General features: G+C 35.3%; 1 protein-coding gene across 1 annotated transcript; it reads left to right on the top strand.

The window, feature by feature from the left end:
- Positions 1 to 23,343: 23,343 nt before the first annotated feature.
- On the top strand, positions 23,344 to 27,387 carry LOC142506099 (coniferyl alcohol acyltransferase-like). Its single transcript, XM_075619248.1, has 2 exons — positions 23,344 to 23,801; positions 26,331 to 27,387. Exons 1-2 carry the CDS (start codon positions 23,400 to 23,402, stop codon positions 27,291 to 27,293), a joined length of 1,365 nt encoding a protein of 454 aa, XP_075475363.1. The 5' UTR covers positions 23,344 to 23,399; the 3' UTR covers positions 27,294 to 27,387.
- The last annotated feature ends 24,444 nt before the right edge of the window (positions 27,388 to 51,831 follow it).

Genomic DNA, 51,831 nt, shown 5'->3' with positions numbered 1-51,831 from the left:
ACGTCGATGAAAAGCACGCCTACAAGAAGACAACCTGCTGCATCTACTCCTAAGAAAAGAAAACGCAGGTATGTATGTAATTATTGTTTTAATCCTGGTCATATCAGGCCCTACTGTATAAACTCAGGGATGACCGCTTGAATCAAAAGTCGAGGCGGATGTTGTCCTGAATGTTGCACAACAATTCCCGCAACACCTCCAACAATCGATCTACAGTAAGACATGTTTGGGTACCAAAGGTAACAACTCACTGTAATGTTTTCTATACTTCATTGAAAACTAGCACTGCAGGTCATTGGTACTTTGATAGTGGAAGCTCTCGCCATATGATAGGATCACGAGAATATCTCACTGAGTATGTTGATAAAAAAGGTGGGAGATTAACCTATGGAGGGGGAGCTAAAGGAAAAATTGTAGGAAAGGAAACATTGAATGTTGAAGGACTATCAAAGCTCCACAATGTGCTCCATGTTGAAGGATTAAATTCGAATTTGATTAGCATAAGCCAATTTTGTGATGATAATTTGCATTTGCATGTCAAGTTTGATAAACATACATGTGAAGTTTTCGATGAAACTAATTTGTGCATTATGACAGGTACAAGGTATTCAGACAATTGTTATCAAATAGGAGAGGAACTTTCATGCAATCATGCAAAAATCAGTGAACTCGACCTTTGGCATCAAAAAATTGGTCATGTAAATTTCAAAACCTTGAAGAACATGTGTAAGTACGATGCATTCCAATGTATGCCTAATCTTTCATCTGGTATACCATATGTGTGCGGAGATTGTCAAAAAAGAAAACAGACTCGTGTGTCACACCCAGTGTTGTCAACATCTGGGACAACACACTGTCTGGAGTTACTACACATGGATCTTATGGGTCCTATGGAAGTGAAAAGATATGGAGGTAAGAAGTATTTTTTTGTATGTGTTGATGATTTCTCAGGATTCTCATGGGTAAGTTTCATTAGAGAGAAATTTGACACTTTCAATGTGTTCAAACAATTGGTCACAAGGATCACAAACTTCCATAACTTGAAGGTGAGAAGGATCAGGACTGATCATGGTAAGGAATTTGAAAACTCTTCATTCTCTTCATTTTGTGATAGAAAAGGAATCTCACATGAGTTTTCAGCACCAAAAACCCCATAGCAAAATGACATTGCCGAACGCAAGAATAGAACACTACAAGAAATGGCAAGGGTGATGCTGACTTCAAAGAATATTTCAAAGCGTTTTTGGGCAGAGGTCCTAAATATGGCTTGTCATATTTCAAATAGGGTGTATTTGAGAAGTGGTTCAACCATGACTTCTTATGAAATAATCATGGGAAAGAAGCCTAATCTTAAATAATTTCATATTTTTGTTTGTGTTTGTTACACCTTGAATGAAAGTGATCAACATGCAAAACTTGATTCAAAAAGTGATAAGTGTGTGTTCTTGGGATATGCCACTAATAGTCTAGCTTACTGCATGTTTAATTTACGAGCTAGAACTATTATGAAATTCATTAATGTTGTTTTTGATGACTGTGTAGACCTGAAGAAGAAAACATCTAAAGATGATGTGAAAGACCTACTAAAAATTCCAATCGTACTGGAAAATGCAGGTGTTTTCCCAGATGTTGCAAAACCTAGCACAACACGTGCACTGAAGTCACTGAATCTGAGGACGAAACAAACAACGATGATGACACAGTAGATGATGGACAGAATATTCCAAGTAAAATTCAAAAAGACCATCCATCATCTCAAATAATTGGAAATATGCGCGAAGATGTCCAAACTCGAAAGAAGGAAAAAGTAGATTATCGCAAGATGGCTGGACTTATATGCATGAGCTCTACATACTCACAGGTTAGATTTTCATGTTTTCTATCCAATTTCGAACCCAAGAATGTTGATGAGGCATTAAAAGATGAATTTTGGGTTAATGCAATGCATGAGGAGCTTGAGAAATTTGTCGAAATGATGTGTGACACTTGGTTCCACCTCCTGACCACAGTAATGTTATTGACACGAAATGGATTTTCAAAAATAAGACTGATGAGTCAGGAAACATCATTCGAAACAAAGCTAGATTTATTACTCAAGGGTACACACAGATTAAGGGGGTTGATTTTGATGAGACATTTGCTCCTGTTGCCCGTATTGAGTCAGTCAGACTACTGCCTTGCCATTGCCTGCTACTATGAAAATCAAACCTTTTCAAATGGATGTTAAAAGTGCATTTTTAAATGGAATTTTGTATGAAGAAGTGTATGTTAGACAACCTAAGGTTTTGAGGAACCACACCATTTGGGTCATGTCTACAAATTGAAGAAGGCACTTTATGGTTTGAAGCAAGCACCACGTGTGTGGTATGACAGATTAACAAAATATCTTCTTGAAATTGGCTTCAAACGAGGTGAGGTAGACAAAACTCTTTTTATTCAAAAATCCAAAGGTGAGATCCTTATTTGCAAGTTTATGTTGATGATATAATCTTTGGTTCCTCATTTCAAAAGCATGCTGATAATTTTGTTAAGTGCATGTCATTCACATTTGAAATGATGTGAGCTAAGTTTTTTTCTTGGCTTGCAAATCAAACAAATGCATGATGACATTTTTTTGTGTTAAAGTAAGTATGCTAAAAATTTGGTAACGAAATTGGATAATGAGAACACCAAGCACATGAAGACACCTATTGGATCGAGTGAAAAATTATCCAAAGATGATGCTGCCGAAAATGTTGACAACACCTTATATCGCAGCATCATAGGAAGCCTTTTGTACTTGACTGCTAGCCGCCCTGACATAATGTTTAGTGTATTCATGTGTGCTAGATATCAAGCCAATCCTAAGATTACTCATTTAAAAGCCGTAAAACGCATCCTACGATACGTTTCCGGAACCATTGACTTAGGATTATGGTACACACATGAAACCAATTCTAACTTGGTAGAATTTTCTGATGCTGATGGGGCTGGAGACTTAGATGATAGAAAAAGTACATCTGGATGTTGTTTTTATCTTGGAAATAATTTGATCTCATGGCATAGTAGGAAACAAAATTGTGTTTCACTTTCAACTGCTGAATCTAAATATGTTGCAGCTGGAAGTTGTTGTTCTCAACTCTTATGGATGAACCAAATGATAGAAGAGTATGGACTTAATAGTGAAGCTTTAGTTGTATAATGTGATAATTCTAGTGCAATCAACATTTCAAAAAATTCAGTACAACACTCTCGAACTAAACTCATTGACATTAGACATCACTTTATTCGAGATTTAGTAGAGAAAGAATTGATTCAAATTGAATTTGTTGGTAACCAACTGGCTGACATATTCACGAAAGCATTAGATTTTGAGATATTCTCAAACCTTAAGAAATCTCTCAGCATTTGTTCTAGTCTAAACATATATAGATGTTGTCTCAGATGTTACAACATCTCGGACAACACCTAACATGCATGTGCATTTCTAGAACTTAGACATACTGCATTTGCTTACATACTGTTATATGATTTGTTGGAATAATGTTGCATAATCTTTTGGTGCACCTACAATTTCTTGTTCTATCTAATCTTAGCACTCTTGGATATGCTTAATAATCTGATTAAATCACAAAGTAGTTGAAGGATGATCGTGTACTCTGTGACACTGCCCCATACGAAAATTGGCTTAAAAGATGGAGTAAAAGGACAAATCAATTTTGCATACTGCATATGCTCTGTATCAGAAGAAAAGATTGGAAAAAGCTACCTAAAAGATTCCAATGAAGAGTGTGCTTTTAGAGTGGGAGCTACCTCTTCTGAGTTTAATACAGAAACGAAAACATAAGAATTTGGGAAAAACTACCTAGAGGAGTTCTAAAGAAGACCGTTATTCTAGTGTGGGAACTACTACTTCTATGATCAGAAAGTTGATAAGTCTCTAAGTGTGCAGAAAAATCGAAATAAATTTTGAAATTGGACGTGTTGTCAGAAGATGTTGCCAACATTTGCCACAATACTTCATTTGTGAACATATCTAATATTTGTTTTCATGTTTCTATTTCTATTACATTCTGTTATTAGGCATAAATAGGTCATGCATAAATAGGTCATGCATAAATATAACAATGTGAATATTGTTGTGTCAAGAGGGTATACATATTTCAACATAGAAACTTCGGCGAAAATCCAAACTTTGCTAGAAATTCAATATTTCTGACTTTTAATGGTTCAGTGGTGTTAACTCGATATGGGTTTCAAACCTGGAAATGTTTTTTAAATGATCTTGATCATAATTATCTCAGAAATTGCTAGAGAGTGATAACGGCTAAATTTTTTTTACCGTTGGAATCGTAGGTTGTGTCTTAGCAGATTTTGATTTTTTTTACTGTTGTGATAATTGGGCTATTTAGCTGTTAATTCATCCTTCTTCACCGCCTTATGTACAATATCGTCATTGTTACTCTTGTGAAAATTCTCGAAAGTGAATCCTACGTGATTTCAATTTTTTTCTGAAATTGAAGGATCGTTTGCTAAGCATCTTTCGGATGCTTCAAACAAAATATTTTCCAATGAGCTGCAATAGCTCGTGTTCTAAGAATATTAACATCGATGAATTAAATCGAGTTTGGTTTAAAACCAAGCGGAAGAAACTCGAAGTAATCCTTCATGAAGAAGACTGTTATATTAGGAAATATTTTATCTTATGTAAACTGAATAACCGAAAAAGGATAGATTTGTTTTTGCATTCATCAGTTCAGTTATGGTGACAACTGAACTGACGGATACTCTAACTGATCCAAACAGTTAAAAAGAATAGTTAAACAGTTAAATACACAAGATATGTTTATGGATGTTCGGAGACTTCAACTGCTCCTACGTCACCCCTTCTACCGCCTCGGGTAGGATCCACTAGAAGACTTTGATTTGTACAACACCTTGTACAAACCCACTCAGCTAGGACTTACACCACTGCCTAAACTGAAGGCAGCACCTTCCAGTCAATACTTCTTTAATGTCTATGTGAGAAAGACTACATACACAAGTTTAACGTCTTTGTGCAAGACTGTATTTGAGTGATTGAGAGTGTTTGTGTGTATAAGAACTGAACAAGGATGTTCTCACACACTGAGGGAAATAAGCTTCTAATCTAAGCTGATATAACTATGAAGAGTTCCCTCTGAGATGATTGCTTCTGAAAGCTGATGTGCAATGAGCGTGCACTTTCTTTTCTCTCGTATATGCTTAAAAGCTTTTTTTTTGCTCACTCTTTTTCTTGTTGTTGCTCCCTCAAATGTTCCTTCTCTTGCTGACCCTGATAACACCTCCGAGGACGACTCGGCTGATGGTGACTATGAGTTTGTGGCCCGCAAGAAGACTACCTCTCCGCCTATGGACATTAGTATTTCCTCCAGCGAAGCCACTGAATCTGATAAGGACGGATCTCTTGTTTCTTCGCCAAAGACCTCACCATCCAGAGAGGAGGAAATCACGTTGGCCCAGTTTATGACCAATTTGAAGAACCAAAAGGCTGAAACTCCGTCTGTTTCTGTTGCTTCTAAAGATTCGAGTAGTTCTACGAACGAGCTTCCGCATTCTACGAACGAGCTTGCGGAAGAAGATAACACTTTTGAAGAACATGAGTCTGTTGAACAAGATGTTGCTGAAGATGTTGCCCACACGGAGGACAACACGGACCTCAGTGACTACGATTGGACACTGCCTTCTCTACCAAATTCTACACTGAACACGCAATTGCTCAGTGGCACTTTTATGCGCATCGAGACTTCATTGAAGAAAGGAACGTCGATGTGGATGCCTTTGGCAGACACAATCTGATCGAATTTCTCACGAACTGTCGTCTCTACTCCACAGTCTCTGCTGTCACACCTTACTGCCGGAAACCAGTTCTGGAATTTTACTGCAAATCTATCACCAGGAGTCGGTGATGAAAAGGCAGACAAATATGGGAAGGTATTTGTTCGTAACCGAATTTTTGATGTTAACCGTGCTATGATCAATCTGCATTACAATACACCAACTGATGCCAAAGATGGACTACCTCCTGATATCCATGAGGTCACCTCCACCCTCACTGGGATCTTATTACGCATTTTTCAGCACATCCACAGCAATTGTCGACTGCAAATTTGACCTCTTTCTACTCAGTGCTTCATAAGCTTGCTATCCGAAACTGGACACCATCCAAAAATACCACCGTTGTCACTCGACACCAAGCATTAGTGCTATACTCCATTGGAACAAATGGGGTCTTTAATGTTGGGAAGATTGTGGTCAACACAGTGCTGCAGTATGCTGATGGTGGACTCAAAGTGTCGAAGCTCTCATTCCCAAGTCTGATATATGGACTGCTGATCTCACAAGGTTTTATTAGGGATATAGATGAGCAAATATCTGACATTGGTGAATCATTCAAGATTGCTCCTGCTTTCTTCAAAGGCAATCGAAAGATTGACCTTCTCTGGACTGAGTCTCCCATAGCAACACCTGTTTCTGGACTTCCTAAAAGCTCCACCTCTACTCCACCGGCTGATGGATTTGTGAAGTTCACTGTATCTGAAATTCAAGCTCAAATTGATCATGCCCTTGCCACGATCTTCCAGGCTAAGGCAGACATTGCATACTATGAGGCTCTTGTGGCCAACCACAGGCTACTTCTGGAGGTAGGTGTCTTTCCAGGACAAAAAAAGGGGAGATGGTACAACTGATCAAACACCTTCTGAAGCTGGTCCATCTGGGTCCAAGGAACCTGAAGAGGGAGAGGCTTCTGATGAAGGGGATGATGGGAGGAATTAAGTGTTTTGGTTGAGGGTTGATGTTTTTTTTATGTTTATTATTCTACTATATCAGTCATCAGTTTGAATAGGATTTAAGTTTTTTCTGCGCCTGATGTATTTTCTTAATGAACTGTTAATGAAATGATGCAGGTGTTGTCTCAAGTGTTGCCAACAAAACTAACAACACCCGTGCTAACATTATATTATTCAGGGGGAGAAAATTTTTCTAACTCAGGGGGAGATTTCGAGAGCATTCAAGGATATATGTGTTTGATCTCATTTTGTTCAGAAAGGCAAAAAAGGGGGAGATTGAAGGGAAATATTATTTTCTTTATTTAAGTGATATAATTCTTATCTTAAATATTTCCCTAATATTATCTTTCCTTGTTGAGTTGATTGTGTAAAATATTTATTGAGATTTTGACTTTCTAGATAATGAGATAAATATGATAAGTTTTATCATGATATGATATTATGTGTAAAAGTGGAGTTGATTTACTAATCAAATTTTAAACCTTCCTTATCTTATAGATTTGATATCAAGGAATTTGATAAATAAGAGAAGAGGAGGATAGTTAAGGTAGGCGACCGAAGATCAATCTTATACTCTCTTCTCTCGATCAAATATACACGCACTTGTACACGTCATATATTTCAGAGAAATATTTCGTCAATGGACGTGCTGTTTTGAAGAGTGCAGAAATCGCGTGTTGCCTTGAATGTTGGAGACATCTGCAGACAACATCCGTGACGAAGTTGGCTGGAGATCGTTTTGCTGATTTAGTTTTTGGCTCACATTTTTGTTGATTTCTTGAATAAGTTTTATTCTGATTATTTGTTTTTAGAAAGCTTTAATTTTCTCAACGTGTTGAGAAAATTGATTTTAGTCTTGATCACTAGTGATTGGTTTTTGTGTAGACGTTTCGGTTTCTAGTTATTAATTTTTGTCCCTGAGGACACCGCACAAGTATGTATATTTGTGCAAGTTTAATCTTGTCCATATGTTTATTTAAAGTGAATTTGTGTTACAAACTTTAATTTCGCTGCATGTTGTCTCAGATGTTGTAATATTTGGCACAACATTTAATTCTGATAAAACACAAATTTACATCTTATACTAATATTGTTATATACACTTGCATCTGTCGAACAACCTTACTAACATTGAGCCTGGCAAGAAAAAAGTCAAGCTGGCGTAAAGAGACAAAGAAGAAGCTGGTTTTGTCATCGAATTTTGATTCAGATACGAGCAGGGAGAAGGCTCCCACACCAAGTTTTTGGTACGGCCAAGAAGGTTGAGAAGTAGAAGAAGAAGAAGAAGAAAGAAAAACTAAAGAAGAAGATCAAACTGATCAAGTACACTTCTAAACCACTCAGACTGGCACCGATCTGAGTCATTACAATCTCCAGTCTGAGCGGAGTTAAAATCATAGAGAGAGAAGAAAAGGCCACCCAATCTAGGCTGCCCATTATTGATCCCAAAGCCAAGGGCAAGCGGATACTCATTGAGTAAATCAAGCTCTCGTATGCTCAAGCTGCCATCAAAGTTTCCAAGTAGCACGTTGATGAAATTGCCAAAGAATAAGTTGGATTGTTTGATACAAGGGTTGATTACTGAAAGGTGATCCACTTCTCTGAAATCCGAGAAGAGAGAAAGTCGAAAGCCATTGAAGATGTGTAAGATAAGATATTGACATTGGCAGAAATCGATTTGTTTTCAGAAGAAATGGAGCAGAGATATTTCATTGAGATAAAACTCCGAGACAGTGTGCTATGATATATAATTAGGCAGAGAAGAGAGAACTTTGATGCTAGTAACCCTCAAACAAAATATGATGTCGTGGTGATTCAACAGTTAGAGATGAATGCATTATCCATTTATGTGATTATGATTAGAGTATGAATTGCCGATTGAAGATGAAATAGTAACTCTAGTTGCCGATGAGCTGGACCATGAAGCAGCAAGTCAAGATATTTCAACTCTCATGGCAACACCACACACTGACGAGGGTGAGATACCAATATAGGAAACTCTAGCCAGACCCCCATCCACTCAAAACGATAATATTCCATCTGTATAAGAACTCCCCACAACTAAAGGAATCACTATCCCCAAACATCCATGAGGTACCATACCTTCTTTTGAGCAATTATTTGGTTTTTATGAAAATCCATCCACCTAACCACTCCATGAAGATAGTTCTTTGCCAACCGGTGGCACCAACAATGCATGTCCTCTGTCGTCTTCATCTCGTATGCTTCATGTACCAGAGATGTCACTTACATCAGTGGATGATGTAATGGAGTCACTCTCCCAATTTGTCTTTGAACAGGTCCAACTGAGACCAAAACCAATGGAAGATTTGGCTGAGACGCAACCGGAACAAATGGTAGAAGCTCCATCTTCACCACTCATCACTCCAACCATCAATCCGATACATACAATGGATGAGGATATCTCTCCAACTACTCTAACCGGTGGAGAACTGGTGATTCATCAGGACTCTTCTCCATTTGAACCGCAGCCAGAACCCCTCAGGATATCTCGTTCCGCATCTTCATCTCAGACTCCTAACGACTTATCTAAGCCTGATGACCTCGCCGAAGGGGATCTATCGCCTCAACATCTATTGGATCAACTTCAAGCTTAATTTTTCAAAGTCCGTAAACATCCTATAAGTAAAGCATTTCGCTCACACCATTGTGTTTGATCACTTCAAAAGTTAGGCTATGAAGGATATAAGCTTCCTTGGCAAACGTGTCTTGAACATGAGTACTAATCAGACAACATTGAAAAATCAAGCCGTGAACATGAATGTAGAACTCTCAGTCCAGATTAAACATATCAAAATTCACATGGACATCCGCCTCGGTCAAATTCAATAAACCCTTGGCAGCCAGTTACAAGAAGTTATCAAGTATATACACTGTGGTAATGCCAAAAATAGAGAAATTGATTACAAAAATATGGAGGAACAGAAAAGGACGACAGAGAGAGACAAATATGAAGAAGCCAAGAGAGATGAAGAAAAGAGAAGACAAGAAGAAGAGGTGGTGGAGTGTAAGAACCTAAAATTAATTATCCGATAATTTGAATCATTAGAATAATTATTGACCTCATTCATTAAAATAACTAATTACGAAAAATAAATTCAGAAAGTGCATTAAAATATGTATTTTAGAATATCAGAGTTAATACGATATAAAATAAAAAAGATTTAAATAACATACGAGAGCAAAATAAATTCAAAACTGAGTTAAATGGGCATGTGTTACTATTTTAATAACCAAATTAAAAATATATATATATATATATATGCGCACATACTTACCATTATTCTTTTTCCCTTTTTCCATTAATGGCAAGTATGTGTATATATATGTAATTTATTAATTTAATTTGGTTACTAAAAATAATATCTCATGCTCATTTAACTTGGTTTTGAATTTATTTTTCTCTCGTGTGTTATTTAAATTTCATGTTATATTTTATATTTTACTAACTCCGATATTTTAAAATACATATTTTAACACAATTTCTGAACTTATATGATATAATTAATTATTTTAATTATTTAGCTCAATAATTATTCTAATTACGCAAAATTACTAGATAATTAATTCTATGGTCTTACATTTCTCTACATATGCAGGAGCTGTAGTCACGGAACATTCCTAAAATCTTGTTTCTTTTACATATGCAGTTACTTTTGTTCACATGTTATTTATCTAGCTAATATTTTAATCGATTGTTTGCATTGAATATATCGTATATCACTAGTCTGATCGGACCGTTTTCACACTAAATTTTTGTTAATGGTTCAATTCAATCTAACCATTCAAGAAAATGTTTTAACAACTAAAAACTATTAAAGTCAACTCAAATTTAATACATTATTTTAAAATGTTTATTCAACCTCTCGCTAAATACATTTTTCGATCTCAATACATTTTCATAAAACAAACGGCGTGGTGGGTGCATGCGAATCAAGCTAGCATATCATATTACCTGGTCAATTTGAATATTTGATTCTTATACTTGTAATGACTTAATTCTAAGAAATTCACCAAATTTGATAAATTTATTTGTGGGGCCCCGGGTTCGATATCTAATACTAATAATTTTAAATGTATCAAACCAAACGATTTAATAAATATATAATTTCTTGTTCACAAACTGACATAAACATCGTCAGAATAATTTAAATGTCTCAAATGTTTGAAATATAGTTTTCAACATGTTAAAATAACTAGTGAACAAAAGTAATCCAAACATCATCAAATAGCTCCTAAGACCCGAGAATCCCACTCTAACTCGTATCTCCTCGCCTGGAACTGGACTCTGGCATCCCAAGCCTCGCCTCACCGACCGTCAAGCACATGAAAACAAGAGGTAGCCGATGTGCCGATGAGTATAAACCCAGTATGATACAATCAATAACATATGAGAATTTAATTTTCAAAATAGTTCATATAAATCCATAAAGATGCAATATAATGCAATGCATGATCAGAAGCTGTGGGCTATCAATAAATTTCAAGATCAAGTGAATCATCTGGTCATAGGGTACCCAAGGAAAGAGAATCCCCCAGCAACATCCACCGACTCATCCGCTCGAGGTGGGGTGCTGTGTTCTACAATTCCAGGACTATGGTGCGCCTATAGAGAGTGTTCAGGCCATAGTAGCGACCTCCGCATACACTATGCCAACTCAACTATAGCCCCATACGTCCAACAAATCAATATATCAAGGCGACCTCCGCCATATCAAATCTGAATCGAAAAGTAGCTCAATATGCAATGCAATGATGCATTTCAATCTCATCAAGTCAATATCATAATAAGCTCATCTCAAAAGATCAATCATCAAAAATCACAAGTATTTCATCAAGCCATAGAATTTTCAATTTAAAATAAAAATGATAAAAGAAGATCGAAATGTGTAGGTGAGAAGTCTTGAACCTCTGAATTCTACTATAACTCAATAACTCGGATCATTTATAAAAACAGAGCAATTTCTGTACAAAATTCATAATTAATTCAATAATGCTTCGAATCAAGATCCGTAATTTGGATATTCAAGAAAACTCAAATCCCAACAAATGTGTAAAGAAGGAATCCATATCATTTCTTAACCGTAATATGACATAAAAACATTTATTGAATCATTTTGTCAAACACGTGACGTGCGTGTTAAAGAGTTAGCTCCTCTACAATTCCATTTCTTTTCCAAAATATCAATACATACAATACCATCAATCATTATATTAACAACTTTACCTCAACACTCAAACCAAACAACCCATTGTTTTCCCTTCAATCACTAACCCAAGGAAATAAGCTTTCTTACCTTGCTTCTAAACTCTTGAGGAGAAGAACTTCTAATCTCCAAGCAAAGATTAAGGCTTCAATCAAAGATTAATGTCTTGGAAGAAATTGGGTTGAAGGAGAAATGAGGAACCCTAGCTCTAAACCAATGGAGAGAAATGAGGATGAGAAGAAATGATACAAAAATCATTCCCCAATCTAATATATACCATCCAAACCTCAAAACGCGTTTTTTGTACAAGTTCTGGGCGCCATGGCGCGTGATCTGGCGCAGGGGCGCGCACCATACTGCCCAAACACCAAAATTTCAGCAATGGGCGCGCCATCGCGCGGGATCTGGCGCAGGGGCGCGCCGTATTCTGTCCAAAACGCATTTTTTACTTCAGAATTTGCGAAAGTGGTAAACTAGAAAGTTGTGGCCCTATGTCTTGGCTTGCATCTCCAATTGGCCTCATGTCATTTAGAGGTCTGAGTAAAAAGTTATGCTCAATCTCCCAACATGTGTCATTATAGGAACGACGATACGCAAGACACACTTCGGGGCGCTTTTGGCTCGTCTTCCCTAATGATTTGACCAAACTCAAAATAAGAAAGTTATAGTTTTATGTCTTATCGTTTTAATGAAAGTGGCCTCATATCAATTGGATCAATATACAAAACATTATGCTAAAAACCACAACTACTGCCACATTTTTCATAACGTTTCTGCACTTCCATTACCTATTTAGCTCAAATTCAACCTTTAATTCTACCCATCCATTATCTATTCAATTCTATAACATTCATTACCATTCATACCATAACGTAAAGCTATAAACCATCACAACTACTGCCACAATTTTATTTTTTTTTCAAAATTCGGGCATTACAATTCCTCCCCTCTAAAAATAGATTTCGTCCTCGAAATCAATCATCTCTTTCAAGTCTAAAATGTAATGATCAATACCGAAAATAAAATCGAGAATAGAAGCGTACTTCATTTGAATAACTCTGTATATTTATGTCTCATTTTATCTTCTATTCCCAAGTTGCCTCTTCGACATCATGTCTATTCCACTGTACTTTAATCAAAGTATCAATTTATTCCTGAGTTGTTTATCTTTTCTATTTAGAACTTTAATCGGTCTCTCAATGTAGCTCAAATTCTGATCTAACTCAACTTCATCGGGTGGAAGTACATGAGAAGGATCTGGATGATATTTCCTCAACATGGACACATGAAAAACATCATGAACACCTGATAACGCAGGAGGAAGAGCTAATCTATAAGCCAAATCACCAACACGTTCCAAAATCTCATACGGACCTATGAATCTCGGTGATAATTTACCATTCTTTCCAAATCTAACTGTACCACGAAAAGGAGATATTTTCAGAAAAACTCTGTCACCTTTCTCAAAAATCAACGGCCGTCTCCTGATGTTCGCATACTTAGCCTGTCTATCCTAAGCAGCTCTCATACGACTCTGAATCAATTTCACCTTCTCTGTCATATCTCTTATCATATCAGGCCCTACAATTGGTGCTTCAGATAAATAGTCCCAATACAGAGGAGATCGACACTTCCTGCCATATAGTGCTTCAAATGGTGACATTCCAATGCTCACTTGATAATTATTGTTATAAGAAAACTCGACAAGTGGTAACGAATCCTGCCAACCAATACCAAAATCCATCACTACAGCTCTCAGCATATCCTCTAATATCTGAATAGTAAGTTCTGACTGTCCGTCTATCTGAGGATGATATACTGTACTCAAATGCAAACGAGTACCAAGGGCTCCTTGTAAACTCTGCCAAAAATGAGAAGAAAATCTGGGATCACGATCTGATACAATTGACTTAGGCACACCATGCAATCTCAAAACTTCTCTGATGTACAATCTGGCCATCTGATCATGCCTATATGTCATCTGATAAGGAATGAAACACGAAGACTTGGTTAATCTGTCAACGATAATCCAAATTGCATCGCAACCCCTCGACGACCTCGGCAATTTCGTGACAAAGTCCATGGTGATACGATCCCACTTCCATTCTGGAACTTTAAGGCTATGCAAAAGACCTCATGGTCGCTTTCTTTCTGCTTTCACTTGTTGACAATTCAAACAACGAGATACAAATTCTGCTATGTCAGATTTCATTCTTTTTCACCAAAATTGTTTTTTCAAATCATTGTACATCTTTTTACTTCCAGGGTGTATACTGAACTTACTGCAATGAGCATCACGCAAAATCTGTATCCTCAACTCTGAAATATTAGGAACTACAATACGATCATTCACAAACAAAATACCCTCATTATTGACCTGAAATTCTGATTGATGTCCTGATTTGACAAGTTCAACTGATTTTTGAATGCTTTGATCTAACTTTTGGGCCTCTCTAATTTTGACAAACAACTCGGGTTCTGCCTGAATCATAAATACTCTTACAGGTTGAGTATCTACCACAAAATCCAAACCAGAAAGACAACATTCTTCTACTAAATCAGATACACTGCTAGTGATCAAGGACATATTACATATTTTTCTGCTCAAATCATCGGCTGCTGCATTAGACTTTCCTGGATAATATTTTATTTCGCAATCATAGTTTTTCAACAAATCTAACCAATGCCTCTGTCTCATGTTCAACTCTGCTTGTGAAAAGAGATATTTCAAACTCTTATGATCAGTGAATATCTCAAATTTCTCCCCATACAAGTAGTGACGCCAAATTTTTAAGGCAAAAACCACTGCTGCTAGTTCCAAGTCATGCACTGGGTATCTAGACTCATGTGGCTTCAACTGTCGTGAAGCATAGGCAACCACACGGCCATGTTGCATTAATACACAACCCAGTCCTTGATGTGAAGCATCAGTGTGCACTGTAAATCCTCCTACACCTGATGGAATAGTCAGAACTGGAGCACTAGTCAATCTCTGCTTAAGTTCAACAAAACTAGCCTCACATGCTTGCGACCAAATAAATGGTATATTCTTTTGTGTCAGCTGGGTAATTGGCCTCGCAATCTGTGAGAATCCTTCAATAAATCTGCGATAATGGCCTGCCAAACCGATAAAACTACGTACCTCAGGAACTGATGTCGGTCTAGACCAATTGATGACTGCCTCAACTTTACTCGGATCAACTGATATACCAGCACTCGAAATCACATGTCCAAGGAATACCACTCTATCCAACCAAAACTCGCATTTGGATAATTTAGCATACAACTTTTCAGTTCTCAAAATTTGCAAAACAGCTCTCAAGTGCTCAACATGCTCAATTTCAGATTTTGAATAAATAAGAATATCATCAATGAAGATCACAACAAATTGATCTATATACCGTTGAAACACACGGTTCATCAAATCCATAAATACCGCAGGTGCATTGGTCAACCCAAAAGGCATAACCAAAAACTCAAAATGCCCATACCTGGTACGAAAAGCAGTCTTAGGCACATCTGTCTCTCTAACTCTTAGCTGATGATATCCGGATCTTAAATCAATCTTAGAATATACTGAAGAACCCTGCAACTGGTCAAAGAGATCATCAATCCTTGGCAAAGGATACTTATTCTTTACTGTGGCTTTATTCAACTGTCTATAATCGACACAAAGCCTCATAGACCCATCTTTCTTCTTCACGAATAAAACCGGAGCACCCCAAGGTGAAACACTTGGTCTTATATATCCTTTAGCCAATAGATTCTCAAGTTGTTCCTTTAGTTCCTTCAGTTCAATTGGCGCCATCCTATAAGGAGCTCTAGAAATAGGCTGTGTACCTGGCATCAACTCAATGTTGAACTCAACCTCTCGGACTGGAAGAAATCCTGGAATTTCATCTGGGATACATTTGAAAATTCACTAACAATTGGAATATCTGCCAATTTAGGTACTGACCTTGAAATATCAATCGCATAAACCAAGAAACATTCGGCTCCTTTCTGCAACAAACGAGTCATGGACAAAACAGATATCAAAGGAATCTTAGCTCGAGAACCTTTACCATAGAATGTCCAGTGATCTGTCATATCAGGCCTAAACTTAACAATTTTCTGAAAACAATCTACAGTAGCCTTGTATCTTGTCAACATGTCAATACCAACTATGCAGTCAAAATCAGACATCTCCAATATAATACAATCAAGCTCAATGACATTATCCTCATAACGAAATTCACAACCACTTATCATTTCAGCTGACCTCATCACTTTGCCCAGTGGAGTAGAAATAGATAAGGTAGATGATAATGGTATAGAATGCAACGAATGCAATGTGACAAAGTACTCAGATATGAAAGTATGTGATGCACCCGTATCCATCAAAACATAAGCAGGATAACCTGAGAGAAAACAATTACCTGCAATGATATTATCTGGAGCATGATGTGCCTCAGCCTCACTGAGTGCAAAAACTCGAGCCTGCTGTCTAGGTGGATGTCCTGCCCTGTGGCCACCACTCTGTTTGTTCTGATCTGACCGGTTTGATTGCTGATAAGAATGAACTGTAGGGGTCTGACGATTCTGGTGAGGTGTCTGTCTCGATGATCCCCCACTCTGAGATATTTCACTGCCACGATTAGGACACACTCGAGCATAGTGTCCCACCTGGTTACACAAGTGGCAAGCTCCTGAGATTCCTCTACACTGATCGGTATAATGTCTACTACCACACTGACCACAAGTTGTGCCTGAATAACCAGTGCTCTGAACTGAACCAGACTGTCTCAATCCACTAGAATTCGAAAAATTACTGCCATGCCTCTTAAATTGCTTCCCTCTAGCCCTAAACTGCTCTCTTATGTTGCCACTATTACCCTGTCTGAACTGCTGTCGGAACTGTGGCTGTTGGGGTCGTTGCGAATACTGAGAACCTCTCTGCCTATTGATTCCGGTTTCAGCTCCCTTTGCTCTATCAAGAGCCTCAGCAAAAGTGTTAGGCCTTCCAGTATTAACCAGGGTAAAGATATCAGGATTAAGACCATTTATGAAGTGATCAGCCTTAGCTTCTTCATCGGATGCTACATGAGAAGCAAATCTCAGTAAATTCGAGAACTTAGCAACATAGTCCTCAATATTCAGATTTTCCTGCTTTAAATTTGCAAACTCAGCTCTCCTATCTTTCCTGTAAGAGGTAGGAAAGAAACGCTGATAAAATTCAGATTTAAAAATATCCTAGGTAAAAATCGTACCTCGACCCTCTAAAGCTTTCTTTGTCATGATCCACCAACTCTTAGCAACATCCAATAACTGATGAACAACTAATTTGATTCTACGATCATCTGGATACTCAAGAGATTCAAATAATTGATCCATATTCTCCAACCAGTTCTCACACTCTAATGCATTCTCGGTACCCTTCAACATCGGTGGGTGCAAAGACTGAAATCTAGCTAACAGTATCTCCATCGGAGTCGGAGTTGTATCCATCTGAGTATGAGTAGCACTACCCTGATCTTGTGCCACTGGTATGTTCTGTCTAGGACTACCACTGAGTAGTCCATGTCTGATATACAATAGATCAAACATAGATAAATCACAATATCATAATCATCTCAATCTTGTATCAATCATCTCTGGCTCTCGAGACTCAATAATCTCAAAAATCTCGAATATAGCTCAACAATAGAGTATCTCAATTATGATCATGTATTTCACATTACGGCACGGTGAAAATGCTAGAAAATATATCACATGATCAAGCAATTCGAACTGACTCGATCTACCCTGTTCCCAAATATCATACGCTGTGATACCACCTAATGTGGGGCCCCGGGTCCGATATCTAATACTAATAATTTTAAATGTATCAAACCAAACGATTTAATAAAATATATAATTTCTTGTTCACAAACTGACATAAAAATCGTCAGAATAATTTAAATATCTCAAATGTTTGAAATATAATTTTAACATGTCAAAATAACTAGTGAACAAAAGTAATCCAAACATCATCAAATAGCTCCTAAGACCCGAGAATCCCACTCTAACTCGTATCTCCTCGCCTGGAACTGGACTCTGGCATCCCAAGCCTCACCTCACCGACCGTCAAGCACATGAAAACAAGAGGTAGCCGACGTGCCGATGAGTATAAACCCAGTATGATACAATCAATAACATATGAGAATTTAATTTTCAAAATAGTTCATATAAATTCATAAAGATGCAATATAATGCAATGCATGATCAGAAGCTGTGGGCTATCAATAAATTTCAAGATAAAGTGAATCATCTGGTCATAGGGTACCCAAGAAAAGAGAATCCCCCAACAACATCCACCGACTCATCCGCTCGAGGTGGGATGCTGTGTTCTACAATCCCAGGACTATGGTGCGCCTATAGAGAGTGTTCAGGCCATAGTAGCGACCTCCACATACACTATGCCAACTCAACTATAGCCCCATACGTCCAACAAATCAATATATCAAGGCGACCTCCGCCATATCAAATCTGAATCGAAAAGTGGCTCAATATGCAATGCAATGATGCATTTCAATCTCATCAAGTCAATATCATAATAAGCTAATCTCAAAAGATCAATCATCAAAAATCACAAGTATTTCATCAAGCCATAGAATTTTCAATTTAAAATAAAAATGATACTTTTACCTCGTATATTACCGACCGTAACATATCTTTCAAATATTACCAAAAGAAGATCGAAATGTGTAGGTGAGAAGTCTTGAACCTCTGAATTCTACTATAACTCAATAACTCTGATCATTTATAAAAACAGAGCAATTTCTGTACAAAATTCATAATTAATTCAATAATGCTTCGAATCAATATCCGCAATTTGGATATTCAAGAAAACTCAAATCCCAACAAATGTGTAAAGAAGGAATCCATATCATTTCTTAACCGTAATATGACATAAAAACATTTATTGAATCATTTTGTCAAACACGTGACGTGCGTGCTAAAGAGTTAGCTCCTCTACAATTCCATTTCTTTTCCAAAATATCAATACATACAATACCATCAATCATTATATTAACAACTTTACCTCAACACTCAAACCAAACAACCCATTGTTTTCCCTTCAATTACTAACCCAAGGAAATAAGCTTTCTTACCTTGCTTCTAAACTCTTGAGGAGAAGAACTTCTAATCTTCAAGCAAAGATTAAGGCTTCAATCAAAGATTAATGTCTTGGAAGAAATTGGGTTGAAGGAGAAATGAAGAACCCTAGCTCTAAACCGATGGAGAGAAATGAGGATGAGAAGAAATGATACAAAAATCATTCCCCAATCTAATATATACCGTCCAAACCTCAAAACACATTTTTTATACAAGTGCTGGGCGTCATGGCGCGTGTTTTGGCGCAGGGCCGCGGACCATACTGCCCAAACACCAAAATTTCAGTAATGGGCGCGCCATCGCGCGGGATCTGGCGCAGGGACAGTGCCGTATTCTGTCCAAATCGCATTTTTAACTTCAGAATTTGCGAAAGTGGTAAACTAGAAATTTGTAGCCCTATGTCTTGGCTTACATCGCCAATTGGCCTCATGTCATTTGAAGGTCTGAGTAAAAAGTTATGCTCAATCTCCCAACATGTGTCATTGTAGGAACGACGATACGCACGACACACTTCGGGGCGCTTTTGGCTCAGTCTTCCCTAATGATTTGACCAAAACTTCAAAATAAGAAAGTTATAGATTTATGTCTTATCTTTCTAATGAAAGTGGCCTGACATCAATTGGATCAATATACAAAACATTATGCTAAAAACCACAACTACTGTCACATTTTTCATACCGTTTCTGCACTTTCATTACCTATTTAGCTCAAATTCAACATTTGATTATACCCATCCATTATCTATTCAATTCTATAACATTCATTACCATTCATACCATAACGTAAAGCCATAAATCATCACAACTACTGCCACAATTTTATTTTTTTCTAAATTCGGGCATTACATTATTCGTTTATATTTGTTGTGTGTTTTAAAAATAATTTGAATATTTGATTCCTTATCTTAACTTGTGATGGCCTAATTATTCACACATTCACCAAATTTAATAAATTTATTCCTTCATATTTGTTATGTGTACAATCAAGTGAGTTCTAAAAATGATTTTTTGGTTGTGAAAGTCACACTTTTAAGATAATAACATTAAAATTTTAATGTTTGGAAAAATATGATTAGTCCCTTTTGTTCGTTTATGGCTCTCTATATTTATTTAATTTAGCATTTTTTTCATGACTTATTTGAGAAACTTTATTTTTTAAATAAACTTGATTGAACAGAGATTCTACCATGTATATCTTTTGGCACTTCCTAAAAGACAAACTTCAATGATAATCTTCGTTATTTCTAGTAAAATAATATCCGAGGTCTGTGGATGTTCTATATATATTTAATGTTTGTAGACGCGTTACGTGTTTGTATAATTTTTTTTTATTTTTTTTAAAATTTAATAAATATTTTTATAATTTATTTGATTTATATTATAATACAAGTTATTTGTTAATATAAAAATTATCTAGGGGCATTATGGTACTTGTAAAATTAGGCAATATTGTAATAAAATTGCCAAGGAGCAAGTTGAGAATTGGCCAACCACAAACTATTTCTTGGTATGTCCTCACATAAGTAAAATTGCATATAAGTAGAATGTGTATAATTATAATATATTTTATTTTAAAATAATTGATTTAGATTTTATTTTACAAATTAAATACAAATATGATATTGGGGCAAATTGGAAAACAATTAGTTGATAGGTCATACCAGAAATGGTTATTTTCAGTAGATTACATTTCGAAATTCCGTTCAAACAAAGATTAAATTTTATTTAAAATCGGGCACTTATACTTTAGCACTAAAAACTATAACGAGTAGTGATTGTGTAACTCAAATATTTTGAACCATATAGTAGCATAAACTTCACGTTTCGATCGCTCTTCAAGCATGAATAATTATGGTTATCAACAATCATCCTGTCAATGATTGCAATCATTGCAATACAAGTGAGTCAAACACGTGGACTAGAATCTAATATCAATTGTAAGATTGAATGTTTGAACAAAATGATAGTCGGTAACATTGCAACTTTTCCAATACCAATGGTTACATTTGACGGCGTTGGTCGCTCTGTGCATCATAATATGTAAAAATCTTGTAGTGAATTCAAATATTTTAACTATACAATAAACCAAACGTCACTTTCAATCCATCTCGTAGTAGAGATAATTATTGCTCGCAATTATTTAAATTTTCATGATACAAATTTTGCCCATCTCACAAGTTTTGCTAAATTCTGTCAACCAATAGTTGTGTGATTTATAAAATAGATAATTAGTTGCACATTTTTTATTCGAAAATAAATCATTTAATTCTTATATCCCTTCAAGTCATGGTCCGATTAAGACGTCCCACCGAATTAAATGTGACCTTTTACACTAGATATATATATATATATATCTACTTATCCACTTTAGACTAATGAAGTTTCTTGCTATTCTATGTTATATTTGAATTGCACTTCAAATATATAAGTCTTCAAGTTTGGTACAATTTCACTGGCATCGATTCAATAATTTTGGCTGGCGTCTGCTAATTTTGAAAATAGCATAAATACAAAAAATAGTTAAAATTCTAAATTCAATAAAAATGATAGAAATCTTTTTATTTTAATTTAATTTGAGAAATTTCCCTATTACTTTCGAAGATATAAAATAAGTAAATTTTCAAGCAATATCGATTAATGTAGGTTTTTTGAAAAATATTGTCACAATATTGCAAAATTGCATTCTTCATCTTGAAAAATAGTTCGAAATCAAAATGACAAAAACTTGTGTGAGACGGTTTCACTGGTCATATTTTGTGAGATTAGTCTTTTATTTGGGTCATCCATGAAATAATATTACTTTTTATGATAAGAGTATTATTTTTTATTCTGAATATCGATAGGGTTGACCCGTCTCATAGATAAAGATTCGTTAGACCGTCTCATAAGAGACCTACTCAATCAAAATTAGGCGATTAATCAAATTTCATAATCTACCAAGTTCAAAATCGAAAATCGATATCGAATATTGCCTCTAAAGCATACGTGACCATAGATAAGCTTATATATACTACATATGTAGAAGATCAAAATCCGAAAAAACAAACATAGCGTAATAAAAAATGCAGTTTTCCATTACAGAACACATAAAACTTTTTCTACCAACTATATGTGGGTTCACTTAATAGAAACATAACATTTATTTTATTAAATTTCAATTTATCAAAACCTACGGCGCCTTAGTGGTGGTTCCATCACAAATGGATGAGAAATAATATTAATTTGAGCCTTTTTGAGATTTTATTTTAAAGAGTAGGTCTCTTGTGAGACGGTCTCACGAATCTTTATCTGTGAGACGGGAAAATCCTAACAATATTTACAATAAATAAGATATCAGTCTCACAAAATACGATCCGTGAGACTGAGACCTCACACAAGTTTTTTGCCTATTTTAAAATACACACAAAAATTTCACAAAATAATATTTTTAAAAAGTGTCGGTTTTATCTAATTATGTATTTCTTTTTTGTATTTTTTTTTCAATTTCATAATTATATTGGACCTTGATTAAACCAACAATCTTGGCATATTTTGTGTGCTTATTATAAGGTCCTATATAGTATTTTTTGCTTCAAACCAATTAACATATAAATAATTTTAGAATTAAGAACATTCGGGGACAATTTTTTCAAACGATTGTCTCTAATTAGGTAAAATAATATGAGTAGGGAGGGCTATTTTGACAGTTTTAGGGTCTAATTATTTTGTGGCTGATTGTTAATCATAACAATTAATATAGTGGGAGCATGATGTTTACTTTTAAATTATTTTTATTTAAATATGTAATTATTTTATGGTTTATTCCTAAGTAAGACAATTATTTCAATTTTTTTTTTAATTTTACAACATTCATTATTATTTAATAACAATAATAATAATGATCAACAAATTTAATATATATTCGATATGTTGCACACTTACCATACACACTTATATAAGTATCGATGATGTGATATAATTTCGATACGTTGTACACCTATCATACACACTTATATAAGTATCGATGATGTGACACTCACATATTGGATGTGATAAAACATTGAAAAATTGCGTATCCAATATATGTGTATCACCTCGTCACCGGTATATATATATATATATTATATATATATGAAACGAGAAAACAATGACATTTTTTTTTTGTATATATAGCTTATTAGCCTTCGCTCCAAAAAAATGTCGCCGTTTTCTCGTTTCTAATTAACCTGCAAAAACATCAACTGTTTATGGATTCCGGCGCATTTCCCTTGACCGTGAAGCGGCACGAGGTGGTGACTGCCGCCGCGTTGCCGATGCAAGAGCATTGGCTGCCAATGTCGAACCTGGATTTGCTCCTCCCGCCACTCGACTTCGGAATCTTCCTCTGCTACAAGAGAAACCAAGACAACAACATGGTGAGCGTGATGAAGAAGGCCTTAGCCAAAACCCTGGTATCCTTCTACCCGTTCGCCGGAGAAGTCGTGCAGAACCGCCACGACGAGCCTGAGATACTGTGCAACAACCAGGGTGTCGATTTCGTGCACGCTTGTGCGGATGTAGGGTTAATGGATCTGGATCTTCACCACCCGGACGTGTCTGTTCATGGGAGACTTGTTCCTCTCAAGACGCATGGCGTGCTAGCCGTTCAGGTACACTTGCTCAGTTATGATAATATTCAGAAATTAAAAACCATCGTGTTAACTCTCAAGGTTTATTTTTGTGCAAATATTATTATTTATATCCAAATTATTACTTTTCATTATAAATGTTAACTAGATTGACATATAGATTGGGAATATTATCTCATAATATATCTATTTTTTTAATAAATACAAGTTCTAAAAAAGCATTAATTTTATATAAAAGGTCATATGATTGTATGATATTTGCCCGAATCTTATCGAACAAAAAAATATATACAACTCGCCTAATTTAATTTTTAAATATATATGTTTATTATTCATATATGGACAAAATTATAAATTAGTTAGATTGCCAAAATATACCAATTCCACCACGTTAAAATTAATGACGTTTAGTTCTACCTTTTCTCGCCAACTAATTTTTTAAACATTATATATATAATGTTTCTAAATATTTATTAAACATTATATATATTTCTTAAACTACTTAATTAATAAGTATGACTTTGTGCCCCGACAACCGACACCTAACCCACTCTAATTATTATTTTACAATCTTATTTATATATTGAATTAGTATATCATGACGTGCAAATTAGCTTATCATGGAAAAAAAAAGAATGCGCAAGAAGATATTTATTATATATATAAGTAATACCCTAAATCTCATAATTTTTTCAATAAAATTATTTTAATTAATAATAAATATTTTTATCGGAAAAATGATAAAATAAATTTATAGACAAAATATTATATATTATAGTAGTTGATGGCATTTTTGGAAACACACACCATCCACCATAATAACAAATAAAATATATATGATTAAGAATAGTTAAAGCAACACATAATTTATAACTAAAAATAAAATTATATTATAAATATTGAAGTATTTGTAAAAAATAATCTGCTAAAGTATTACATCTATTTCATATATGTGATTTTAATTAGGAAAAAAAAAAGGTAAAATCTGTCTGGTGAGAGTTACTACCTCTATATATGACATTTCATTAATCTTGGAATAGATAAATATTTATTTTTAATAATATTTTTTCTAATTTTTTTTTACCAATACACATGTTTCATTATAGAATGAGATATTTTTAACAATTTTTAATATCATTAGGCATAGTTTGGTACATGGGATAAGGGAATGATTGATAAATAATGTGTATTTAACAATTGATGTCCCTTCTATTAAGTGTGATAATTTTAATTTAATGATAAAATACACTACAAATGATTTAATTGCCCTCAATTTATAAATGATTTTTATAAATCTATGTTAGTCGGTAGAAATTAAAATCAAATAAATATTTTTATTTATTTTTATATATTATATAATATGATAATTATATAAATAAATTCGAGATAATTATATAAATAATTTTTATAAATATCAATAAAATTATTAATATCACTCGATTAACCTTAAAAATTGATATTTGACTTGACTCACAAAATCAAGGGCTCAATTATCATATTATATAATATATAAAATTAGGTAAAAATAAATAAATCATGCAAGCACTATCTGCGCATGAACAGATAAAAAATATGAACTCAAGCAACAACTTTGAAATTATAAAATTTATTATGATAAGGTTAATTTTTTCATTACAATCTAATATATAAATTAATCACTCTTATTAAATCATACCAAGTATAAATAATATCCTACAATTATTATAAATTTATAATGTATATGAGGTATTAAGAGTTGGAAATTTCCAATTTTACCCTTCTCTTATATTCAAACTCACCCCGCCACTTTCCGCCACCGACCGCCGCTGCCGCCGCCACGATCGCTGCCGGCCGACCGCCGACGTACTGCCGGCCGAGCCCCGGCCGACCGCCGCCGCCGCCGGTCGAAATTTTCGGCCGGCCGTTTCTGGCCGCCGCGTCCCGCCTGCCGTTTTCGGCCGCCGTCCGCCGCCGCCACTGTTGCCGTTGCCGTCGCCGCCGCCGCGGCGAAGGGCAATTTTGTCTTTTTATCAAAAAATTCAAAATTATTCTACACTTAAAAATCTTACCAAACATAATATTATTTTACACCATATATTACCATCCTACCACAATCATTTTTTTTATCATTTACATACTAATCATTAGTTTATCTTATCCTTCCAACCAAATGCAGCCATATTATATATCACATGTTTATCCTATCATGTGTACCAAACTATGCCTTAAAGTAAACATTAAATAAGGATAAATAAAAAATTTATTTGTGTAATTGATTTTTTTTAATGATATTCTTAATATGATCATATATATTTCTAACATATTCTATACTATGTTACTATATTAAAAAAATAATCAAATTTAAAATGAAAAATAAGCCAATTTTTTATAATAAAATTATATTTTGATCAATTAAAATTTTTTAAACACATTTGATAAAATTTTCTTATTTTTTAAATTTTAATATTATTTATAGGTCGGATTAAAGCGGACACAACGTGAATAAATATTTATTTTATATTATTTAGTAACATAATACGGAGGAACAGATGTTGACTTGAGTGTTTATAGGTGACAGATCTGAAATGCGGTGGTCTAGTGATCGGCTGCACCTTCGACCACCGTGTCGCCGATGCCCACTCCGCCAACATGTTCCTCACGGCATGGGCGGAGGTCGCTCAATCCAAGCAAATCACCCTCCTTCCAACGTTCCGCCGCTCGTTTCTCAATCCGCGCCGCCCTCCGCAACCGCATGAATCGCTCGACCAATTTTATGTGCCGCTATCATCTCTGCCGCCGCCTACGTGCGACGACAATCCCCTCAATCACCTCACCAGCCGAATCTACTACGTGAAATCTGAAGAAATTGATCGGATCCAGTATGAAGCGAGCTGCAGCCACGGATCAAAGAGAAGCAGGATCGAGTCCTTTAGCGCATTTCTCTGGAAATCAATCGCCGACACCATCGCCGCTCATATATCGAGAACCGTGAAATTAGGGATTGTAATCGACGGTAGATCAAGGCTGATCACCGACGGGAAAGGCGAATCGAGGCCGTTGGACAGGTATTTCGGGAACGTTCTCTCCATCCCGTACGTACAGGCGTCAGTGTCCGATCTCCAAATGGCGTCTCTTGAGAGTGTCGCTGAGACGGTGCACGGACTCGTGGCGTCGGCGGCCACGGCGGAGCATTTCTCAGCTCTCATCGATTGGGTGGAATTGCGGAGGCCGAAGCCTGCGGTCGTGAAAGTGTACTGTAAGGACGAAAATGACGACGCAGCCATCGTCGTGTCGTCGGGTCAGAGGTTCCCGGTTTTGGATCTTGATTTCGGGTGGGGTGGGCCTGTATTCGGGTCGTACCATTTTCCGTGGGGTGGAGAGACCGGGTACGTGATGCCTATGCCCTGCGCTGATGGGAATGGGGCTTGGATCGTGTACATGCACCTCATGGGAAGGCATCTAGACCTGCTCGAGGCACGTGCGCCTCACGTGTTCACACCGTTTCACCACACATTCTTAAGTCTTGATGCATAAAAGAAAAAAAAAATTATTGGGTTTGTGTTTATATAATATGTATATTGGTAGTGTTTGAAAATACTTAAAAATTATTATGAAACTTCTTTCTTTACAGACTTGAAAAAAAAAAAAAATCATAATATTTTTTTTAAAACATTTGAAACAAATAATAATTCTAAGATTAAATATTTTTAGATCTTTCTTGTAAAAATATGTATTATGAATTTATTGCATTCCAAGATTTCTACGCCTGAATGATAAATATTATCCTAACACATCAATTTTCCTTGATATCATAAATATTGGTGTTCGCACATAAAATTTGAGAGCGTACAAGCATGGAAGTGTGCCAAAGTTATGAAATAATATGATTTCAATTATCAAATGACGTGGATCTCGATTAAGTTGTTACTTCTAACTCTTTCGATAAGCCACAAAGCTAAAAATTTAAACAAAGAATCTGATGAAAATTATATAAGGAATCCATGAACAATATCAACTTTTATTATTCTATTATGAACTCGAACAATATTATTAAAAGAAAATCGGATGAACATGTTGAAAAGAAATTAAACTATTAGAAACTGAAATAAGCGAACAAATAATTAAGAGAATTTTCAGAGCTTTGTTATAGTTTTTTGATAATGAGTTTGGCAGAGATTTTCTGATAATTTATGTTGATTTTTATTCAATTCCTCCAAGTAGTTCCAACCACGTTCAACGATAATCCATTATGGGTCGTGGACCAACTCATCTAATCTTGCAAAGCAAACAACTTCTTTAAGGGTTCTGTAACTGAGCTTTTGAAGCTAGGTTTTCAAATGGATTTTGTATCGTTCCCCCCCCAAAACAAAAATAAATAATGGTGCAATTATATCAAGCATCTCTATAATTTTTGTGGATAATATGTGAATTTTTATACAAATAATTTAGCAATTATATTAAATATAACTGGAATTTGTTTGGTTGGATATATGTAGTATCATGATTTAAAAGTTAATTTGTGGTGCTAATACATGGATAGTATCAATGTTTTAATAACCAAACCGATGATGGAACCGGTTCACATTAAAATAATGGTTGAATCGGTATGTCAGATCGGAACACTGTTATATTATATAAAATATAGTAAATAATATATTTAAAATTTTAAAAATCTTAAATTTGTATATAATTAATTGAAAAAATATTTACCAAGATTTAAACTCTAAACAACAACAACAACTTACATGTAAACATATATTTTTTAAACAAAAAGTTACAAATAAAATAAACTCTAATATTACTAAAATAATATTTTTAACGAAGTTTAAAATCCAAGTAACCATATATATATATAATCAAAAATAAAATTTTAGATTTTAAATATAAGAAACAGTTAAATTTTAAATTTTTTTCTCAAAATGTGCATAATGAAACAGGTGGTATATATTAAATATGGTCGAGCCTCTATGTATGTTAGTATTTAAGATGCAATTTTATTACTCTTTTTTAATGAAACGCATGCAAGTGAATATGACGGATTTGCTGTGGCTGAAAACACATCACCATCTTTTTACACGCGATGATCAACTGATCATCTCGTTGATCATCTCATATAAAAAGTGCACAGCATCAGATGATGTGTTTCAACTACAGCAGAGGATCCAAATCAGAATGTGACATGGTCAATATTATCAAACTCGATGTTGGTCATATTACGTGTCGACGTGATCAAATACATGCAGGTAACGTCGACACTGATCTTATTACGCGTCAACATGAAATGCTACTAACACCACGTTGCACCAACTTCACTCGCATGCACAACACCTTCGTCTTTCCTCTGCTCCTATTTAAACGAGTTCGCTAGTTCAACAAGGTCCCAGCAAGATTCCATGGAAGAAGATCTCAAGAAAAATCAAAACTATCCCATGGTGTTAATGGTTGAAATTCCATTGCGTAAGGTGGAGGTGAAATATTATTATTATGGCAAGTGGACCATATTGTTCTCTTCAAGAAATGTCCCTTGAAGGTAATGTAATATACTACTTTTTAAACCGTTTTACGCATCATTCAATCTGTTTTTAGAATGAATTTGGAGAGATGAATTTGAAATTCATAAATTTTTATTATAGTTTTATCGTCAATAACGAAAGTGGATTTGAAATCAATAAATTTCTATTATAATTTTACCGCATTAGTAACGGAAGAATAGATGGAATCTTATGACATAAAATGATATCATTAATTATGAATTTTAAATGACTATCATTATAAGTTATTGGGCTAACTCAATAATTAAATTCAAACTTTCAGTCGAGTCAAACTCGAGCTTCAAATTGAGCCGAGTATGTAGAAGGATTTAAACTCAAGCTCGGATAACGAAAACGACAAGTATTCGGCTTAATTTTTTGATAGTACTGACGTGATTTCATCTGATGCAGTTGCTCAATCTGTCATTGCAGCGTCATCTGAACAACAATCTACATAATTCCTGGAAGTCCATATGTCAACCGCAAAAGAAGTTAAGCAAAGGGGGAGATGTCACTTAAAAATAATAAAACTTGATTTTTAATATGTAATATTTTTTTAAAAAAATCAAGTTTATTTTTCTCGTTCAGAATAATCCTGAGTACAACGAAGAGCGAGAGGTGTATGTGCTTTATATATCAATATGTATGTATTTATCTTCTAGAAGTACTTGTATCAACTACTATTGTTGTAGCAAACCAAACTACATGAATATGTTATTGCAGAAATATGTTAAAGTTATCTTTCTAAAAATTTTAGAATGTGTTTCTGAAAATCCTTACTTCGATCTTGGTGCCTGTCCTGCTCCTTCTAAAAATGAAAGGAAATGTTAAAGAGAGGAAGAGAAGGGCTCGTTTGCGACTAGCTGTATTAGCAATTGGCAACGGTGTTTGACACATCTAATTAGCTTAGGACTGCAAGTCTTCGTGAAAGAACTCTGATGAGAATAAGAGATCCTCTGACCCAACCCTAGCCACTCTAAAATCTTTTTTCAAACATGCTCCCATTTCGAGTCAAGTGATAGATAAATAAACACATCTCATTGCACTGATCGGGAGCGTTCGTAATGACTGAGGGGTCGAAAACCAAGAAACATTATTCATCTTACGGTTAGATCTAATCTCCTAGTCCCGCAGAAAGGAAAAAAAACAGTGCAATGAGATGCTTTTATTTATCCATCTCTTGACTCGAAATGAGAACACTAGCCATACCATATAAAACCCAAATCAAACCATTTATAAGCCTTGAACAAGCCTAGAACCTTACTGAAAAATTCTGCATAATTCAAAAACCCTAGCTTGAACAAACCCCTCAATTCCTTTGACCCTAGCCCGATGGCCGACCCAACCAGACTCTAGCTGACCATTCTAGAACCTATATCGAAGCCTATACAAGCTTCTGACCAAGCCTATCGAACCTATCCAGCACAGCCTTCAACCCGTCACTTTTTCATGATGTGCGACCCCATCCTTACGACTACAACCCTCCTCCTTGTACCAGCACCCTTTAAACTCTTTAGGACCATCATAACCCTCTTAGGACTCCTGGACACAGCACCTAACCAACGCATAAGCCGCCCCTTCAAGCAAACCAAGTTCGAAACCCTAGTTTCTTAAAACTCAAATTTTCGTTCAACATTTTCCCTTATTTTTTCCAGCCCTTAGCAACGCCTCTATGGACCCTTAATAACGCTGAAAAACATCTCTTCCCATAGTTGTATCATGGCAGCCCCTTTGTGCAACAAAAGCATTAATTTAAAGGCATGAAAACTCAAGTTTTATCATGTACAGGCCATAAAAACGAAAATATACAAGAGGAGATCATGTTTTTCTTGCATTCATGTATAACACACGTAATATGGTATGAACGATGAGTGAAAGAAGATTAAGACGTGCGAAACATGCATGAAAACAATCATTGACACGAGGGACGTTAGCAGAGAGACGAGAACTTGCTACGTTTTTGTCCTTCAAACTCACGTGAACAACCCCTAACGTGGTGTGTGTTTGTGTGTTGCTGCTATTGGAGAGAGTCCTAGTTCCTTATGATGTTCTGTGCGTGAGTTTGGCTTGGAAATTAGGGTTTAGGAGATCAAAGTTTGATATAAATAATTGTGTAGTAAGCTAGGCTCAATAACCTAGGTATAATAGGCTCATTTAAATATAGAAAAATTATTTCGTTTAGGGAAGTTTTTTAAAATATTAGCCGAGTTCTCAAAAAGTTTTTTTTTCCGTCAAAAATTGATTACGGATTTAAAATACGATTCAGGTGCGTAAAAGCATATCAAAAAGCATCATTTTCGAAATTCTCATTAAAAATATATCATATATTAAATAATTAAAAATAATCATTTTAAAAAAAATATTTTCCCTGTACAGTCCACGTTCTCCGTTCATCGATCACGTCTCGAATAACCTTTAAAACACAGTTTTATGCATTCTAATATAAAATCATATTTTAAACATGTAAACATGCCTACCATATTTAATAAATGTAATTAAAATGATTTAATTAGGCATTTTCTATTTTCCCTAGATTTGCATGTAGTTAGATTACGTTATCGCATTTTGGACATTACAAAACTGGTTTAGGCTTTAACAATCAAGATGAACCCTTAACAAGCGGTATTAAGCCATAATTGAATTCGTGCAAAGTGAAATATATTCACCTTTTTAAATCAGTTATGGTACAAAAACAACCTGAGCTCAGCAATCCGGTTAAACAGTCGGTTGAAAACATGAACAAGGCTAAAATGCACGATATTGGATATAGTCCAAAAAGTTCAACTGATTCATGCAGTTGGTCACCTAAGCGGTCCAGTTATCACAAACAGAACTCTGTAAATGGCTATTACAGTACTATCATCATTGCAATACTGTTCAAAAATGATATCGGATGAACAACAAGGCTAAGACATATATTATATCATCTGCACACAACACACCTAACACATACAAACTAAGTAAATCTATTTGGAACACAACGACTGTGAAGTCAGTTCGACTGATCCAAGTTTGGGTTCCTAAAAGACTAATCAGTTCAGGACTCAAATAGATTTGGGTACCAAATTTATTTATTATTTGTGATTACAATTTGCAGGAAAACTTACCAAGGACTCAGTCTTGTACTTGTTGGATAGTGGATGTTCAAGACACATGACTGGAGACATAAAACTAATATTACAACTGATCAAATACTCAGGTCCAAAAATTAGTTTTGGAAACATCTCTCAATGTAGAACCATGGGTGTAACGATCATGAGCCATTAGGCTGAACCAACATCGGCCTCGGCCCATACCCATGCACCACTATTGGTAATGAGTTGTTACGATAGCCCAACTGGTACTAGCTCCTTAAGAATCTAGGTACTTAAGTCTGGAGGTCTTCGGTTTAAGTGTTGGGGGAGGTTAAAGAAACCGCTTTCCAGGAGTGAGATATTCTATGAGTGACGGTGCATGGGTATGGACCGAGGCCTATGTTGGTTCAGCCTAATGACCCATGATCATTACACACAAAAGGTGTTTTTTTTAACGATCATGGACCATTAGGCTTAACCAACATGGTTCTCGCCCCATACCCATGCACCACTACTGGTCATGGGTCGTTAGAATGGTCCAAAATGAGTCCTAGCCCATGCCCATGCATCGTCACTCATAGAATATCCCACTCCTGGAAGAAACCCTCAACATTTGAACCCAGGAAATCCAGGCTTAAGTACCTAGATTCTTAAAGTGTTGGTACCAGTTGAGCTACTACCTCCAGGGTACCAACCCTGTAAGAATCTAGGTACTTAAACCTGGAGGTCTTAGGTTCAAGTGTTGGAGGAGGCGAAAAAATCACTTTCCAGGGGTGGGATATTCTATGCGTGAAGGTGCATGGGCATGGGCTAGGGCTCATGCTGGACCATCGTAATGACCCATGACAAGTAGTGGTGCATGGGTATGGGCCGGGGCCCATCTTGGTTCAGCCTGAATGCCCATGATCGTTACAGTAGGTGAGGGTAAACTTATCCATGGTAACATAATTATTGATAATGTATTACTTGTTGACAATTTGAAATATAACTTGATTATGATCAGTCAATTATGTGATCATAATCATTCAGTTGAATTTAGTAAACATATTTGTATTGTTAAGAACACAACTCATAACATCATTATGACATGCAATAGATGTGGTAACACATATAAAGTTAGTTGGAGTAATCAACCTAATGAATCGGTCTTCTTTTTTGCTTCAAATCAATCTAAGAACTGATTATGGCATAAGAGGTTGAACCACCTAAACTTCAAAACCATTGTACAACTGAGTAACCACGAACTGGTAACTGGTCTTCCATATATTGAGTTTTCAAAAGATAAAATTTGTTTATCAGTTTGGGAAGTAAGTTAGATCATCTACCAACAACAAAGGAAGTAAATCTTCTATCCAATGCTTATAACAGATGCATATGTACTTATTTGGTTCAATATCAGTCATGAGCTTAGGAGGAATGAAATACACATTAGTGATGTTGATGACTTCTCAAGATTTACTTATGTAATTTTTCTTAAATATAAAGATCAAACATCTTCACAACTGATAAAACTTTTCAAAAGATTTTTAAGTAAGAGACCAGTTGGGATTGACATAATAAGATTTGATCAGGGAACTGAATTTGTCAATCAAACTCTATATCAGTTTCTTGAAAATTTGAGAATCAGACATGAGTTCTCAGTTGCAAGAATACCACAGTAAAATGGTGTAGCTGAACGCAGAAATCGGACTCTTAAGGAGGCGCTAGAATTATACTTGCTGATTATGGTATTTCTCAAAGGTTTTGGGTAGAAGCAGTTAACAATGCGTGTTACACTTAGAATAGATCGATGATTAATAAGAATCATTCAAAAACACCATATTAGATCTGACATGGAAAGAAAAGTGTGGTTTCATACTTTAAAATATTTGGGTGTAAGTGCTTCATTCACAATAATGGTAAAAATCACTTAACTGCCTTTGATGTTAAATCAGATGAAGGAATATTTCTTGGATATTCATTAGTTAGTAAAACCTATAGAGTATTTAATAAGCGCACACTTAATGCTGAAGAATCAATGCATGTTGTCTTTGGTGTAATTGTACAAACTAATAAGTCAAGTGATGCAGTTGAGCTAATTAATCGCTGAATAGATATCAGTTTGGAGAATGACAGTGAAGATGAAATTCACGCTGTCAGAAATTTCCTTCAAACACAGAACCCGAAGTGGAAGATCAATCAGTTGGACATGACACAGTTCCTGTTTATCAGTTTGTAGAATACCAAGATAATATTCAAACACAAACTGAAGTAATTACAACTGAAGCAAAAGAAACTGGTCTGTTACAAATTGAACCAGTTGCGCAGAGAAGTTTGATAGATCCAACCTACAGATAGAGTACAAATAATCATCATGATTTGGTAATATGTAACTCATCTGATCCGGTAAAGACTATAAAATAGAAGTTTAATTTATTTGTTCATTCTTCTTTATATCTCAACTAGAACCTAAGAAAACTGATGAAGCTCTAGCTGATTCCAGTTGGGTAAATTCTATTCCAGAAGAGCAAAATAATTTTACTCATAACAATGTCTGGACTTTAGTTCCAAGACCGCTTTTAAAATCTATTATAGGTACAAGATGGTATACAGGAACAAACTGAACGAAGATGGTTCAGTTGTGCGCAACAAAGCGAGGCTATTCGCACAAGGCTATAAGCAAGAAGAAAGAATAGACTACGACGAAACGTATGCTCCAGTTGCTCGACTGGAAGCAATCGGAATATTTCTTGCCTACGCATCCTTCAAGAATTTCAAAGTCCATCAAATGGATGTGAAAAGCTCATTCATGAATAGTCAGTTACAGGAAGAAGTTTACGTAGAACAACCATTGGGTTTTGTAAATCATCTGCTTACTGACCATGTTTATCACCTTAACAAAGCTTTATGTGGCCTTAAACAAGCTCCCAGAGCTTGGTATGAGACCTTATCAAAATTTCTAATCGATTATGATTTCACTGTAAGAACAATTGACAAGACACTGTTCAAATTCATGAAGAAAGATCATATCCTACTTGTTCAAATTTATGTTGATGATATTATTTTTGGGTCAACTAAACCAAACTATGCGAAAAGTTAATTAATGCAGGACAAATTTGAGATGAGTATGATGAGTGAATTGATATTCTTTCTTGGTCTGCAAGTGAAGCAACTGGAAACTTGTATCTATATCAGTCTTACCAAATATACGAAGGAACTGATCAAGAAATTTGACACGAAAATATGTTCAGCCATATCCACTTCCATGAGTTCACCGATTAAACTAGATAAAGATGAATGAGGAATATCAGTTGAGACGACACTTTATAGATGTTCAATAGGTTCATTATTGTACATAACTGCTAGCCGTCCTGATATTATGATTGTTGTATGTTTATGCGCTAGATTTCAAGCTAATATTAAGCAATCGCATTTCTTAGCAGCCAAACAAATATTGAAATATCTTAAAGGCACACAAATGTGGGCTTATGGTATGATAAATATTCTTCTTTCAATTTAATTGGATATTCGGATGTAGATTATGAAGGGTGTAAGCTAGATTGCAATAGTACAAGTGAGTCATGTCAGTTTATAGGGGAAAAACTGATCTCATGGTTTAGAAAAAAGCAGACATCCATTGCGGCTTCCACAACTGAAGCTGAATACCTAGCTGCTGAAAGTTGTTGTGCCCAACTGCTCCGGATTCAGCAACAATTGAAAGACTATGGAGTTGTTGCTGAAGAATCACCAATATTTTGTGATAACACCAGCTCAATTGTGATTACATACAATCCACTTCTTCATTCCAAGACCAAGCATATTGATGTCAGATATCACTTCATTAGAAATCATGCTATAAAGAAAGACATCAAGATGGAATACATATTAATTTAACAGCAAGCATCGAACATCTTCACTAAGCCTCTATCCGAGACTAAGTTTTCTTACTTTAGAAATATTTTAGTGCTTTTTGATTTATCTTATAATTCCTAATTTAGGGGGAACATTTAATTTTTGTTAGTTAACTGATATGACAGATGTCAGTTGTTCCTGAACTGAACTGAGTCAGTTTCAAACTGATCGGTTGGTTTATCGGTCAGTACTCGAACCAACCGATCTTATCAAATAAGCTAACTAATTTTAATTTGATTCAGTTCTATAATGAGACTCATGACCGATTAAAACTTGTCATTTTAAAATTGTTGATTTTTAACCAAATCCATTTTTGTGTAACTGCTGGATTCAGCTTTTCAAATAAATAAAACAGTTGAAAGACCTGAATTTATGGTCAAAATTGAAAAATCACGAAACATATTTAAAAATTCCCCTACTCAGATTTCATTTTATTTATCTGGAAACTCTCAAATTCTCTTACTCTCAAATCTTGAGAGTAAATCACTTCCATTTTTTTCTCAAAGAAAAATCAATCCAAATAGCAGCCCAAACTCCCGCATATCTTCTGAGTGTTGTTGCAAATTTTATTCTCACTGTCAAAGATGAAGCAGTCAGAAGAGTGTTCCAGAAGATTGAATCGTCTGGGCTTCGTCAACTCTTGGGCCTGGCTTCGATATCTGAAGGCGGGAAGATTCAAATGAATGTCAACAATCACTATGTGATTGTTGACGAAGAAAACTTCAGGAATTTGTTACAACTGCCAACTGAAGGGGTTTCAAGTTATTCAGAAGTAGCTGCTTCTCACATCGAGTAGATGCAAACCTTATTGTTAACCAGTGGGCAAATGATCAAGGTTTTCGAGGCTAGGCGGGAACTGAAGCCAGAATTTGAACTGCTGGCCGATATTGCTGCTAAGGGAATTTTGGCCAAGGCTTGATCATTCGTTGCCCTAACCCTAGAAAAGTTTCAGGTAATGACGGCCATTGTCAAAGGTACAAAGATGAACTGGTCGCTCATTCTATTAAATATCTTGAAGAATATGGTTCAGTCAACCAAACAGTCGAAGGGCTTTGCACTTCAATTGATCAGGCTGATTGAGGACTCTGGGCTCTCTCTGGAATCAACCTCAATAGTCAGAAAAATCAATATCTACAACGCCAACAATGTTCAGTCAAATAAGGCTGGAGACGAGGAGGCAATTGTCAAGCCCAAGAAAGTTGCTAAATCCAAGCCAGCTGCTCCTCCGAAGCCACAGAGAAAATTGGTTCTGACAACCAGTGACTCGGAGAAGACTCCCTCCCTGCAGCTGATTAAGAAGCCAAGGTCTCAAAAGATCAAGTCTACTGCGGCTTCAGGTGCCCTACCTGAGCTTAGTCTACTACAAACTAGAGCTGAGGCACCTATTTTCAGCGGTTCCAATATCTTTAGTCCAACCAGCTACAGAATTCCGGTAAAAGAACAGAGCAGACTATCCTCAGAAGATAGTAACTGAATCTGGAGAGACTCCCCGACTGACTGGAATGTCAGCTCCTCTCACCACAGTTGTCCGCCATACCATACTACAACAGGCACAACCGAAAAGAGTGTTAATCAGAGAAGTGATGGACACAGCTGGTTTCGGACTGGATCTACTGCATGCCCTAACTGATCAAAAGGGAAAGGCTACGATGATTGAAGAGCCATGACCACACAATTCCATTCAGACTCAAATCGATCTTATAATGGAAGAAATCAATGATTGTTCTGAGCTAAAGATGGAACACTATGACACGTGGGTAAAATTTAGGATTATAACCATTGCCAAGAAACTGAAGAAGAAACCAGTTCTAAAAAGCTTTCCTAGAGTCAGCCACTATAAAAGAAGTCAAAGCCACTACAGTAGCCCATGCAATGGAAAGAAGAACTTAATGAGGTAGCTGAAGATGTGGACAAGATGTTGGTCCTGGACAGTTAGCAGTTGTTGATTTCATTGGGAAAGGGAAAAGGAAAGGGAAAGCCCAAGTTGTTGCTAAAACCTTCTCTCCTAAACTACCGATGGCAACTGATGTAATTCTTGAGAAAATCATGTCCAATTTGACAGATATTGGGTCAACAGTCTCTCAAGTCAAGTCTACTCAATTACTTCATTATTTAAGTCGAGACACTCTAAAAGATCATACAATGAAATACTTAAATAAGATGACCAAGGACGTATATGCTTTATTCGCAACAGTTGAAAAGATGAAACCAGATTTACTTTGTGCACACAAGCCTATCAAAGAATATCGAAATTGTGCAAAATTAATTAGTTGAAGTATCCGCTCAAGTCAATTCAGCATTCCTCTTCTTTTCCAAAGTGACGGCTGTTGACAAAAAAGGAGAAGAACAGAAAAAGACAGCAAAGACCAGCAAGAAGCATAGTGAACCAGATAGTTCAACTGATAAAGGACCAGCTGACAAGAAAGTGAAGAAATGATCAAGTGTCCGACATCAGTTATACAGTCTGATGAGCATATATATTTGTAACTTTTTATTTTGAAAATTTGTATGAATATATATTTACCTATTTCAAAATTAATGAAAACTTCATTCTTATTTTGTAGGAATATGTACATTTCTGAAAAATTATTTTATCAACACACGAGTTCAGAAAATCTAATTCATTTTATGCAGACAATCTTAATTCAGATAAATAGTTCAAAATTCTAAATTTTGTCGAACACCGAAAAAGGAGAAATTGTGAGTGTATTAGTTTCAGAGTTTGATAAACTAAATCAGGAAACCGTACATAAGATTTGAACTAAACTAGTAACTGAACTGAAAGAACATAACTGAACTGAAGGATACTTATCGGATTGAAACAGAACAAGAACTGAAGTAAATAAACTTAAGTTCTCATAAGTATTAGTAACTCTCAAAGTGATGAATTGGAGATTGACAACGAAGTAAGAACTGAAGACTAGAACTGATAATATTCGAAGAACTGATATAGCTAAACTGAATCTTCAAAACTGAACTGAACCGCTGAAAGAACATCAGTCAGAACTGATATAAACCAGCTGAACTAATCAGTCGACCATCTTGACTCCTGATTATTTAGCCACGTTACCAGTTGAAATTTGAATCTCAGTACACAAACTGACAGTCCGTACCAAATCAGAACAGATGAAGTGTAACAGTCTGATATATCGTACCTCTGTCAAAAAAAGGTTGTCTACTTGGACTAAAAGACGACTCAATGGATATCATTAATCAATGCATTCAATGTGACCGTTGCGATCAAAGATTATAAATAGCTGAAAATTTCGTTCTTGAAGCCGTTAGTGAAGTGAATAGAAAAAGTGAACGAAAAAAACTGCAAGTAACAAACTAAAAGCTCAATCAATTATTTGGTCAGTTGTGATTTATTTTCAAGTTTCTATTCAGTTTGCAAATCGCAAATTCTAGCTCACACTTCATTGATTTATTCATAGCATTGAGGCTACTTATTTGAGCTATTCAGTTATCAACTAATAAGTTTTATAAAAAAAAACTAAGAATTTCAGTTCGATAGTGTCTAAGTCCAAACTAAAGTGGATTATTACATATTCATTATAATTAATCAAAGTCTTTTAGTGAATTATCATCCTTGAGATAGAAGGGGTGACGTAGGAGCATTCTCTGAACATCCATAAAAATCCTCGTGTACATCATTTTTATTCATTTAGTTACCACGATATCCTAGACAAAATAGTCATTCTATCTTTCAGTTTATTTCTGCATTATTATTATTAATCAACTGATCAATAGAGACATACAAGATTTCAGGATCAGTTTTTCAAAGAACTGATTCATTTTTGAAAAGACTTCAAAGATGCAGTATTTATTCAACCCCTTTCTAAACACTTCACACTTATTAACTGATTCTAACAGCATACATCGAACTCCCCACTACATATGCATAGGAAATCTTTTGCATTTTCTTTTGCTCAAAATCATTCTTGGGGCATTTTTTGAGACTAAATTTTTCTCCTTTAGCCACAGGGGTATCCGTTGGTTTATAGTCTTGCATCCCATATCGTTTGAGAACTTTCTCGATATAACTTTTCTGAGATAATCCAAAATATCTCGAAAACTATATGTATCTGTATACCGAGTAAAAAAGATACATCACCAAGATCTTTCATCTCAAAATTCTTAGCTAAAAATCTCTTGGTGTCATACAACAACTCCATATCTTTGTTAGCGAGCTGAATGTCATCAAAATATAAAATCAGAAAAATATGCTTACTCCTACTGCATTTATGGTACATGCAATCATTGACCAAATTCATTTCAAAACCAAACGAGATGATCACTTGATGAAATTTTAAAACTATTTTCGATATTTCTGCTTGAGCTCATAAATGAATTTTTTTAATTTGCAAACTATATTATTGTGTCTTTCAACACAAAATTTTCTGGGTGCACCATATAAATGTTTCATCAATTTCAGCATTTAGAAACGTAGTCTTTAAATCCATATGACGAAGCTAAAGATCGAAATGTGCCACCAAAGCCACCATAATCCTTAAAAAGTCTTTCGAAGAAATTGGAAAGAAAGTCTCTTTATAATCACGGACTTAAACGTAAAAAAGCGTTTTGTATCTTTAGTGTAATTGTAATTATTTCAAACAAATAAATAGACAAAATAATATATATAAATACGATAAATTTAAGTCTGATGCATTAATTCTCATATTTATAAAAGCATAAAAATATCAAAATTACAATCGTTATTTGTTTTTGCAACTAGAGCACATTAAAAATTGCTAAATATTTGTCAAATCATTGTCAGACACGCTTAATCATAATTAAAATTAAAAAATAAACATCTAAATTATAAATCTAATTTATTATTTTAAAATAAAAAACATACCTTCAAAATAAAAAAAATAAATAGATACGATTACTTGTGTTTAAGCGCGCTAAATTACGCTTAATTCGGTCAAATTGTAGTTTGACCGCTATTTTCCGTTTTTCTACGAAGCGGGACATTTTGGTCGAGCTTCAAGCTTATGCGCGCTTAAACGAGTTTAAGCAAGCTTTTTAGAACACTCGTTTTAAATATCCATTTGCAACCAATGTGTTTAGTACTTTAGGCAATAGGGACAAGATCTCATACGTCATTGTACTTCATGGAATTTATATCCTCATTCATGGCATCATTCCACTTTTGGGAGTTAGAACTTTTCATGGCTTTACCGAAGTTGATAGGATCAACCTTTATCAGTCCAATGTCTACCTCATTTTTTTTTGAATAAATACAATGTAATCATCTGGTATTGCATTTCTCCACTCTTTAGTGGATATTCTTTGTGGCATAAGTTCTCGAGGTGCTTGAGTTTGTTCATCTGGAATGGAGGGATCTCCAATTTTGTCTTCCTGTATTGTGTCCATTGTCGAAGTGAGGAACGTGACCCACCCCGATCAATGTCCAAGACACATATGAGAATATTTACATATTCTTCTTCAAAGACTATATCTCTTACTTTATCTCCCCACCGCAAACTCAACATACTCAAAGCACTGGGCAATTCCTGACTCAAAAATCGACTTATTTGTGGGATCATAAAAATTTTACCCCCTGAATCTTTTAGCGTATCAAATAAAATAATAGCTGACCGTCCTTGAGTCCAATTTCTTTTCATTAGGCTTATAAGGCCTTGACTCAGTTGGACATCCACATACGTGCAGATGCTTGAAGACTAGGCTTTTTGCCCGTCCAAATTCATGAGGGGTTTTGGTCGCTGCCTTAGTTGGAACTCTGTTAAGAATATATGTTGTGATCTTTATTGTGTCTCTCCAAAGTGATTATGGTAAATTAAAATGACTAACCATGCTCCTTACCACGTCATTAAGCGTTTAGTTTCGTTTTTCAGCAAAATCATTCATAGTGGACGAACCCGGCATAGTGTACTGTGGGGTGATACCACATTCCTCTAGGAATCGAGAAAAAGGTCCTGGACTTTCTTAACCAGAAACGTCATATTTACCATAATATTCACCACCACGGTCAGATCTAGCGCTTTTCATCTTTAAGTCAAGTTGATTTTCAACTTCAGCTTTATACATTTTAAATATATCCAATGACTGTATCTTTTCATTGATGAGATAAATGAAGTCATATCTTGAAAAATTATCTGTAACATTATAAAATATTGTTAACCATTCCAAGAATCGAAGGGAATGATCCACAAATAGCACTATGTATAAATTCTAAGATGTCTGAACTCATGTTGGCTTCAAATCTTTTGTTGATTTGTTTTTCCTTTATACTATCCACAAAATTATTAAAATTTGTATAATCTAAATGTTAGAAAATTTCGTCAGACACAATTTTCTTTATTTTATTTTCAGAGATATGACCAGTCTCTCATGCAATAACGTAATTGAATTCTCAATAGTTAATTTTCTTTTAGTATCTATGTTTTTTTTTAGCAGAGATTCATTAAATGAAGCAATGACATCCAAAGAATAAAGATTATCGTATCATAATAAAGAATCAGAACCAACCAATTTTGAATAATGAAACAAACTGAATATTTCGTTTGCAAATGAACAAGAATAACCAAATTTGTCCAATGCAGAAATAGAAATCAAATTCCGTCTAAAATATGGTACAATAAATATTTGAAAAAGATCCAAATATATCCCAGTCTTCAAATATAATCTAAAGTTCCCTATTGTCTTGACTTCAACTTCGTTGTCGTCACCAAGTAGATGAATCTTTCAGCATCACTTGGTTTTCGGAAATCCAGACAACCCTGCATAGACACACTGATTTGGGTTGTTGCACCAGAATCTATCCACAACGTGCGTCTATGCACTGAAGTTAAATTAACCTCATAAAAAACCGTATTCAAAAGGATACCTTTCTTAGTATGCCATGCTTGGTAATTGGTGAATTGCTTCTTCATATGCTCATCACTGTCGCAGAAGAAACAACCAACACTTTGAGAATCACTATGATTCTTCTGTTGTTTCTTTGGAGGCCGTGTATCCGCAACTTCCTTATTCTTCCTTTTCTTTCCTTTATCCTTCGAGGTATAGGCATAATGAGTGCTTTCTGTCTTGTCTTTCTTCAACATTTCCACTTTCGGAACACAGTGCGAGATGAGCTCATGCAGATACCAAGTCTCTTTCAGATAGTTATAGCTCACCTTAAACTGTTTGAACTGTTGAAAAGAAATATCAAAACCAAATGCACTAGCAAGTCCTCAAAGAGATCAAACTTCAGTGTTTTCAACCTTGAAGCAAGACGAGACATTTCGATAATGTACTCACTTATGTTGCTCTTATCCCTATACCTAGTTTAAACTAAGTTCGCCAAAAGTGTACCAATTTCAGACTCTTCAATTTTAACAAACCTCTTTTCAAGTTCCTGAAGAAAAGCCTTAGCCGTAACAATGTCACTAAACATTGTGTCCCTGAATATTTCTGGAATGTCCTACTTCATAATCATCATACACATAAGATTCGAGCTCTCTCACTTTTTTTCAAACTCCCTCTTTCATTAGAAGTACTCTTATTCGTAATGGTGGGACGAGAGTCAACCCTTATCGCGAAGTCCAAATCCATGACTCCGAGAAACTATCAATAAATTATCATGCCACAAATTAAAATATGAGTAATTTAACATAAGAATAGAATTTATGTTGGACTGAATATTTGCAGAAGTCAAATCTGAATAGAATAAAAAACAAATATACCTTCTCAACTAAATACCAATAAATTAATCAATAAAATAAAATTATGTAAACTTCATAAACAGGATACCGAACACTCCATTAATATTTTATATTTGGACAAAAGATTAACTTGTAAGTGATATATTGACGCAACAATCAAACACTGATAGCAACTATCATGTCAAAAGATAACCTTCCTTTGGATCAATTTATTATTCACGTGAAAAATCGAAAAACTATCACATGTTTATCACCACAAGTATATATGTAATTATATTAAATATTAATCTTCCTTTGAGCCAATCAATATTAATATAAATCACATATATCAAAATCTTTTTATATTGCAAAATAAAATTAATTTCAAAAAAATATGTTACTTTGATGACATTTTATTTCAATCGATATTTTTTAAAATACATATAATATTATCAATAATTGAATATTTAAGATTAAACCGAATGAATCTGAACCTGTAAAAAATTAATAAAAAATCAGTACGGCACGCCCTAGGGCGCTCCAAAATTATGCCGCAGCGCGCCTGCTACTGCCCAGAACATCCTGGGTGCCTTGGGCCTCTCCCAAAATCATGTACTGAAAAATAGCTAATGTGGGATCTTTTATAATAATAATAAAAAAGCATCTCTTTTGATTCTAAAAAACACCTATTTTCATTGCGTAATATAATCATAATAATTCCATTACAATATAATAATAATAATAATAATATAAAAATGTGGCGAATATTTACTAATTTGACGATTAAACGCATTTAAATTAATTTTTATTAATTTTTAGATTTTTATTTGATTTATTTCAATTCATTTTATTAACTTGAGGTATTATTTGATAGTAACAAAATCGTAATGGTAATGCTAGTATATTTTAGGCACATTCGGTATGTTATTTTTTTGAAACAAATCCTTGACCAATTATTTTATAAAAAATAATATAAAATAAAGAAAACAAAAATATTTAAAATTTTCTTTTTCATTGTTCCAAATCCTACATTCAAAATCTAAAATCTCATATCATATATCGTTGTTTGCCTCATATAATCGATTATCTAATAATATTTTGAGTTCAATACAACTAGCAATGATCTTATCAAAAAAATTCCATATTAAGTATTGTGTCTTTTTCATCTCATTTGTTTGTAAATATTTCAATGATATTATAAACTTTTAATTTTATTTTTTTTGTATATATATTTTTCACAATTTTATGTCTGATGTACAAATATGATTCGAAAAGGGTTCTCTTTGTTTTCATAACAACATGAGACATTTCCTTTTTTTTTTTCAATATGTAAACACACTTGTATTTATAATTTAAACAATCGCATCATTTGGAAAACGAAAGTACTAATTGCAATGTAAACTTTTGATAATTAATGTAGTAAAAAAATGTAATTATTCGAATGACGTAGAACGGAGTAAGAATATATGACTGACTTGTAAAATGGTCCATGTAGTGGATAAACAAGACACTTCATTGTTATCACCTATGTCACAGAAAAAGTGTCAAATGCGTCGAGAGTTGTCCGACGTAAACACTCTGACACTCAAGTGAAAAACAACTATGCTGATATTACAAATTTTACATACATTGGGTTCGGTCTGGTGAGCTAAAATATGTCAATCCTTGTCGTAAATGCCCTGGCCGAGCTTCCCTTAATTGAACTATTATCTAAGCAAAACACCCATCTAGCCGGTAATTTCTGGAACTGAATTCTTGTGCAGAAAAACAAATGTTAGAGGGCACCAGAAGTGTTTCCTGCATAACCCCTCCAATACTTAAGTTCAGTTCGGAGAGCAAACATAAGAATGCACATATAGTAGTGTTTGTTCAATTAATAAGTAAATCAATGTAAAAATGAGTACCTGATATTTATAGAGGTAGAAAGGGCCAGAGTCTGTGTATGGCAAGAACTCTGGTATTGTATTTTGCCTTAAACACGAGATTTAGTATGATATTACCTTATCTTTAGTACTTTGTAATTTAAATGTTATATCCCTATTCTTTCGGGATTATTTCCTTATTATAGAAGATTTATTCAAGATTTTATATAATTGGGACATTATTCACAGCCATACTTGTATGAGTTCGAGGCACCGGTCAGCTGTTCGGGTTCTATCGTGCGAGATCGTTCCAGAGAAGAGAGTAATGAATGAACTCCGAGTATTGTATTCAATATGGACCCACATTTTAGCTAACGAGCTTGACGTTGATCGGATCGGCCCAAATCACATCGGGGTCAGGTTGCAAATATGGTGATACTAACAGTACCCTCCCTCTTTTGGTCTGACATAAGTATAAAATTTAGACCAAGTATTTGATCCCTATGACGCGACACGAATAAATAATGTTGTTTCTAAAATTGTGTTTCTTCCCTATTGGTGTTTGTTCAGGTTCATCCAACCCGTGGAAACGGAAGGCAATGGACAATTAAGATCAAGATCCTTGTAGATTAAAACTATAATCCATGTGATTTTACTTTCAACTGTTAGACACACACGTGGATGCCCTAAAAAGAAGAGCAATCCACATAAATCTTCCACTACTCTTCTTCCTCTACTTGAATAGTTTCTGATATGAACTCTACTAATGTTTGGGCCTTAATAGCGGTTCGAGATTCAAACTTTATAACGTCTCATTGAGCTCAGTTACCCATTTGACTAATCTTCTTGAAATATCCGGATGAGAGACAATTCTCCCCAAAGTGTTGTTGGTGAGCACAATGATAGTATGCATTGAGAAATAGTACCTTAATTTCTGAGCTTTGATGATAATAATTGAGCTCGGTTCCCTTCAACGCATGACTGGTGAAGTAGATTGGTCGGTGAGCCGAACCTTATGTTCGGGCCAACACAGAACTCGCAACTCGGGGGGTGGCACCAGGGTAGAAATATAACACTTCAACCCAAGTGGTTTATTCAGGACAGAGAGCCTGCATTAATAAGATTTCAGCTATTGGAAAGCTTGTTCACTCTCTTCTTTCCATTTGAAATTAAAAGCTTTGTGGAAAATCTTAAAGAAAATAAGGGTATAATTTGCCGATCTAGAGATAAATCTGGACAACTCCGCAATCCTCTCGACCAACTTTTGTACTTCATTAATATTTCAGGGCAACCCCATGGTGGTTAGGGCATGAATTTTTTCTGAATTAGCTTCAATGCCTCTTTGAGTAATCATGTATCCTAAGAACTTGCCCGTTTACACGCAAGAAGTGCAATTGCTTGGTTTTAGCTTCAATTGGTAATTTCACAGAGTACCGAATGTTTTTTTTAAGTCATTGATGAACTCTTAGGATGTTCTGGCCTTCACCATAATATCATTGACATAAACTTCCACGTTGACTATTATCTGATCTTTAAAGACTTTATCAATGATCCTCTGATAAGTGACCCCATTGTTTTTTAGCCCAAAGGTCATAACAACATAACAAAACATCTGATACTTGGTTATTTTGGCCTGCCTTGGTCATATCGTGCTTTCCGCAGACTTAGGCATGAGCACAACATTAGATAACCTGGCTCGGAATTTGTACTTCTTTTATGTGGCCTGCCTTCAACAAATATTTCACCTACTCTTGTATAGCCAATCCTTTTTTTTTCCCGAAGTGTCTCCTCTTTTGTATCACAGGTCGGGCATCGATCGAGACATTCAAGCAGTGTTTCATTATTTGTAGTTGGACACCAATGAGATCAGTTGCGGACCATGCAAAAATGTCCTTGTTCTTTCGCAAGCAGTCGAGTAGCCAACCCTTCAAGGGCTCGCCAAGGCTTTGGATATCCGAACTTCACCAGATAGAGCAGATAAGATTATATTCTTGCATTATTATTTAGTAGTTACTTGGGCAGTTCCACAATCATATTCATGATCATGTTCCTGTGGTTTATATTGACTCGGAGGCTCGATCTTTGCCACTTTTTGCTCGACTCGAACTCCCTCGGCATAGCACTTCCGATCTATTCTTTGATCACCCTTGACTTCACCAAACCTGTGAATAAACTCTTTAAAAAATTCTTTGAAATTTAAACTATATTTAACAGTCTTCAAAGATTTTATAACTACTCTTGAAGGACTAGCTTTACTGAACCACTTAAAATAGAGTAAGTGTGAAAATGTTCTGGTTTTGATAGAGATAAATAAATGGTTAGCAGTTTATTAAGAAACAGTCAAAAAATTTGATCGTTGATAAATGTGTAGAGCATAAGTAAATAACACAATATTTTTATGGATCTTCGGAGATAAAAATCATATGTCGCCTCTTCTTCCAATTACAAGATTTTCATTAAAAGACTTTGACTTTACAACGTCTTGTAACAGCTCGCTTCAGTCAGGACTTATCACACAGCCTAAATTAAAACTCTTAGTAATAACTTTATAAGACCGGGATGTTTAAGAACCCTTGGGTCACATACAATACAACAATGTTTACATTTATTAGTTTCAGAGTTTGACAAATAAATCCGTAAGAGAACTGAATGCCCAAACTGCTTGGACATAATCAAAAGTTCGTAACTGAAAGAAGACTTGTCAGACTTAAATGAATTAAGAACTGAAGTTATTATAAGAATAAATAAGTCTTAAAACCGATGACACGAAGTTCAGTACACAAATTGGAAATTAGAACTGAAGACTTCGCATAACTGAACTGAAAAGAACTATATCAACTGAAGTGTTCACAACTGAGAATACATCAGTTAGAACTGATGATTTTCCAGCTGAACTGATCTGTCGACCAGTTTGAGTTCTAATAAGTTAGCCATGTCATCAGTTATAGTATCAGCCGACACACTGATAGTTCGTAACAAAACAAAACAGATGAAATAGAACAAAACAATATGATATTTCGTACCATTGTCAGATAAAGTAATCTACATGGACTAAACGACAATTCAATGGATATTAGTCCTAAATGCATTCAATGTGGCCTTTGGAATAAAAAACTATATATAGCTGATCGATTAAGTTGAAGAAGATTGGTGAAAAACACTGAATGGGCTATCTACATTCATCAATCAGTTGTGATACACTCTCAAGCATTTTTCAGTTTATAAATCGCACATTGTAGCTCGTATTTCATTGTATTTATTCGTGGCATTCAGGATACTCTTTAGAGCTATTTAGTTATCTACTGTAAAGTGTTGAAAAACTAAGAGTTTCAGCTTAGTAGTATATAAATCCAACTGAAGTGAATTATTACAATCTGGTGCAATACATCAAAGTATTTTAGTGAAAAACATATCCTTGAGATAGAAGGGGTGACGTATGAACATTTGAAGTCTCCCAACATCCATAAAAATTCGTGTATTCTATTATGTTATTTATTCAGTTTTTACATCACATCACCCTAAGTATCCAATCTATATTCAGCCTAATTCTGCACTATCATTAGTTGACTGATTTATATTGACAAACAAAATTTCAGGATCAGTTCAATCAAAGAATTGATTCATATCCAAAAGATTTCAATATGCCAGAGTATTTATTCAATCCTCTTCTAAACATTCTAAATGCATTGACGATCCTATCAAAGAAGTAACAATAACACAACAGTCAGCTTTGTAACGTCTTGACTAGGTTGAGGTAGTACATGTTGATCCTTTACGATCTGAATTAATATGCTAAGTGTATGTTTTGGTTGAACAGTCTGAAATGTATGCTTTTAAGTGTGCTCAAATGATATGAAAATATTTAGATTGTAGAATTGTTTAATTCAACGATTGAAATACTTGATTGCTCAGAGTTTCTGGTGTTCTTCACTTTGAGTAATTCTGCATATTTTCTGGTGTTCTTCACTTTGAATTTTTTGCATATTTATAGTTAAAAAACTCCAACGATCGGATTTTCTTTTCAATGTTCATCTGTAGTATTTCTCGACAATATGGACAAGTTTTTTCAATCGTCATATGTATCATTAGATTCTCTTTATGTTCTTCTTGCTTTTGCAGTTTTAAGTCCATGTTATTTGAAAAGCTGATAGACCGTAAACAAAATAGGTAACTCAGTCATTTCGAGGGTTGGTACGATATTGTGAGATCATTCCATTTGCAGCATTCATCTGAATGACTTGACTTGTGATAACTTCCTATAAATGTTAAAACTGTCAGTTTGTAATGCTGTTGGAATAAGAAGGTTTTATCTTTGCACTATATTGGATTTTTGGACATGTTAGTTTTGTCAAATGATCTCTTGCAGCTGGAGTTCAATAAGTGCAACCGTTTGAATTCTTAACATAATGGCTTTAACTCCCAAGCGACTTGAAATTCCTGAATTTATCCAACGGTCTCGAAACATGTATTACATAAGAGAGAATGGCTGGATCTTGAAACAACTCGATGCTGTTTATTTTGTCAATCACTAAAACTAACGTTAATAAAATATTATAACACATTTTACGGTGAAGAGATTTCGACCACAATAAAACTGACTATCAGGGTCTTGCTCGCATTGCCTTCGCCCATGGAGAGGGGCGCATATTTATCATTCCAACGGGATCAACATGTCCCATGAATCTAAACATGACGTCACCATTGGTTCTAATTTATATTTGCCCAAATCCATTACTTCTTTAAATAATTCATTCACACAATTGAAAAAATCAACAAATACCCAAGCTATTTCATAATTCGCTATCATAGCTCGGATAACAAAGTGCCGTTGTGGGGATTAGATAACCCCTGCATATCTTGAGGTCCGAACGATATCACCAGCTCGGTTTGGAACTTTCTATCATTATCTCTAAGTTATCCATTTTTTGACTATTGCTCTTTCTTGCTTGGTTGGAGTCCCATTGGTTGGTCATCCAGAATCATATTTATAACTACTCTAGAAGGAGGGGGAACACAAGGATGTACACTAGGATTATTTTGTACGGGACCCTGTGGTCTTTGTCTCGGCAATTTAGGCATCCTTCTCCAGTAACGGCGATTCCTTTCTTCCTTGGCTTGCTTTGGAGGCCTATTATCTTCCTATGGTTCGGTCAATATGGCTTTCATGCCCGAATCCCTTCGGATTACACGTTCAATTTCCTCCGCCAAATGACTGCATTCATCAACGGTGTAGCCATAATCATCATGAAAATCACAATACATGTCGAAGGGAGGTGCTCGGGGACCCTTATTGTTTCCTCGGGGTCTTTGAATAAGGTGTCTCTGCTCACATATCTCCAAAGCTCGAGACTTAATTATTTTCAATGGAGTGTACATAGAAAATTGCCCGAGCAGGGTGGTAGGGTTGGCTCGAATGGACCAAGCTATGAACGTTTCTGGTCGGTCCCCCCATCGGGGTCGAGGGCCTCTCTTGGGCTCTTTCACCCGAGCTGTCTGCACTTTCTCTATATTGATGTATTTTTCCAATTTGGCTAGTAAGCTTTCAAATATAATGAAAGGTTTTTTCACCAATGAATTGAAGAGGTCCCCCCCCTCCTCAACCCTTGAATGAAGGTGCGATCAGTAAGTCTGGCGCAGCAGAGGGGGCTTCTACCACTTTTGCAGTGAATCTTTGAAGATAGGCCGTATAACTTCCTGCTTCTGTTTCTTTATACATAACAAAATCAACGTAGTGAGTGGTTGTCTCTTGATACTAGCAAATCTATGCAAACACATCTTGTTGAAGTCTTCGAAAGTTCTAATACTCTCTGGCTCAATCATGTTAAACCATTGTTTCGCTGCTCCTACTAAGGTGTTGAGGAAGATCTGACATTTGATGGGGTCTGTGTATTGGTGCAGCACGACAACATTCTCGAACCAAGCCAAAATCTCGTATGGATCTCTTCCCATTGTATTCCCGAAGTGCTAAGGAAGCATGGATGCTAGTACTTCCGCCAAGAAAGGGAGGGCTCAAGAGAGGTGGATGAGGGCCTCCCTGAGCTTCTCGTAGTTGTTGCACTTCTTCC

This window comes from Primulina tabacum, chromosome 10, assembly GCF_025594145.1.
Source record: "Primulina tabacum isolate GXHZ01 chromosome 10, ASM2559414v2, whole genome shotgun sequence".
In the NCBI taxonomy this organism is placed as follows: Eukaryota; Viridiplantae; Streptophyta; class Magnoliopsida; order Lamiales; family Gesneriaceae; genus Primulina; species Primulina tabacum.
The sequence above is the reverse complement of the archived record's forward strand: the minus strand, read 5'-3'. Positions and strand labels throughout refer to the sequence as shown.

Excerpts from the sequence above, each read along its gene's own strand:
- LOC142506099 (XM_075619248.1), top strand. The coding sequence starts at position 23,400 with ATGGATTCCGGCGCATTTCCCTTGACCGTGAAGCGGCACGAGGTGGTG. Across the intron at positions 23,802-26,330 it reads ATGGCGTGCTAGCCGTTCAG|GTGACAGATCTGAAATGCGG; the intron begins GTACACTTGCTC and ends GAGTGTTTATAG.